Source organism: Macrobrachium nipponense, chromosome 33 (genome assembly GCF_015104395.2).
Source record: "Macrobrachium nipponense isolate FS-2020 chromosome 33, ASM1510439v2, whole genome shotgun sequence".
Lineage (NCBI taxonomy): Eukaryota > Metazoa > Arthropoda > Malacostraca > Decapoda > Palaemonidae > Macrobrachium > Macrobrachium nipponense.
This window is the reverse complement of record NC_087219.1, coordinates 55300275-55365476: the sequence shown is the minus strand read 5'-3', so window position 1 is coordinate 55365476 and position 65202 is coordinate 55300275. Positions and strand designations below refer to the sequence as shown.

At 37.4% G+C, this 65202-nt stretch overlaps 2 protein-coding genes across 2 annotated transcripts; one reads left to right on the top strand and one right to left on the bottom strand.

The window, feature by feature from the left end:
* Positions 1–13607: 13607 nt before the first annotated feature.
* On the top strand, positions 13608–15389 carry LOC135202866 (troponin T, skeletal muscle-like). The gene has a single exon (XM_064232322.1). The coding sequence runs from the start codon at positions 13608–13610 to the stop codon at positions 15387–15389; it is 1782 nt and encodes a 593-aa protein (XP_064088392.1).
* Positions 15390–17674: 2285 nt separating this feature from the next.
* Positions 17675–59203, bottom strand: LOC135203209 (integrin alpha-PS3-like). Its single transcript, XM_064232962.1, has 23 exons — positions 59048–59203; positions 53531–53807; positions 49063–49193; positions 47789–47904; positions 46148–46271; positions 45165–45296; positions 41771–42015; positions 40957–41169; positions 39623–39731; positions 39048–39239; positions 38585–38758; positions 36623–36771; positions 33937–34015; positions 32830–32962; positions 30993–31212; positions 29579–29745; positions 27281–27374; positions 25395–25496; positions 24173–24315; positions 23014–23189; positions 22204–22300; positions 19804–19939; positions 17675–18005 (listed from the first exon to the last, which is right to left on the bottom strand). Exons 2-23 carry the CDS (start codon positions 53752–53754, stop codon positions 17913–17915), a joined length of 3249 nt encoding a protein of 1082 aa, XP_064089032.1. The 5' UTR covers positions 53755–53807; positions 59048–59203; the 3' UTR covers positions 17675–17912.
* Between the last annotated feature and the right edge of the window lie 5999 nt (positions 59204–65202).

Below are 65202 nucleotides of genomic sequence, written 5' to 3'. Positions count from 1 at the left end.
CCTTCTAAGGTTCTTTTTTATCATATACGGTAGTGGCCATCAACAATTCATGTATAAAATACTAGAAATTAAATGGGTGATAAGATCATTGTTATTTTTATTGCTTCTTTTCATCTTTTCCTTATATATTTATATATATATATATATATATATATATATATATATATATATATATATATATATATATATATATATATGCCGTTCGCTATTCAGAATATCAGGAGATGAAAGCACAAATGTACAGAAAGATTAACAACGTCTTACTCAGCCGTGTGTGCGTATCTGTATTGTATAAGAGAGAGAGAGAGAGAGAGAGAGAGAGAGAGAGAGAGAGAGAGTTATACATAATCTCTATAAGCACAAGGATTCCCCTTATGTAATCCCTCTGAAAAGATCTTGACCCAATGTTTGCAGAACAGTATTCCAAAGTTACTGGGGCATTCGACTGCTCCTACATCAATATAGCCTAAACACAACAAAAAAATGAGATTATGTCTAAGTATATATACCCATTTTTAACACTAAAGCAATTTTGTTTTTCTTTAGAGAAAAAAAAACACGAGAGTCACTCTCACAATCGTACTTTAACTGCTGGTTTGTAAATGAGCCCATTGTGCAGACATCTTCAGCAGCATTAGACGTTTCATACACCTACAAAGATTTCTCATCAGCAACTTGTCAAACTTCCCTATACACACTGCGCCACTTACCTAGCGCATCCAGAACATTCAGTCCCTCTCACTCAGTTCTTTGACACCATCCATCCACGCTTTCTAGGGTTTCATCTCCTCCTTCTCATTTCCGAATCATCTTTGCATCAACCAGTCGTCCTCCCTTCTCTCCAAACTTATCATCCTTACCATAATTCGTGTGCCACTTGTATTAACAAACAGCTAACCTCAAGAGCCCCAGCCTTTTCTTGTATTTGCATTCAACATCCATTCTGTATATAATTCCATAAAGAAAATTTGGCTCAAGAGTCCAAGTTTAACTTAAATCTTTCAGTCAACAGTTTCCACTCTTCCGCTACCCATATCAATATCTATTGCTTCATCTTCGTTTATATCATTTGTTTCCAAATTGATGCCTCAGAGAGAGAGAGAGAGAGAGAGAAGAGAGAGAGAGAGAGAGAGTTAATGATCTTATAAATGGTTTCAACTCGCAGCCTAAGACATTCTGCTTATCATTGCATCATGGAGGCATGCATTTTGACGAAATATTGATTTGTCACGAACTAGATAACTAATTCGCTGATCAGGCTTCTGAGACGCAAATGTAGGTTTCACGAGAGAGAGAGAGAGAAGAGAGAGAGAGAGAGAGAGAGAGAGAGAGCCGGTGCAATAAAACACAACCAAACATTAATCATTCATCGACCTCAACCTCTCAAAGTATTTAGACAGAACACAAGGGAAGCCCCTCCCACGTAAATCAAATGTGGATTATTACTCATTGGTGGAGGAATTAATTAGTTCGGCTATGCTGTTCAAAGACACCCTTCCGAATGGATATCGGGACAATTCTTGACATTCAATCAAGCACTGTACAATGTAGAGGGATTATCAACAAATGCTGTGATGATCGCTGTACATTCGTCTGTATATTATTACATAATAAAAGAATACCAGTTAATGACGTGAATAAAGTATAAATAACCCCAGCTCAATGTAGAAAATTCTTTTTTAATTCACAAAGATGTTCCAATAATCTTTATCACTCTGCGTGACTGACTGGTCCATCTAAAAGATAACAAATCAAGATAAAACAGTGTAAGGGCAATGATGTGATTATATGCAATTAGCTTCAAATTGCATCCACTGCCGAGTTTATTTGACACACACAATCACTGTGGGAGACTGAAATACTCATCACTCAGATAACAGGTCAAGGCATAAGTAGTATGGGCGTGTCTGACGTCATCAGGGCCGTATCGCCATGGAAATGGCTGGAGATGGGACGCCAGGTACATCTGGCATCTCCATCTACGATTATCAATATTTAGCTTAGGAAAATATATACCAAATCTTTGTCAAATTTTTTATTTTTATTTTTTTAGTAAAGAAACCCCAACGTAATCTCTTCCTTCCAAGTATTAGACCAGCTTTATTACTCATTCCCTTCAATTTTCATTCCATCTCTTAACCTACCTTTTCCCTAGCTCTCTCTTTTCACCAGAGGAGAATGATTTTTTAAATCTCCCCCCCCCCCCCAATATTTCTCTCTCACTCTATACAACAACCAACACCTTCACTGCAATCTATAGGGTATCCCCCCAAAAAAATAATAAAAAAATAAAAAAACAGAAAATTTGGTCAAATTTAATAGTTGTTGGAAACAGAAACCAGCTGTTGTTAACAGAAACACTGTTAAAACAGAACAAAAACACAAAAGTGAGATGTGGTGTTCAAAATGCTTTCCGTGGCCAGCTGCCCAGCGACGTAGACGATCTAGCCAACTTCCAGTCCCCCTTTGGATGATTTCAAGCGGGATATTTTTCCAGGCTTCCATCAACACACTTTGTAAAGATTTACTATGTTCTCTATAACTTAAGTTGATGTAGCAGTAAACTCCACGTGGTACAATCCATTACGTTAAGATCTGAACTTTTTGATGGCCATTCGTTAGGTTCAATTAAGCCAGGAATAATGGCTCTGAGCCAGGCAACAGCAACAGCGTGTAATATAAGTAATGTATATCTAGAATTACTTATTCTTTTTTTTTTCTTTTTTTTCGTGGTGTACCCTGTATATTAAGGGAATGCGATATTTTTTACAGACAGGTAGGTGTTATCAGCGTGAGGGTAGGCTCTTTGGTCATACAGTAACCTTTATGAGAGAGAGAGAGAGAGACAATCTTTTTATTTCTTTCACTTTTGTTTGTTTGTATGGTGTTTTTACGTTGCATGGAACCAGTGGTTATTCAGCAACGGGACCAACGGCTTTACGTGACTTCCGAACCATGTCGAGAGTGAACTTCTATCACCAGAAATACACATCTCTCACTCCTCAATGGAATGGCCGAGAATCGAACCCGCGACCACCGAGGTGGACGCTAATACCTTACCAACCACGCTGCTGAGGCGATGACCTCAGCTTTAGAATTATATATCAATGAGGTCGTTGGTGACCTATGAGTCTCTCTCTCTCTCTCTCTCTCTCTCTCTCAAATGATCGCAAAGTTTTTTTGTGATCTATACACGACGATGACAGGGAAACGTTCTGGACTACATTCTCCTGATTGATCGACTGATAGAAAAAAAAAAAAACGTAAACAACACGGCCATCTGCGCCGGAAATAATCTTAGCTTTAAATTATTTGAACTAAAAGAAGTTTTTTTTTTTTTCGAGGAAATATCATTCCCTCAATCCATACGTACCTTACTTTTCCCATTTGATATCTCTGAAATTTTTACGACAAATCTGTTTAATAGGGTGCATTATGTGCATTAGTCAAAGGCGTAAAATTTATATGAGAGAGAGAGAGAATCATTAAAAGAAACTATGTAGATTCGACCATTTGCGTGACTTCGAACCCTCCGTAAAAAAAAAAAGAAAAAAAAAAAAAAAACGGATCATGAAACGACACTCTGTCTAAACCCAAAAGACTGACCGATCTTTCGCCTTGACTAAATAAAAAAAAAGAAAATGTACTTTTTTATGGGGGGGGGGGGGGGGGGGGGGGGGCGCTGAAACCTTGAACACCATAAATATACATGAAATTCTTTTACTCATACAAATTACTGTCTAAACATTTAATTTCAGTCGTGTCAGCAACTACGCTGCTTGACCTAAGTTCATGTCAACAGATATGTGTGTGCGTGTGTGTACGCGCAAGTATTTGAATAACCAAAAGAAGCATACTGTATTAGCATACGGTATGCTTATTTCACGGCCCGTAGATCAGTGTGGCGATCACCACCTTGCACCATTGCTCTGCTACGTATATTTTGTTGGAAGTCTTGCTTCGAGTGGACTCGTCTCGTTCTTCCAAGTGTAACGAGACCATCCTCTCGACCAGTTATGGTGACGCCTCTAGAATCATCCTACAAACGGCCGTTGTCTCGAAATCTTCTGAGAGTCGTTAGGAGGCCTTTTGGTCGTGAAGAAGAGTAAGCTTCCGATAATCTGTGTTCTTTTTATCCAAGAATAGACTCATTTCCTTGTGGTTGAGCAATAGTGTCCTGGGACGACTAAAGCCGGAGTGCCATCGAAACTATCACTCGTTTGCTAAACTGTTTCAGTGCTGAGGTTGCGTTTTTGTCCGTACCGTGGGAACATATATATATGTAATGGTATACTACTGTAAATATTGTGTTTAGTTAGGTTAAGAATTTCTTTCTTTCTTTAGTCTCTCACTTTTTACTGACTTAGTGCGGAAGTTGTTTTTCTCCCTTCTCCTCGACACTTTCCCTCTAACTATCATTTGAGTGAAGTTTAGCTGTGAGTCTGAATGGGAGTTGTAAGTGTATGTGACTGTGCCCTCAGCCAATAATTCGAGGATGTGTGCAAGTAACTTCTTGTAATAAATTTGGATTTTTACGTTCGTTTTTCAAGTATCCCCTGAATAAAGTGTATTTTATTGTCTGTATTCCTGGTAAATTTTACTCTTTAGCCTACACGCTATTGTAGTAAAAGTAATTTTGTTGGAAGGCCCAGTAAACGCCTGGACAAATTATTTCAAACTTAAAGTAAAATTAAGTGTTTTTTTTAAATATCTCATCAGAATAATAGAGTTCCTAACAAAATATATATATATATAATATATATAATATATATACATAATATATATATATATTATATATTTATATATATATATATATATATATATATACTATATATATATTATATATATAATATATATATATATATATATATGTAAAAATTATATATATCTATATATATATATGAGAGAGAGAGAGAGAGGGAGGGGGGGGGGCTCTTTGCGATTCAGTTACCGTGGGGTCAAAAACGAATTCTGACCAAAAGTACTATTAACACACGGAACATTAAAAGACGGTAAATAAGTAAAAAAAAAAAAATGGTGTCGAAACAGACGAAAAAAAAAAAAAATGGAAAGGTGAGGAGGAGAAAGAGCGAACCGACGACCCTTTCCGACATAACGTGAAAAGGGTGTGACGTTTCTTTCAGAAATCCTCGAGTCTCGAGCAAAAAATAAAAAGACAACAAAAAACATGATTAAAATGTAAAACGGTTTTCTAATGCGCCCACAAACGATGGTTCGCGGATGTCGAATGAACTCCCGTAGGGCCCAAAAAGAAAATAAAAACTGTAGAAAAGATTCCTTCTAAAGATGGGGTTACCGTCTTCTTTGTTCTTTTTTTTAATTAGTAACACAGATTTACTGGGTAACGGCAACGTTTCTACAGCAAATAAAAAAGGGAAAAAGAAAAAAAATAGGGATTTTTATGACGAAAATGGAAGAAAAGAAAAAGCAAAATATGTATTCAATAGAAGTCATTCTCTTAGAACACATTTTGATTTCAGCTTTCCCTTGAGGACATTCTCATTCTGATGCAAACGTTCTCACACAACTGGTTTGATGCAACACTTGTTAACAGCAATAACAAAGATTGAAAAAGACACCCACAAAACTACTGTGTATAACGTGTTTACTTATAAGTATTTACATTTTATTTTACTCAACACTCGAGTACTTCCAGGCCCTATCTGTGTCCCTTTTTCAAGAGATGCGTAGGTTGTCAGCCTAGGTCAAGGCCCAACAGTCTGCTGGGCCTTGACCCAGGCTGACAACCTATATACACGCATCTCTTGAATAAGGGCCACAGATATATAGGGCCTGGAAGTACTCGAGTGTTGAGTAAAATAAAATGTAAATACTTATAAGTAAACGTGTTATACACAGTAATTTTGTGGGTTTCTTTTTCAATCTTCAGAAGAAAACTGAAAGACGTTTTTGTTTTAATAATAACAAAATCGTTTAAAATGTCAGTTTCATTTTTCAGAGCAGAATATCTTTTCTGGCCATCTTCCATACATTTCACTTCAACAGATAGCTTCCTCTCTGCTCTTCAGAAGCTGAGCGACAAGAGTAATTGTTTATTATTATTCATATGGCCTATGCCAATCCGTCAAGTGTCATAGGTCTCTTTATTTATTTTCTTATATATAAAAGTGACTGCGATGAACGTTGATGCTCACAAGTTTAAAAGACGTTGTGACAACGTTAGTTTGATTTTTATGACCCGGCGGTAAATATCCACAGCCGATGTTTGAAGCTAATCGTGCCTGGTGGAAGCACACAGTACTTAGACCCTCAAGAGGTTACAGTTCAAAAACACTGCATGTCAGACACAAGACAGAAGCGTCAGTAATAGTGACTGCAAATATTACCGTCGGCTCGAAAACCATTATAATAAACAATGATCATTACCCTTATCTTTAAAAACATAATTCTATTCAATTTCAAGGCGTTGGACGAGTGGTTTTCGCGCTCAGGTACCAATCCGGTGGTCCGAAGTTCGATTCTCGGCTCGGCCAACGCTAAATCAGAGGAATTTATTTCTGGTGATAGAAATTAATTTCTCGATATAATATGGTTCGGATCTCACAATAAGCTGTAGGTCCCGTTACTAGGTGACAAATTGGTTCCTAGCCACGTAAAAATATCTAATCCTTCGGGCCAGCCCTAGGAGAGCTGTTAATCAGCTCAGTGGTCTTGTAAAACTAAGATGTACTTAACAAGGCAAAACAATGGATTAATCTTGCCCCATAAAGAGAAAAAATAATACAGACTCATGTGAAATTTAAGTAATGTGACAGATCCACCACAGTTTACTACGAACTGATAAAGAATTATAGTTGATTCCTCATCAAGGCATGATTTCATGGCGATATATCTCCATAAATACTTCTAAATTCATAATGGGGAAAAAGTAAAGAACTAGAATTAATGTTTCTTACTTGTAAAAACTAACCATTAAAGTAATGTTATTTAAGGTCCACAATAATATACTATTGGTAGAAGTAGTAACATTTTATAAAGCTTTTACATAGTTTAATAAAATTTTAACACAGCTACCATTAATATATTATTGTGGACCTTAAAGCACATTGCTTGTGCCCGCGTAATTGAGATTTCTACCCACTAAAGTAACGCTGTACTTGAGACGTCAAAGGTTCTCAGAAAAATGGCAAACTATCAATTCACATTCTTGCCATCAAGACTCACGTGTACAAGCGATAAGCCAAAAAGTCAGGAGGCATAAATTCAAGCTCTCTGTTACAATGAGCACTTTTAGCTTTCAAGGAGTAAATGCTCCTCTACAAGAACTATCGTCATTCCTCTCACGGGTATCAGCTGTGAAAAGTACTTCTAAAATTACCATATCGACCAATACTAGTCATCTTAAAACATGTACATCTGAAAATTAATTAAAAAAATTAAAATAACTAAAACGACTATCATTAACCAATTATAATAACTAAAACGACTATCATTAACCAATTATAATAACTAAAACGACTATCATTAAAAACGCCTAAACTTTGATAAGCCAAAGAATATCTCCAGTTTAATCTGCTATTTAGTTCTTCTTCTTCTTCTTCTTCTTCCCAGCTTGTTCCCATTTTTATATGGGGTCGCCGTTTCGGATGAGCCGTTTCCATCTATTTCTATCTTGCGCTTCTGCCTCATCAATTCCCTTCTCATGTAAGTCTCCTCTTACACAGTCCTTCCATCTCTTTCTTGGTCTCCCTCTTTTTCTTCTTCCTTTCACCTCCACCCCCATAGTATGTCTCCCAGCGTGGTCCTCATCTCTCCTCAACAGGTGTCCATACCATCTCAGCCTCCCCTCCTGCACTTTCTTTGATACTTCCACCACCTTGGTTGACCCCCTTATGTAGTCATTTCTGATCCTATCCACTCTTGTTACCCCAGACATCCACCTAAGCATTCTCATTTCTGCCACATCCATCTTCTTCTGCTCTGCTTTTCTCATGCTTGCTGTTTCCGTACCATACAGCATTGCTGTTCTTACCACCGTCTTGTGAAATTTTCCTTTTAACCTAAGCGGCACCCTTTTTGTCACAAAGAACTCCCGAGGCCGCTCTCCAGTTGTTCCAGCCTGCCTGTGCCCGATGTTTTACTTCTTCTTCCATACTTCCTCCAGCGTTAACAAAAGATCCCAAATACTTAAACTTATCAACTCTCCTTATTTGCTCTCCACCAAGCTGAATACTTTCTCTATCATCCCCTTCAGTGGTGGTACACATATATTCTGTCTTGGATCTACTTATTCTCATTCCTCTGTCCTCCAGTACTTGTCTCCATCTTTCCAATTTTCACTTCAGATCTTCCCTGCTCTCTGCACACAGAAACAATATCATCCGCATACAATATGTTCCATGGTACTGTCTCCCTTACTTCCTCTATTATAACATCCAATCACTATGTTAAGATAACATGGGCTCAGAGCCGACCCCTGGTGTAATCCTACTCTCACCTCAAAACCTTCTGTCTCCCCAACACTGCTCCTCACTCTGGTAATACATTCCGGTACATCTCTTGTATCAATTGCACATACTTCTCTGGCCCACCAATCTTCTCCCTCAGGCTCCTCCATACCTCTTGTCTCGGGACTCGGTCATAAGCCTTTTCAAGGTCAATGAATACCATATGTAGGTCCCTTTGTCTTTCCCCGAATTTCTCCATTATTTATTTGCCTCAGACAAAATATACCATCTGTTGTTCCCCTTCCCTTCATAAATCCCATCTGCTCTTTACCTATTTGTACTTCTTCTCTCAGTCTAGCATCTATCATCCTTTCCAGTATCTTCAAAGTGTGGGACATCAATTTAATGCCCCTATAATTACCACAATCTTGGACATCGCCTTTCCCTTTAAAAATTGGGATCAATATACTCCCACGCCACTCATTTGGTATCTTTTCCTGTTCAAGGATCTTTATCATAAGATCGTACAGTATATCCACTCCTTCATCTCCTAATGCTTTCCATGCCTCCACCGGGATCATGTCTGGTCGGTTGCCTTCCCATTCTTCATCTTCTTCAGTGCATTTAGTACCTCTTGCCTAGAAAAACCTCATTACCATGCCAATGTTCACTTGCCCATCCTCTCTTATTAGTCTATTATTTTCTTCATTTAACAACTGTTCGAAATATTCTTTCCATCTCTTCACAATGTCTTCCTCCTTTCTAAGTACAACACCATCTTGATCCTTTATTTGTTTGATATGTGTTATATCTTTGGTGCTCTTATTTCTAGCCTTTGATAGCTTGATCATCTTCTTTAATCCTTCCTTTGTCCCCAGCTCATTATAGACATCATCATACGACTTTGCTTTAGCTTGGGCTACCACCTTTTTCACCACATTGTTTTTCTCTCTGTACCTATTTCTGTCTTCCACTGACTGTGACTCTTCCCATCTTTTCTTTGCCTCCTTCTTATCTTTTACTACTTTCTCAATGTCTTCATCCCACCACCAACTCTCCTTTTCTTCCCATATGATACCAGATGTCTCTCCTAGCAGCTCCTTTCCATGCCTTCTTATTACTGCTGCATTTCGTGCCCACCATTCTTGAACATCTTCAATCCCTATATCAATATCCTCCAAAACCCTCCTCTTAAACTCTCTCTTCTTATCCCCTTCCTTCTGTAATTCGTACCATTTAATTTTCCTTATCCCTTTAGCTTTGGTTTTTCTTTCCCTTTTCAACTTCAAGTCCATACATAGACGCCTGTGTTGGGGGGATACATGGTCGCCTGGAATAACTTTGCAGTTCTTGACCTCCACCAGATTTATCCTTTTATACAAGAAATAGTCTATCTGGGAGAATCTTCCCCCACTCCTATATGTTATTAGGTGTTCCCTTTTCTTCTCAAAGAATGTGTTTACTATTGCCATGTCGAATGACACAGCAAAGTCCACTACACTCTCTCCTTCTGGGTTTCTCTCCCCAATTCCATGGCCCCCATGCACCCGCCCAATCGCCTCATTTTCACTTCCGACATGGGCATTCAAATCTGCCCCAACTCTCACCCTCTCATGCTCTTCATGTTCTTGCATTATTCCATCCATGTCTCTCCAGAAATTTCCCTTCTCTTCTTCTGTGCAACCAACTTGTGGTGCATATGCGCTTATAATATTCAGAATCTCTCCTCCATAACATATCTTCAATCTGATGATACGGTCATTCTTTCTATGCACTTCTATTACCGAGTTCTTTAGTTCACTAGACAGTACTATGCCAACTCCATTTCTACCTTGTTTATTTGCTCCACTATAATATAGCTTATATCCATCTCCCAACTCTTTAGCTTTATTTCCTTTCCACCGCGTTTCTTCTTTGCACACACACAAACATCTACTTTCTTTTCTCTCATCAAGTCAGCCAATTCTCTACCTCTCCCAGTCATGGACCCAACATTTAGCTGACATACTCTGAACCCAATGTGAGCTCGCTTCTTTAGCTGCACCCGCTCCTGATGCAGTAGCCCTCGCCTTACCACAGAGTTAGGGCGATGTCTCTGTGCGTCGTTTACGGAGTACGCCCTAGCATTGGTTGCCCCCCCAGGTGGCTAGGTTAATCTGCTATTTAGTTAACAATGCATAATTATACGCATGAAAAAATACGCAAATGAAGAGAATTTTGTTTAGGAGGAACCAACTTTAGGAGGAACCAAATATAAGAGCAAAAACAAATAATTCGATATGAATATAAAAGGTCCAAACTTGAATACGTCAACGTTTTTCGTCTATTTTTTTTTTTATCGGCTGGTTAACGAAACTATAAAAACATGAAAGTATCTACGGAACAATTTGGGTAAGCATCTCACTCAACCAATTATTTCAATATGCCCATTACGTACGACAATTTTTGAGGTATACAAATAATATGCAGCTTGATTCCAGTGAATATTTGTTTGGCTACTACACGACATTAGTTTTCGCTCTTGAAGTACCAAGGATTAAATACTTTGTCTTTCAAATGAAAAAAAAAACTCTTAAACACAGGGAAGTCCTTGTATCCATGAAAGCTTATAAACAAGCCCCTTAAACAGATAAAAGAGAAGATAATTCCACTAGATTTTCAATTATATAACACAAGTCTCTCTCTCTCTCTCTCTCTCTCTCTCTCTCTCTCTCTCTCTCTCTCTCTCGCTATATATATATATCTATAAGATATATACTATATATATTATATATATAGATATAATAATATATATATATACTATATATACATTATAATACACACACACACACACACACACACATATATATATATATATATATATATATATATTATTATATATGTGTGTGTGTGTGTGTGTGTGTGTGTGTGTGTGTGTGTGTAGTGTACATGACCAGTACTTCGTGGTAGTCACCATACATAAAGCACACCAGATCCTGTAGCAAGCCAACTACTGAATCTAAGATAAGATTATATTGAAAGTTTGAAGGTGAACTATATATACATATTACATATACATAGAGAGAGAGAGAGAGAGAGAGAGAGAGAGAGAGAGAGAGAGAGAGAGAGAGAGAGAATTTTAAAGTAAAGGAAAGGTCGTGGAAAAGAAACCATGGATGGGATAACCCAAGTACTGCAGGAAACCGGAACGAAGGGGAAGATAAAGGGAAACGATAAGATAAAGGACAATAACCAACAACTGAGAAGTTCCTCCCACAAAAAAGGAGACGGGGAAAGGGAGCCCATGGCATAGTAACGGTACAAGTGAGGCGATGTAGGGGACGAAATGGAGGAATGCAAAAACAACAAAAAAAGTGAACAAAGAAAGAAGTGGCTCTGATTAATTAAAAATGAAACGCTAGGAAGATTAAATAAAATAAAAACTACTGAGGATAGAGGACTGCAATTTGTTATGTTCGATGACTGGAGGGTGGATGATCAACATACAAATTTGCAGCCCTATAGCCGCAATAGTTTTTAAGATCTGAGATTGGAAAAAGAAATGCGGAACGGACAGACAAGCATGAGAAAAAGGGTATAACTCCACATGTACAATGACGATAAGACTGCACTCATCGGCAGCCAATATATGCCAAATACAGAAGGGTGATGTTCAGCATAGCTTCATTATTATGTAAGAACAACTAAATGTATATATATATATATATATATATATATATATATATATATATATATATATATATATATAGATTACTCTAATGCAGTAGACAATATGAAGATAAAAGGCTCATAAAACACTGATTATACGTTGCAACAAACATTTCAGACGCTTGCCTGTGTCCCTGTTCACTGGTAAAATGTTTTTCCAGTGAAAAGGGACCCAGACGAAAACATCTGAAATGTTTTTGTTGCAACCTATAATTAGTGTTTTATGGGTCTTTTATCATATATACAAAAATATATATTTGTGTGTATGTATTCATATGTATATATATGTATATGTACAGATATGTGCGCAAACATATGCGCATATATATATATATATATATATATATATATATATATATATATATATATCTATATGTATGTGTGTGTGTGTGTGTGTGTGTGTGTATACTAAAGAATTTTACGCTTCTCTCATAAAAAAAACCTTATGAAAAAATGTCTTTTAATTATTAATTTTAATTCTGTAAAATCTATTTTGTTTCATAATCATCTGTGACTGAAATATTAAAATGTCCAGCTCTCTTTTCAGTTACTTTCCCGACGAAGACATTATTTATTGATTCATTTTTAAAGTCGTCTCTATTTGCACGGTTTCTGGAGCCGTCGTCTTGATAAGCCAGTCACAGGGTTGGAAACTCTCAGTCTTTGGAGAGAGTTCATACGGGCAGGATGCATGTTACGTCTCTCCTGAGGGATACTTTGAAAGACGTATCCTTCAGGAGAGACGGAACATGCATCCTATCTGTATGAACTCTCGAGACACGAGAGTTGCCCTGTGACTGGCTTATCAACAGCCAATCAGGAGCGTCGTAAAGAACTGGTCAAGACATCAAATGCACGGTTGATGTGAATCTACTATAGTGTCTCAACGTACTGATAATGCTAACCCTGTAAATTCTATGATTAACAGCTACCGTTTTTCCTTATCTGTGTCATTGTTCTTTCTGATTTGTCTCCAATATCCGCTAGATAAGGGAATTCATCAGGTAAGATTGTTTACGTTAGTTACCGAGTTAATCAGTTTGAAGAATTCTCCATAAACTTTCTTCATGAGGAACTTTCTACTTTCCTTTTTGTTTCCTGAATCGACATACCTGTTGCCTTTGTTGGTGTGCCATTGCCTGAATAGGGAGGCGCACTTTACCCGATATCGATTTGGAGTCACTTGCGCGATCTGCTTTTCTGTCCTCCCCATTTACAATATTTCTGAAGACGTCAGGTCTTCAGGAGCCGATCATCCCGCGCCGTCAGCGTCGCCGAGTCCTCCCGAAGGCTTCGGTAGGAATGTCCCGGAGCCGAGACATTCTCCGGGATTTCCGGAGTTTCTTCACGGGTGTTTTCCAATTCTAAGCTGTCGAGGAGGTAGCAAGAAGAGCAACAATGTTTTCAGTCATGAATAACATAGTATTCACAGTTAAAAGCACATTGGCTTTAATCTTACTCGGATTAGTGATGTTGTTTGGATCCCCGTTGTTGTTTGGATCCGCCAACGTAGGATATATTCTAGGAAAAAATCTGGTAGTTTGTCTTCTCGGAGGGTTACTTGCTTATGTAGTTGGACAATACTTCGCCGAACTATCATCTTTCGCCCAAGAGAAGGAGTTACTACTGAAGGAGTTAGAAGAAGCCTACCTGATGAACCTAAGTCTTCTCGACGAAATTGAGACCAGTAGTGATAATGAAGAACTGCTAGTCGAAAGGAATGAAGATCTGGACAAGGATTTAGCAGAGGAACAGTTTCGCGTCGAAGAGCTTCTCAAAATTATTGATGAAGATCAAACGAGGCTGAGCAAAGCCGAGAACAATAACGAGGAGCTGATTTCTGAGAATCTGTTTCTAAGGAAGAAGAATGGAAAATTTCAAGATGTGATCGTCCAGCGAAATAAGGAGGTTGACAAGCTAGAGGAACAGCTGAAACTCAAAGGCACAGAATGTGCAAAGAACGGTAAAGTTATTCGAGAACTGAGGAATGAAATAGTCGATAACGAGGTATATTGTGGCGTTCTCGAAGAAAAGGTGAAAATTCAGGAAGAAGAAGGAGAGAAAACGAAGCAGCTGGTTTCAGACCTCAAAGAAAACCTACAAGAGTTTCAAGATGAAGTTAGTTTTCTTCGTGCCAGAAATTGTGATCTTCAGAGCAGGCTGGAAAGAATGGCGCACGAGAATTTAGGTCTGGAGAGGAAGGTGCAAATACTTCAAGATGGAAATCAACACCTTCAAAAGGATCTGGCTCTTAAGGAATCGCAGATTGTCGCATCGATGGAAGCGCTGCACGATGAAAGGAGGAAAAATGAGATCCTGGCAGAAGAGCTGCTAGTGATGAAAAAGTGGATCGCAGAATTAGCAGGAGAAAAGGAAAAAATAAACGATTCACTCGTGGAAAAAGATTGCGACATTAGCTCATTAGTTGAAGATATGGAAATAGAGAGAGAGAAGAATCGCCTTCTGGCTGAAGAACTCCAAGTGCTAAGAAACTGGATCGCTGAGTTAGCAGGAGAAAAGGAGAAACTGAAAGAGAGATTGGCAGAAAAGGAAATGGAAGCAAATGCGGTTGAAAAAGTCGCAGAACTGCTTGAAACGACGAAAGAAAAAGTGATAGCACGCGAGAGTACCTTGAAACAGGTACGGGAACGGCTTGGAGAGGCAGAAGAAAATGAGGAAATAAAAAGATCTTCTCCAGAGGAAAATGAAGAAGAAGACGATTCGGACAAAGTTAATGAAGTGGAGTCAGAAGTCACCCAGAACAGTGGAGGATATTCTCAGGAAGCAGACGAAAAAGGAGAGTTAGAACTAGAGAACGTAAATCAGGAGGACGTGGAAGTCAAAGAGGACAATAAAGAGGAAAGAGTAGAAGTGGAAGAATGTCCTCAAACTAATAACGAAGAAAACAATAAAGTGAACACGAAAAAGACCCGCAACAAGAAGAGAAGAAACAAGAAGAAGAGAAAGCCTCCTGGAGAAGAGGACAGCAGCAGGTTGTGCGTGGTCCAGTCTATGGTCCTTCAAACGCACAATGAAAACTTGCACAGTATCATGTTACCTGCTGAATTCCAGGAGCTCCTCCAGAAAAATGAAAAGGGTCTCGCCTTCGTCAAATGTAAGAACAAAGTCGTGCTCAACTTCATGCACCATGACAAGGCTCATGTACGAGCTGTGCTTAGCAGATGTTCCAAATCTACTGCTGAGGAAGTTCTCGTTGATCTCCAGAAATTGCTTCTGAGGATTCTAAAATAGGATACCGAGGATGATGTTTCGCCCACAAGCAGCAGTCGCCCACAAGGAAGAGCAGTCACCCATAAGGATGAGCAGTCACCCACAAGGATGAGCAGTCGCCCACAAGGGGGAGGAATCGCCTCTAAGGGAATGGAGTCGCTCCAGAGCTTATAGTAGAGGAGTCGGTCACAGTTAGCGGGCGGACTGGTGCCCGTAATTCCGATTGGCGGCGTCTTGGTTCTGTTGCGTCCTGTCCCGGAGACGTCCCGATCTTCTTGGTCTTTTCGGTGGGATTGACTGGAGGATGGGTGTTGGCTGGTGCCCCCCCACCAGCCAATGGGAGGTTCCCCCACCTCCCATTTAATAATCCCCCCCCCCTCCCCTCCGGCCAACCCCATCGACGAGATCAAGAAGATCGCGCCGCCCCCGTAACTTGACGTACCAGCGCCAAGACACGGCCAGCCCACCATTCCAACCGCTGTGACCCACCCGACTACAATAAGTATATACCAGTGGACTTTGTATCTTCTTTCATGCACTTTTGTAACTTTTGTGACTTGCAGTTCATTCATTTTTGTAACTCCTATGTAATTCATTCACTTTTGCAACTCCTATGTAATTCATTCGGTTTTGTGACTCCTATGTAATTCATTCAGTTTTGTAACTCCTATATAATTCATTCAGTTTTGTAACTCCTATGTATTTCATTCAGTTTTGTAACTATGGTAATTCATTCACTTTTGGAACTTTTAGTAATTCATTCAAGTTTGTAATTCCTATGTAATTTTTTTCACTTTTGGAACTTTTGTAATTCATTCACACTTTTGTAATTCCATTGTAAATGCATTCGCATTTGTAACCCTCTGAGGAAATAAAACTACCCAAAAAAAAAATTTTTTTTTACTTATACTTAGAAAACCTTATAATACTATACCAGCTATGGGCTGAAGATAAGGTCAAAGATCTCATACAAAGACCTCTTTTCATAACAGTTCCCTCAACCAGTCATTTCCAAATGATTGTATATTTGTTGGTAAAGATAAATTTCGAGCTGTTCCAGTTCATTTCACGGTCATGTTTCCAACAATGGTTGACAGGAGAGCTGTTATAAAAAGCGCTGTTATAAAAAGCGGCCGGTGTATGGAGGGTAGTTCCGTTGGACGAGTGGGTTACGTGCTTCAGTAGTCATGAGTTCGATTCCCCACTCTGCCAACATACGAATCAGAGGAATTTGTTTCTGATGATTAGAAATTAATTTCTCGATGTAATGTGGTTCGGATCCCCCAGTAAGTTGTAGGTCCCGTTGCTAGGTGACCAATTGGTTCCTAGCCGCGTAAAAATATCTAATCCTTCGGGCCATCCGCAGGAGAGCTGTTAATCAGCTCAGTGGTCTGGTAAAACTAAGATATACTTAACTTATATGAACATTGTTAATAATCGAAGTATGCTTATCAAGTTCTCTTGAATGGGTCTCATCAGCAGCGCATCGAACCTCCAACGCACATTCACCTCTACCTTAGATGGCATACCCTCTTTTCACGGGTAACCCATGAATTAACAATGAATTCTCAAAGGCTTGGTTTGTTGTTAGCTCAATTACCAAGGAGGAAAACAGACAAGGTTTACAAAAACAAATTTTTAATGTAATGCAGTGAAAGACGGCAGTCTATAAACAATAAGGCATTAGTGATCTTCATAACAAATGACACATGGAACACAGTGATTTACAACACTCGACATTTATACATATGCGCAGAACATGACTGATTGATTCTTTATTAGGTTATCTGGCATGAGAACAATAGTGCTTACATTGTGAAACTGAACTAATATTCTATACAGCTTTGTTTGTAAGACATATAATTTTATGATCAATGACAAGATATCACATATTTGAACGAAACTCACAAATCATGGAGTATATCGCCTGCTTTTTAAAACAATGAAATAGCATTGAGGAGGAATAGTTGGTAATGAATGGAGTGAACTCAATTTAGTTAACATTCTTACAACGACTGAGAGATCACGTGACCTCCCACATGAAAAGGAGGGCGAAGTTTCATTGTGTTGCTTTACAGATTTTTCTTTTTGACTATAATTGGAGAAAATTTTTTCTAAAAAAAGTCCTGTTTACGGAAGCAACGAGGGTTAATGACGTTTTTTCTGATGAAGTACACACGCAGAAACACAAGCACACATGCATTATACATAATATATATATATATATATATATATATTATATATATATATATATATATATATATATATATATATATATAATATATATATATATATATATATGCTTGAATTGACCATGATTCAAATTCGGTGTAGACAACAGATGCCCATTCATAAACAAAGTCTCGTTCATTTCCAGAAGAGTGTACTGGAGACCTCATCGAGGGTATTTCAATATTTCTCACTTAGAAAAAAAAGAAGCGTATGAGGACTTGAATCAGACCGGTCGTCCCGTCCTCCGCGGAATGAGGCAGCAGGATTTCAGTGAGGAAACGAGATGTGAGTGAGGCCCTGGTGAGGCTCTCTCTACTCGGGCTTGTTCTCCTCGTAAACGGACGCAACGATGCGTGCCCTGTGAGCCTTCATTTCTTCACGTTCCTTGCGTCTGAAGAATCCTTTCTGTGATAAACAAAAATATATAAAGTAAACTTGGATCATTTCGCAGTCACTTTCGGAGAATAGACAAAATGAATACAATAGTTTGTGCAGTTACTGTTGGTAAATTGGAAAAATTACTATATCTAGTGTTCATGGTCTTGTTTCTAGGCAAATTAATATCCAGCGATTGTTGATAATTAAACAAAATCAATATACATAGTGTTTGCAGTCACTAAAGTAAATATTCTGTCGAAAAATATGCGAAATAGACATAGCCTAGGCAGATACTGTTGGTAAATTGGAAAATTTACTATATCTAGTGTTCATGATCTTGGAACTAGGCAAAATAAATATCCAGCGACTGTTGATAATTAAACAAAATCAATATACATAGTGTTTGCAGTCACTAAACGTAAAATATCCTGTAAAAAAATATGCGAGTTATACATAGCCTAGCGGCAGTGACTGTCTAAATATGGGTAAAAGGAATATGCATAATTGACTGTCGACATTTGAATCTTTAATAATCAATGCGAAAGTATATCAAACTTCAAAAGCTCCTGGGGGAAAAATGAGTCAATGAATTGCTCGTATAGCTGTATTTGATCAATTTGCAGAAGTCTATTAAAATCACAGAGCAAAAAATTGTCAAAGCATTTTGAACATAATTGAAAGAAACCGAGGCAAAATATTATAAAGTCCTGGGAGCGGAAAATGTGGGATTTTACATTGCAAAGCTATAACAATGGTTTATATTTTCAGTTTCGCTCCTCTCGACTTCATAATAAAAAGTCTGATGCATTAAGATAACAGCAACTCAATCTTGAACCTAAAACATGACATTTGAAAGGATGACAAGAGCCATTTCAAGCCTCGTTGGATGTTCCTCGTTAGTGAGGAATCGGAGTCAGAATGTCCGTAATAGTGAGAAATCACCCAGGCAGAAACCTTGTGCCTCAAACTTTCCTATATGTTTTTATCCTACATTTACTAATCAATTCATATTTCCATTGATTAATCTTTAATTATAACAGGACAGACTACAGATTTGATAGTTTTTATTGTACATTACGCCCTTTCATTTTGCACATGTTATATGTAGACTTGAAAATTTGGAAAAATCAGGACGTATACTTAACCGACTAGTATGCTCTGCCATTGCTTATATCCGTCGAACATAGTATTCAAAAGTTACACAAAATAAATCAAAATATAATGATGTTTCATTTATCATCAATCTTAATTTTAAACTTAGATCATTTCGCTGTCACTGTCGGAGAATAGACAAAATGAATACCATAGTTAGTGCAGTTACTTTTGGTAAATTGGAAAAAATTACCGTATCTAGTGTAAGAGAATGCTAATGTATATAAGAGTTTCGTTAAAGCATCTTCAATAAAATGCAATCTTTCATTGTTTGCCAAGTCAATAATCGACCTCGACCATAGTTGGCCCCCGTAAGAGGGTAGTTCCGTCAGTGGAACTCATGCGATGCACTGTAGACATTACTTAACGTTCTTTACAGGGTGCCTTCGGCCCCTAGCTGCAACCACTTTCATTCCTTTTACTGTACCTCCTTTCGGATTCTCTTTCTTCCATCTTACTTTCCACCCTCTCCTAACACTTGATTCATAGCGCAACTGCTTTGAGGTTTTCCTCCTGTTACTCCTTTCAAACCTTTTACTGTCAATTTCCATTTCAGCACTGAATGACCTCCTATATTCAACTCAACTCCGCCATAGTGGCGACAACATTAACCAAAACGGGACGTTAGTAGAGTTAACTTTTGAAATGCTAATGTTAATAAATTCACTCTCACCTTATAAAGAAGAAACACAATAAGCGCCAACAGCAGTAGGCTGAATAGAACTGCCAAGAAGATGACCCACCAAGGGACTCTCCCCTTCACCATGGTGTCTGGCAGGACTTCCGTCTTGGCCTCTGCACCGGTACTCCTGGGGAAAACCAGAGACAAATGGTTACATTTAACATTACAATACCAAATAGCTGATTCGCATTAAAATACGTAATAAGTAATTCCTGAGTTACCATAAAATACTAGTTCCACGTTGGCCGAGTGCATTTCACGCTCAGCTACCACTCCGGTGGCCTGAAGTTCGATTCTTGGCTCGGCCAACGCCGAACCAGAGGAATTCATTTCTGGTGATAGAAATTCATTTCTCGATGCAATGTGGTTCGGATTCCAAAAGAAGCTGTAGGTCTTGTTGCTAGGTAACCAAGTGGTTCCTAGTCACGTAAAAATACCTAATCCTCCGGGCCAACCCTAGGAGAGCTGTTAATCACCTCAGTGGTCTGGTAAAATTCTAAGATAAACTTACTTTTACCATGGAATACTTAAATATCAGGAGATCTTGAAAACTAATAGTGTTGGCACTGGTTAACTGCCCTTGCAACAGACACAGAAGCTGTACAGAACACGTACTCTGTGGCCGTTTACAAGCGAATCCTATGTTTATATTAGTGATTGTACTCTTTTATATCCATTGGTATTCTTATAGGATGGTTTTGCTTTCGTGTTGACTATCAGTTTTATTTCATGATGATAAATCTTTAAATCTTGATATGGAGGAAAAACACTGAAAAAATGGGTATACACAGTCAGGCTGCAAGGGACCTACAAATATTGATGGAATCAGTGTCACTGTTATTGTTTTCTGTTATAATCTTTTCGTTAGATTACTCAGTAGCTGTAATTCTCAAAATCGTGCATAGACGTCATTAGCCTTCTTATTGTTACTGACAGAAAATAAGCCATTTCATCGTTCAGAACTGATACGGAGTTAATATATTGAAATGTTCTGGTCACAAGTGAATGAAAGAAGTCTCAAGTTTTTTCTAGAGTATAAAAATTTTCATCATGCATGAAAGGGTTTCCTTAATCTTTTGTATAGACTGATAAACTCTGGTAAAAGAAAGTCTATGTAGGATTATGAGAGATCGAAAGGAAATAAGAGCAACAAAATCAGTAGGACGGATTTAATTATTAGTGAAATAATGTTCGTTGTGAAATTTCTAAGGAATCTTCAGTGATTAAGGTCTGTTTTGAAAAAGTGCTTCAACTATGCAAAAACGAAGATGAACATGATCTGAACTGTATTCTTAAAAATTATACCTTTTGCTCTCTCCAGCTTGACTGACCTCTGTTGAGAAAGGCCACCTCCCACATACCCACAAAAATCATCTAGGGTTGTTATTATAGTGGATTCACATCACCCGTGCATCTAATGTCTGGGCTAGTCCCTTACGACGCTCCTGATTGGCTGTCGATAAGCCAATCACAGGGCTGGAAACTCTCAGTCTCTCTTGAGAGTTCACATAGGCAGGATGTATGTTCCACCACGCCTGAGGGATACGTCTTCCAGGAGAGGTGAAACATACATCGTGCCTATGTGAACTCTCGAGAGAGACTAAGAGTTTCCAGCTCTATGATTGGCCAGTCAGGAGCGTCGTAAGGGACTGGCCTAGACGTCAAATGCACTGTTAATGTGAATCTGCTATAACTCACAGGTCTGTTTGAAATTGAATTGTTCGGCCCTTAATTGAGTAAGTAATCGACAGTCTGAGCTGAAAACGAATTCAACGCATAAAAACGTGAGGTGACTTAGCATTCCTACACAGTCCTCGAAGAAGAGAAAATAAATCAATATTAAGTGTTGTAATTGATTCGTGACTCTTGAAAACTATGAATTACCAAAAGGAGTTTCTGTTAAAAATGTTAAATACCTCATGCAATCCAATATCCACAGCCTAATAGTGAAATATGTGACATTAAAAAAAAGATAAGGAAAATTTTCATGCTAAGGCCAAATCTTATGAGGCTCTACTTCACCTCACAGATGGAGCATGTCTGCCATCACCAGTTAGATAACAACTTAATTTTTCGGTCATTTCCTTCCTTCTTGTACCCTTACTATAGCCGGTTCACTTAAGGTAGATTCTTAGGTGAGCCCTATGCCTGCGAGACGTTTGTTTGGCGACCGCTGATTGGCTGGGAGCTGCCTACCTCCCGGTATCAGCCAATCAGCGGCCGCCAAACAAACGTCTCGTAAGCACAGGGCTCATCCAAGAATTTACCTTAAGTGAACCAGCTATATCAACGGACAACAATTATTGTTTTGTCTCCCTTCGCTCCCAAGTACCGAGTGTTTTTTGCTTTCTGCTGCAAAAGGAAATTCACTAGAGAAATTTGTATACTCACTTGGTCCCTTGGAATTCCAAGTCTGGCCTAATGGAGACTATGGTGGCAAATGCTCTGCTAACGACTACAGCGCCAACTTTGGGTGAGATGTGATTTTCTGAAAAGAAGAAGATAATTGAAACAAAGGTACACTTTTGATTAAGGCTTTTAACAGTTTCTGTAATAGAAATTATTGTCATTTGGAGATATTTTGTTTTTATTTCAGGCAGCTTTCATTACAACAGCTCGTATAAATTGCTGCATAGAAACATTGTAAAATCTGTTACCAATAAGAGGGTAAAAATTAGTTCTTTTGTGGATGATTATCTTAAATTATCTTACTGTAAGTATATACATATAAATGTGAAATATATTCTGTTAAAACAGAATTCCATCTAATGAAAGGAGACATGAAAACGCCAAAATGTAGAAAATAAATACTATATATTAGGAGACCAGCCAGCCTGAAGAGATGAACAGCTGGTCTCTGAAATATAGAGTTTACTTTCTATATTTTGGCGTTTTTATGGGATCCTTTCATGGGATATTTTATGTGTTTATGTGCGTATAATATATATATATATATATATATATATATATATATATATATAATATATATATTATACGCACATAAACACATAAAATATATATATATATATATATATATACATAAGTGTGTGTGTGTATGTGTGTATGTGTGCATGCATATATAACCAAGCAGAATATGTCTACTGAGGCTTTACACATTTCAATGCATTTTACGTTCAAGAGTTATTATTGACTCTGACGCCTGAAATTGTCATTCATAACGGGGCCTTTGACGTCACTCACCCAAGACAGCCAAATCAATGACCATGTTCACGGAAAACTGCGCAGTAGCGCTTCCTCCTGGTAAGGAATAGATGTGACACACGAATCTTTTGCAGGACACCTCTGCTCTGTTGCAGGAGAATTCCCTCCTCTGTCTCTCTGGCGCGTCGTCTGAGTGTACTCCTGTTGTTGTCACCCTGTTCAAAGAGACATAGGAACCACCATTGCTTACGAAACATAAATTGTATATTCCTATCGAAGGTAGATACGTAATGGTGCACTGGCATTTAAGTTCGCTGGACCTGAGTTTACCATTTTTTATTAATAATCCTTTAGCTCGTCTAGATAGCGATTCTGCTGTCCTATTGCACTTACGTGCAACATTGAAAAACAGAGATTTGTTACCTGTTTTAAATCTTAAAAATCATTCTTTAACCTAATTAAACGTTCCTCCTTTTTAATATGTAATCAGTTTTATTTCACACACACACACACACACACACACACAAACACACACATATATATATATAATATAATAATATATATATCTATATATATATATATATATATATAATATATATATATATATATGTGTGTGTGTGTGTATATATATATATATATGAATTTTTTTATCACATCACCGTGATTCATATACATGCATTAAGCTATATATGTCCTTTAATATCCAGTTCGCTCTACCTCGGAATTAATAATATTTTCATATAGGTTAACCGAAGGGGAATTTTTTAGTTGATAAAAATTGCGTCCTTCCGTGGACTTGAACCAGCACACTGAGAGAAATCAAGACTTTAGTGACGACTTTACCGACTCGGCCAACAAGTGAGAGAATTTGAAAACAAAGGATATTTGTAGCTTAATGCATACACACACACACACACACACACACACACACACACATATATATCGATATATATATATATATATATATATATATATATATCTATATATATATATATATATATATACACTACACACATTCCTATGCATGTATGTATGTATATATATATATATATATATATATATATATATATATATAATATATATATATATATATGTGTGTGTGTGTGTGTGTGTGTGTATGTATTATACGTATATATTAGTTAAAAAGATAGATAAATAGATAGATATCCAGCTGGTAAAAACTGTATAAATTTCTTACCTGGGAGAGAAATCCGTATCGTTGGCATCGTGTGTCGTGGTATTTGGAAGACCAACTCTCCGGTTAGGGCCGGCGTTATTCCTCCCATTTTGAAAAGGCCCGATGAGACCTTCATCCCTACATTGGCCGTCTTGTGTTTCTATCTACGTCGAGAGGAAAATAGAGTTACTGAGTGAAATTATCATTTATAAACTATTTTTTTTATAGAGAGAAAACATCATAATATGTTTAGATAAGTTTTACAAAAGGGCCAAGATTTGAACAGCTTTCTTTCGGACGCAGTGTAAATCTAGATTAACGCCATTTTCTTTGTTAGTCTTCATCCCATTCAGAGAAATCAAACGAAAACTTCTTTCAGTTTTCTTTTGAAGATGGAAAAAGAAACCCACAAAATTACTGAGTATAACTTGTTTACTTGTAAGTATTTGCATATTATTTTACTTAATCCTAAGAAAACTCATAATCACATGTGTCAATAAAATGGAAAAGTAAATCCATTTTACTTAATACTCGAGTACACACATCTCTTGAGAAGGGGCCACAGACAGGACCTGAAAATACTTGAGGGTTGAGTAAAATAATATGTAAATACCTACAAGTAAACAAGTTATTTACTCAGTAATTTTTTTGGATTTCTTTTTCAATTCAGAGAAATCCCACTCTATCGCTTTACTGATGCTATTTTACTAAACAGGTTTGATTATGGTTTTGACAACAATTCTGGATTGGAAGCAATGAACCTATTATAAATGTATCAGCTTCTTAAAAGTGCTTTGCCATGGATAATGCACTAGGGGCGATAAGGTAGATAAGATCACTCTTAACTGATAAAGCTCTATAGAGAGAGAGAGAGAGAGAGAGAGAGAGAGAGAGAGAGAGAGAGAGAGAGAGAGAGTTAAGTAAATCTTACTTTTACCAGACCACTGAGCTGATTAACAGCTGTTCGAGGGCTGGCCCGAAGTATTAAATATTTTTACGTGGCTAGGAACCAATTGGTTACATAGTAACGGGACCTACAGCTAATTGTGGGATCCGAACCACATCGAGACATGATGAATTTCTATCTCCAGACATATTCCTCTGATTCCTTGTTGGAAGAGCGGGGAATGGAAGCCGGACCCTGAGAGCGATAGTCGAGAACGTAACCGACTCGTCCAACGAGGAACTTAAAGAGAATGAGAGAGAGAAAAAGAGAGAGAGAGAGAGACTTTGTTCATTATACCTCTGGAGAAAAGAGACTAATCAGTGCTTCCCCATTGACGGTGACAGGCATGTCCACGACTAACTCCACCTCCTCGATTGGCGTAGGTCCCGTCTTGATCACCTAAAAAGAAAGAGAAAAGTTAGAATCTTACGACTTCTAGATCGATTAAATTTAGTCCGACGTTCTTGCAAAATATACTAGGAATCGTGAGGAGATAAACTGGTTTAAGTGGGATGATCAGTAATACCTTTCAGTTGTTTGCACGTGTATATTTCCAATTATCTTTAGGCGACTATTTACAGCCATTGTCTGCATACACCGTAACAGTTCTAAACTAGATCATCCAGTGACAAATGACTACGGCGTCATTGTATATCGAGAGTGTCATTAATTAGAGAACATGGAGTACTTAAGCATACACAGTTCAGCATAAATAAAAATAAACATTTAAAAGAAACTTCCTGTGATAGTCTCTTATGTAAGTGCATGAAATCTTACATTTGAATTTGAATGTAAAAGTTCATTTTCCTAACACATGTTCACATTCCCAGAGAATTTGGGCAGCATCTAAAATTAACATTTGAGATTTCTAACTAGATCCTTACTGAACAACAAATAAAATCATAGTGTGAGACTAAGGGTTCTTACTGATTCATGTTTATCAAAGTCTATGCGGTAGACCTGTTAACCGAGGTAGGTTAAGAGAAAGATAATGTTTAAAAGAAGGGAGAAATACAAAGAAGGTAAAAGGATTCCAAAAAGAAGGTAACAATATCAGTGACTCTGAACAACAACCAACAGCTACACTAGCCTTTCGGTGCACGCAAGTGCGTCGACTTGGGCAAGAGCGCTTGCGCAAGAGCCCAGACTAAGTCGTTAGATCTATTCACTGCTAAATCCGTTTAGGTTTTGAGAACGGACATGTACTCAGTCTCTCATGCATTTTAATTTGATAATAACGTGCTCCACTGTCTATTCTTCTTCTAGTTTTAAAAAAATGCCTTTGCAACGAACATACTTAAATTTGAATCTACAATTTGATATTAAGAACATCCTGATATGGTCTCTCGTCGAAGAGACTATCAAAAAGTCTATTGCTTTACATCTCTGAGTCGAAATGTTTCAAAGAGAGTTTCCCTCAGTTGACAAGCAATGAATAGCATGATACCCAGTAACTAAACAAGAGAAATTACAAAGAAAACAATATGTTTGCCCTGCACGAAGTATTTTTTTACACTTAAGATTACAATGGAAAAAAGTATTAGTAATAGAATAATGCCTGTACGTTTTCTCTACGGCCTTTCAGAGATTGGGAATTCTTTGTTAACTAAAACTCCGCTCTCACAAGGACAAAGCCATTCCCAGGTTCTTTATTGTTATTTGAATTGCAGGACAGCTGCTATTTCGGCAGATAGACTCAACTCCCTGACTTGCAAACTGAAAACTGACACAAACCCACAAGGATCTGGTTTTTTAATGAAAAACGTTCGAGTTAAGCATCAATGCGGCATCGTTTTCGGTCTCATTTGAAAGAATTTTTTCATTTTTTTATCATATTTGAATCATTAAATGTCCCCTTAAAACGAAGGACAAGATTTGAGATTTCAGTTTCTTAAAAAGATGGGACTAAGGTTAAAACAATGAGAGGGTAACTACCCTGAGACTCAAGCTAATTTCCCCCAATAATTCAACAGTAGGAGGAGCAGCCATATTCCCTGCCCTTGGTAAAAATCATCACGAAGCCAATACAGACAAAGAACTTTTATATATATAAAAAAAAACTCCAGGAGAAGAGCTGTTTTGTCTTTCACTGCCTTTCCAATCGATGCTCGGGTCGTTTCCCTTGGGAGATAAACATATAACTTATCAAGGAATAAATAAAACATTATAACCTCGTCTCTTACCGTGAAATGCTGTATGAAAGATGATTTGCTCTTGGTCTTATTGATCGCGTTCTCGCCTATCAGTTTGTAGAAAACCTTTTCGTCCGTTGAGTACCTGGAATCAGCGCGTCTGTTTAGGCAAATGAGGGCGATAACTTCGATCAACATCGAAATGAAAGAGTCACAAAACTACTCCTGAAGCATAGCATCTTAGAGAGGTAAATATGTACGCAAGTATCCATGAAAATATTGGAGAAGAAATAAGGTTATTGCCATGTTCTTCAATTCTCCAGAACAGTTGTCAGAAGGCAGCTATTTGTGGTAAAGGGTATTTCGAAAAATATGACGTTGGCCCAGAAAAAGTATCAAAAACTTATTCATATATCTGTGATAATGGAGATCTAATGTAGGAAAATCATTAAAGTCTCTCGAAGGAAGGTTAATTAACATACCACAAGACAATGAGAAGTCCACATCGAAGTCGAATAGTTTTCTTTTATTTGCTTTTACAACCATCAAGCTTTCTTTATCTATAGCTTTATTTTTGGAAAAAAAATAACCTTTTTTCAGGCTATTCTTAACCTGAAACTAAAATTTCAGAGGGGATTTTTTTTTAGTAAGGATACTAAAACGTAGGCTCCATCCGGAATTGGCCATTTTGATATTTTAGATACAAATATTCTTGCAAACGTTGGAGATTTACAGATATTTTATTGCATCGACAAAGTAGAATATTTTATGAAGCCTTCACAGCTTTTTGCTGTTCTTATCGAAGGGTTCTCTGATTATAAGGAAGGGAAAAGTACTTTTTGCTACATTAAGCATTCTGCTGAAGCTTCAGTCTCTGATAATAAAAAATTCTTTCCACAATGACCTGTCATCTCTCTAAGACTTCATATTCCTAAATTCTGATTATTTTTCCATACTCGTTAAGGATATACCTCCATTTTAACAATGACCCTCAACCTCCAAAGATAATTTTACGTGGCTAGGAACCAATGGGTTACCTAGCAAGGGGAACTACACCTTATTGTGGGATCCGAACCACATTATGTCGAGAAATTAATTTCTAATCACTGGAAACAAATTTCTCTAACACCATGTTGGCAGAGCGGGGATTCGAACTCGGGACTACCGAATCGGTAGGCAAGCACGTGAACAACTCGTCCAAAGAGGAACTGGCTTTCTTTTCGAATTGATGGTGAATTTCCCAAGTCGAAGCCATTGAAGCTGAGGTGAATGTTGTAGAAACGCGCACTCAGCAACCACCATAGACTGCAGTGATAATCAGCTAAGGATATTGGCCGTCAGCTCCAAAAAAAAACATTATATTTACTGTTTATTTCATTTGTTTCATATATCTCGTGTAAGCTTCATATCTCTTCTAACCTGGTGTTATTTTCATCACAGTTATTATGTTTGTGTGCTAGTTGACCTATTTACATTGGCAAGTCTTTATTTTCGGTTATGTATTTGGTATCATCACTTTCTCGTATGTAGTATTTTGCTAAATACAGGTAGCTTTCGCCAACTGATACTGCTGCGGGCTTCATTTTTCCATTCAAAGATCACGAGAAATAATTACCGTTAATGAAAATAACACCAGGTTAGATGAGATATGAAGCTTACACGAGAAATAAGAAACAAATGAAATAAACAGTAAATGTTTTTTTTTTTTTTTTTGAAGCTGACGGTCAATATCCTTAGCCCATATCATTGCAGCCTCTGGTGGCTGCTGACTGCGATTTTCTGCAGTCATTCATCAGCTTCAAGGACTTCAGCTTTGGAAATTCACCATTAGTTCGAGAGGAAAGCTTAATCAGTTGGCCTCTTCAGACTGAAGAGGCCAACTACGGTCAACTAGGGCACCTTTTTAATATTAAGGCGTTTCATTTTCTTGATAAAGCACAGACCCATTTAGGATGGTTTCTGGTGCTTTTGGTTTAAATAAGTCAAGCGTATCCTCCACCTTTAGGTTTCTGCATATTCCCCTCTAAGTCTTAAAGATTAAAAAACTTCAAAGTAAGCTCGCTCCTTGTAAACAGGAATACTGCGTGATTAATAAGTCTCACTTTAAACTTTAGTCATAACTCAGCCATCATTCCCTTGAAAACCTGTCAGATTTGAGGCTTAATCTCCCGATTGTTGAAGGGTTACTGAACACTTCGATGTGTTCGTTCTTTGCAAGTGATATTCACCATCGTAAAGAGAGCCTCGTGTAAAAGGGTGAATAGTGAATAATGATGTTTTTACTATTGTAGTTAATTTTCAAACAAAAAGGTAGCTGAAAGGTTTTTCGAAAATCAACTGTTTTCTTACCCGCGGAGTTCCAACTCGGCTTTGGCCAAAAGCGGCAGTTTCTGGATGATAACATTATCAGCTGGTTCTAGTTCAACTCCTTCGCCAGCAGCCTTCATGTGAACCTCCAGTTCATTCGCTGTCGTGTCCTTCACTTTGTCTCCATCTATTGACACTCGAAGGACATCCTGTAATAGTGAAAGATAATGAATTACTCCCATAACAATTCTTTCAGTGTAACCTGCAGCGCTTACGGATATATACGTATTAGAAATTCAGTTATGATACACTTCTACGGCCTAACATCGAGAAGTGGAAGATTTTAATAAAAGCTGAAATATAGTTCGCCTCTCATGATAGAGCCTCTTGGAAGTCAATATTGCATTGGGTTTTGGGATGAAGATTGGACATTCTCCGATTCTGTCTATTTCATTTCTAAGTACAAGCTAATCTCCTCGATTTTATGGCCCAAAATGTAAGTTCGATCAGCCTCAATAGTTATTTGTTATGAAATCTTATACAGGAAAGCTGCCAGTAAAAGGTCCTTACATTTTAAAACTTCATTTATAAGAGTATATTCTATGCCATTCATTCTCTGTCTGTTTATCTGTATTACGTTATGCATTACCCTGGTAGTTTTACGGTATGTAACAGTAATTTATTTTGGCAATCTAATGACTGCATATTAAATCTCTCTCTCTCTCTCTCTCTCTCTCTCTCTCTCTCTCTAAATAACTTTATATATATATATATATATATATATATATATATATATCTATATATATATATATATATACATTTGCAATCCTCTTATTCTTTACCTCATACCCAGTTAAATATTCAATATTTCTTTATCTTTTACATCGGTTATTTAATCCTAGGCCAATCAGTTTGGAATTTCAGACAATACTTGAAAATTTAGACACCGCTATCATATCCTAAAATTACTTTTAAACCGAAAGAAAAGAAAACGTTATGTTGCATAAACTGAATAAGTTCGTTCAACTTAGTCTTCTAAGGGCAAACAAGATTTTAAAATACGCCATTCCAAGTTTCCTTTAAAAAAAGAGAGTCTGCGATTTCTAAGGGAGTATGATCAAGTATCTTTATCCCTGTGGCATCTTCTCTGTAGAGATGACAGTCTCTTTTATTGTTCCACAGGAAAAGTTAAGTATATATTTATAGTTTTGCCTGACCACTGATCTGGCTAACAGCTATCCTAGGGCCGGCCCGAACGATTGGATATTTTTACGTGGCTAGGAACCAATTGGTTACCTAGCAACGGGACCTACAGCTTACTATGGGATCAGGACCACATTATATCGAAAAATGAATTTCTATCGCCAGAAATAAATTCCTCTGACTCCGCGTTGGCCGAGCGCGAACTTGTTCTATAGGAATAAAGGTTAATAGTAGCTACCGCTAATAAACCGACCTTATCGCCTTTCTTGATGGGATTCCTCATCTGGCAGACAAGTGACAGTCGCTTCGCTTTGTCGGGGAATTCGCAGCTGTGGGAGGTGGGCATGAAGAGGGCAAAGGGCCTGGCAACCTCCACCGTGACGTTGGGGAGGAAGACCGACTCTCCGGAGTTCGTGACGGTCATTTCTACGACGGGGCTCTCCTTGCTGCCGATGGGATACTTCTGATCCCCTCTGCAAAGGAAATTGCAACTGTTTACAAAAAAAAATATCATTTTGTTTGGAATGGAATTTGGAATTCTGGCCAAAAGGCCAAGCGCTGGCACCTAAGTGATCGATCATTCAGCGCAGAAATGGATTCTGATTCCCTCTGCCATTGAGATTGCAACCTTTTACAAATAAAAAAAAAGGAATTATTTCTTTGTTCAGAATGGAATTTGGAATTTAGACAAAAAGGCCAAGTGCTGGGACCTACGTGTCATACAGCGCAGAAAAGGATATTGACAGTAAAGAAATATTTGAAAGGTGGAACAGGAGGTAAACCTCGCAGTTACGTCATGAAACAATTGTTAGGAGATAGTTGAGAGTAAGATGGAAGGAAGAGAATATGGACGGAGGTACAATAAAAGGAATTTAGGGGGTTACAGCTAGGGGCCGAAGGGTCGCTGCAAAGATCCTTAAGGAATGCCTACAGTGCACCTCATGATGTGAACTGATGTTACTAACGCCCTACGGTGACTTTTCTTTTAGGGTAAAGGAGCAATTCAATAAATATTGTGTCATTTGAAAACTTAAAATTATTTATGGCTCCCTGTAGGAGGGTAGGGCCGTCAGTGCACCTCATACAGTGTACTGTATGCATTACTTAAGGTTCTTTGTGCGCCCTTCGGCCCCTAGTCGCAATCCCTTCCGTTCCTTTTAATGTACCTCCTTTCATATTCTCTTTCTTCCATCTTGCTTTCCGCCCTCTTCTAACAATTGATTCTTAGTGCAAATGACAGGTTTTCCTCCTGTTACACCTTTCAGACCTTTTACTGTCAATTTCAATTTCAGTGATGAACGACCTTATAGGTCCCAGTCCTTGGCCTTTGGCCTAAACTCTATATTCAATTCAGTTCAATTCACTCTTTCAGATTTTAAAGAACTCAGCAATACGTAACATTGATCTTGGCACTTCTGCGTCACAAACATTGTACTTAATCTTTTAAAAACAGGGAACTGGGTCAAAATAAGTTATAGATATTTATAAATATATTTTTCTCCAAAAGATGCATTAAATCTCGTTCAGTATAGTCTGATTTTACCATCCTGAGTCATGCTCTGCTTAACATAAGAAATCAAAGAATAGTAATTAAAATAATTTCTAGTTGTATAATTTATAGAAGCTTAGAAATAGTTGAAAAGTTACACATTATTTTCTTTGGTATTCAAGTGAACACAATCATCCTAAGCAGCATTTTATTCATTTCCAATACCGTTTTCATTAGATAATAATAAACTCCTTGGCATGTCCTCTCTATTGTGTTTTTTTGGGGCGGGGCTTATTTTATAGAGCTGTATTATTTTTCTTGATTTTTGCGTATAGCTTTTTCCTCATATAAGTTCTTGGGAGATTTACCATAGTCAGCAAAAACTCTTGTAATGCAAAAAGCAAATGTGGAGATTTAGCTAAAATGATAAATCTCAACATGAAACCCTGACCTATGAAGCACTGGCTATTTCTGTAACTATTGACACGAAACATTCAGTGTCCCCCTTCATCGTTTTCCAGACGAAGAAAATGGACTTTTGAATTTCGCTCGCCTAAACATACGTGATCCTAATTTCGTCAGACATCTCCACAAGACTTACTTGTAATTAACGAAAGCAGCTCTGATGGTCATGTTTGTCAAACAGGTGGAGTTTCCGTCAGCGTCGCAGTCGGTCTCGACTCCCACCACCAGTCTGGAACTCTTTCCTCCTGCTGGGTCCGTCTTGGCAAGACCTGGAAGGAATCCAGGAAGGTTAAAGAAACGCTTGCTCTTGGATGTGAGAATAGCGATGGAAGGTAAGTGTTTTTATCGTTTTTTGTTATCCTTTTATCATTCTTATTAATAATTTAAAGGACTACGGACAGGATAACCTTACGCCATCACCTAGTTCCTTCTCGACCGAAACAAATGGTAGAAAATGGGTAGACAAACATCGAGGCTTACTGAACGATGTTAACAACACAGTAACTTCTCAAAGCGGAATTATAATACTTAGGAATTTCAGATGAGTGAAAAGAATTTCAAAGCTTTACAGTTGAAGGAATGAAGAGCTGAACCATGAAATCCAGTGACTTCTGATATCTGCAAAGTTAATATGGGAAGCCATGGCCAGTTGAGTGACAGAAGGCCTTCTGAGAAGATGGATTCTCCTTCAACTGAACGCAAAAGTGTAATACGCGTAGAAAAGACAGAAACGAGACTTAGCAGCAAAAGTATAAAGAGAACATGGCATAGTGGTAGCGTTTATCAGACGAATAACCTTTGAACCAGACTGTCGAAGATGGTAACGAAAAGTTACGACCACTAAAAATGAAAGTCAAATACGGATGGATAGGGCCGACATGAAGCTTCAATTTTATGCATAAGAAAACAACTTGAATATAACATGTAACGGAGTAAATGTTATATCAAGTTGTTTTCTTCAGCATAGAATCAAAGCTTCATTTTGACCCTATACATCCCTGATTTAAACGATAACATTACACTCGGAACTCTATCCAAGAAAGGTTTGAATCTGAACAACCGTTATGTGATTCCAGTTTGTGATTGTCTGGAAAGTAGGCTTGAATGTGTTAGACCATTTTTAGTATCTATCTGCCTCTCTTTTAAAGTGAACATACACAAACGCACAAAGCCAATCTTAGAGTTAATGAACGTCCAGATTGTTAAAATTCACAGAGGCTTACAAGCAATGTTTCATACTTACTCATTCTTTTTCCAGGAGTATCTAAGAGCCAGTGGTCCATTCTTATGCTCAAAGGTCGCATTGGGTCAAGTTTCATGACCTGGAAAAAAAGGTGAGTTAATGACATGCTGCTGCTCCTTCTGGTGATTTGTAAATGTCAACACTAGGAACTGAAGTGGTAAAAGTTTAGATTATTGTGCCGGGAGAAAATACTAAACCCTTTTGCAAAACCTCGTTGACATCGTTGTGATCTTCAAAATGTCGTTCCTTACTGTCCCTGAACCTGTTCTTGTTTGCATGGTGTTTTCACGTTGCATGAGACCAGTGGTTATTCAGTAACGGGACCAACGGCTTTACGTGAACTTCTATCATCAGAAATACACATCTCTCAACCTCAATGGAACGCCCGAAAATCGAACTCGCGGCCACAGAGGTGGCACTCCAACACCATACCGACCACACCACTGAGGCGCTAACTGTTCTGGACTTTGCAAAATTATCTTTAGATTTCTTAACCTGTTCTAGACTTTGCAAAATTATCCTTAGATTTCTCTCAACTCTTTAAATTTTACATTTTTCCACATAATTGCCATTTTTCCCTCTTAGTTTAAGTTTTAATGTCACTGTACACCAATTTTGAACTTTGTTTTCTACGCGTTTCTGACTAATATGTAGTGCAATCTGAGTTCTGTCCAGTCTGCGTCTAGCATAATAACTGATGAATGCATTCACTGTGCTTCAAACTTTATTCTAACACATTACCAGCTGCCCCAAGCCTCTGTAATTTACTGCAAATTTCGTAAACGCTTGGTTCTCTCACGAATTAGTGTTTACTAACTCCAACCTCACCTCTTAACTTATATCCGGGATTGGGACCCGCTTGGATGTACAGTGATGCTCAAATCTCATGCGACATGACTCCATAGGATTTCGTTCAAAATTCACTAACTGGCAACCTAGCATGCTCCATATTTATCCTTTATTTCAATGCGAAAACGCGAGTATCGCATACGCTAAGGCCATAATATGTTTCATAAGTGTGAAATCTGTCATATATTTGAAAATTGTAAGAAAATGTCACGTGTAGCCAAATTTCAGAAAAACCCTTACGAAACATTTTCAAAACTTTCGTTCACTCATTGCTGAAGCATTTGACCAAAACGAAGTCGCCATCAAACCTCAGTTCAAATGTTAAATAAATAAATAAAAAAGATTTTAACATTAATAATGCTTCCAAAGCAAACATAAAATTTGATATAGTCCTATTTGATTGTTTTACCCTCAACGCTGAGAAAATGTAAATATGTATATACAAAAGTAGAATGCGCCCACCGATATCAACGTGTGAGGGGAGCATGTGTGACGTATCAGTGTCGGTGCAACAATAACCACCTGGTATATAAGTAGGTCTACAATGAGTAGCGACCATTAAATTATCTTGAAAACATTTACTTTATGTGTTTAAGGAATATTTGGATTTTCATACATAATTATTTGTTATCTTTCTTAATATTTCAAAACTGATAGCATACTAGCAAATATTCGCTTATTTGTCAAAGCCAAGATATTATTCCTAGGCTTAGGTGTTAGATTTCTTTACTTTACGCTTAACATTCACATCTCTATATTAACAATTTCTGGCCAGAATGCAAATGAGGTTATCTACACATTCTTGCACTTCAAGTTACCTTATGAAAGAATAAATTATACATCAAAAGCGAGCAGAAGGACTTTTAAGAAAATAATGTTGTAAACCAGTTGAAAAACCAGTGTTCCATATGCCTTGATATTAATACTTATGATATTTCGATTATAGCCATCTTCTCCATATAACCAAAATCATCATCATCATCTTTTATTCTTCAAAGAACAGGTAATCTCTACAAATAAAAACATTAGTAAAGATTACATCTCAGAAAGCTTAGATTATTTTTCTAGGCCTATAAATCATTTTGCAACATACAGGCAGCTTAAACACAGCCTGAAATTTCAACATTCAAAGAAAACTGGTTGTAATTCATATTCCTCAAAGAACAGGTGATCTCTACAAATAAATTCATGAGTAACATTACATCTCAGATAGCTTAGATTATTTTGTAGGCCTATAAAACATTTTCCAACATACAGGCAGCTTAAACGCAGCCGAAATCTTCAACATTCAAATAAAACTTGTTTTAATTCATATTCCTACATTGAAATTGTTGTTATGACTGTTGAGCTTATTAGGTCTACTGTCATAATGCTGCAGACATGGTTATGATGACCAGTCCGAGGAGCATGTTAAGTGTGCTTTCATTGCTGGCACCGCTAACCTTATCACACCACACTTGAACTGAGCAACGTAAAGATAAAAAAAATCAATTCAAATCACACAAATTAAGAATTATACCAATGCATAAAAGGGATCATATCTATTTAACCATAAGGAAAATAAGGCTAGCTGTGAATTCACAAACTGTTCGACATGAATGACATTACAAATGAAAAAAAGAAAAAAAATAGCACTACTTGGCAACATCACGTTGAGTCTGAGAATATGGACGATACAAAAAGAATCATGTCGCATGAGATTTGAGCCCCACTGTACAAACCATCTCTGTAGGTAGTATAAACTTGTGTTTATACTGATTCTCATCCTTAGGCATTCCACATTTACCTTTCCTCGGCACATTTTCACATGAGGATTGCGAATCCTAAGCTTGCTTACCTCCACATTTGCGTCAAACTCTAAACAATTCGTTGCTCCATTGCGAGCGTCGTGCTTGATGGTGATGTTTATCATTGAACTGCCAGACTCCTTGAAAGTGGCTCTGGAAAACATTTGCTTGTCGTCTAACTCGATCTGTCCTTGGATGTCTTGAGAAGAAAAAAAATAAATAGATAATTAAATAACTAAAGCAAATTTGAAGAATCATATGAGAAGAGTATAGCAAACTCAAAGAGAGAGAGAGAGAGAGACTAACACAGATGAAAAATATCAAATACACTACGCATAACACAATGCAGTCAAACTTGTGTTACAGCGCACTCGTTCACCGAGGGTTGATTGAAAATTTATTTTAAATATAAAGTACTCTATTTATGTATGAACTGTAAATAACCTCTTCTGATCTGGCAGAATAAATGTATTACTTTAACGTATTCCTTGGGAAGGTGATTAACAATATACTAGGCCTATAGCACGATAAGGTGGTTTTGCCCCTATTTAACAAATACCAGAAAAACTTGAAGTTTTCAAAGACTTGAAATTTATTTTTTTTACCTGGGACGAGAATATGTTATTACGTACAAGACGGCCTATAGCTTGAAAGGTTGCTCTCACCACAAATAGTATAAATGCTAGAAAAACCAGGCAAAATGACATTAAAACTTTGAAACGCAATTTCGCAGATTGTGATGTTGGCACCATCTTATGTAGGAGTAATCAAAATCAAGAAATCAGTCCAGTGTATTCATGAAGGGGATAAGATCTGTCTTAATATTTAGCGTAAAAACTCAGGCTATGGCTTTGATAAACCCAGCTCTAAGTCTTGACCCTGCTTATACGAACCAAGCTTGATGAAACATTATATATATATATATATATATATATATATATATATATATATATATATATATATATATATATATATTTAAAGTATTAGCTTGTCTGTTCAATTACTTGTCTAATTCATTATCAAACATCACAGTAAATTAATATTTTACATTGGTTTTGGTTAATGTTTGATCAAGCTTGGTTCGTAGAAGCAGGGTCAAGGTCTAGACTTAGAGCTTGGTTTAACAAAGCCTTATATATATATTATATAGATACATATTATATATATATATTTATTTATATATATATATATATATATATATATATATATATATATATATATATATATCAAATTTCACAGTCATTGTGGTTGAAATGTCGCACATATTCGCTTTTGCTCTTTGTTTACATAATGATATAGAATAATAATTTGCAACTGAAAGAGAGAAAAGGACGCAGGTGACGCCTCCAACCAGTTTTGAATGGCACTACTTGGCGGCTTATATTATTAGCAGAACAGAAAGAAAGCAGTAGAATCATATGAAGTTTGACATTTTTGGAATGTTTTTGCAAATGACAAGCTGCACTGTGTAGGTCATGAGAAGGTCCATATGATCTATTAGTGTGAAGCAATGTGTGATGTAGTGAGTGATAAGTTTTAACTGTAAATAGTGATTGAACTTTCGCTCAACTGGAGATCACACGCACATAGATCATAAAAAACCAACAATTTAATGCTGCAAAATCTATCATTGTCTCAAAAAACTGCTATTGAAATTATGGTTAAACTTTACTCATGGAGTTGTGAATGAAATTTCCTATTGGTAAACGTAAATATGGATAGTCTATCTTGCTTATTGATCTCATTGGTTAATTCCTAACTTATCATCAAATAATTGAGAAGTTGACAAAATTCTTGGAATTTCTTTACAAAGTGATGCAGTCAGGTCCATTGATAACAATATCCTGCTTGAATCCATTTTCAGCAAGAAATGAATGTAGCTTCCTTTGCTTTGCATGCTCGTTTTAAGGATTTATGAATTGTATGCATAAAAAAGTGAAGAAAACCAGTGAAATCCTGGGTAAAGTTCTAAAATTCGTATTGGTACAATAGAACATTTAGGCCTCACTTACCAGCAACTTGGGGGACATTGTAACCGCCATAGGTGATGCAGGCAGTTAGCTTAAATTCTGTGGCGTCTTCAGGAAAAGCAGATGGGTTGGCGCTCAGAGACCCGTTCAGTGTTGCCACACTTCTAGATTTTAACACGACCGCATTGCTCGATAAGAAGCTCCCGATTGCCAGATCTGTAAATATAGTATGTGTTATTGTTGCTCATACAGACAAGCCTATTGCGAGATTAATTACAGAATTGAGAGATCGTTCTGCTAATACTTTCATAATTTAAATATGTAAATTATGTAAATTAGTTTTCTTTCAAACAAATTCCCTTCAAACATAAGAGATTTTTGCCAAACTGCTTCGTAGATGAGGAAATAACCGAACACTGAAATGTAAGTGAGAGGAAAAGGGGACTTTCAAGTAAATATATATATATATATATATGAGTGTTAATTAAGGGATAATGCACATTACCAGGGTAGCCATTGTCGTCTACGTCGGTTCCCTTGGAGATGCCCATGCCAAATCCTCGGAGTGGCTCCCGGTTTGGGAAATCTCCAGGGGAGAGACGTTGCGAAAATCCCTCACGAAGACCATCTTCTGCCCCGAGGTAGACATACACAGCCCCGGAGCCGTCATTTTCCCATGGCGCTCCGACTGCCACATCTGCAGTGGAAAAGAAGAGGATGGCGTTGTTGGTGGCAATATTTGAGGGGGTACTTACATAATAAATATAAAGAAAAACATTACAATATAACGCCTTTCTAGAGCTGATAGTTGCTTTTCCAAAAAAGGATAATGATGTCCTTCTGGACACTTCCTATTGGAACGTTGCTAGCAAAGGATATTATAAAATGTCCATGCTATAGCTCTTCATCCCAACCAAGTTAACATTACTAAAAGAATTGTAGTAGCGTACTCGACACATTTTTCGGCCATGAATATCAAGCTTTGTATAGGTAGGGAACTCGTTTAAGAGAAGAGCCAGGAAGCAGTTTAACTGGGAAAACGTGACTCACTCTCCTCAAGAAGTACCTTATAAAACTCACCTTCAAAGGAATCACGATTCAAATCTCCAAGAGTTGTAAGAGTCGTGCCAAAGAGAGCTGAGGACACACGTGATCCAAAGCGGCTGCCAGCACTCTTCATGCTCCTAGTCTGGAAGTAATTATTGATTTAAAAATATGCATGCATTTAAGGACTGTCATGTTCCTAGTCTGGAAGTAATTATTGATTGAATAACATGCATATATTGGAAGACTGCCATGTTCCTAGTCTGGAAATAATTATTGATTGGATAACATGCATGCATTGGAAGACTGTCATGTTCCTAGATTGGAAGCAATTATTGATTGAACAACATGCGCTGGAGGGTTAACATATCGTTTAATATCAGCAAAAACTTCATTTCAATAAAGCCAATATTTCAAGGGTAAAAATACACAGCCACTGTCCCAATGAAATCAGTAGATGAGAAGTATTAGTAATATATAGCGTACATCTGTGAATTTAAACTTGTCTTTAGATGTGTATGCTTATCCCAAGACTTCACACAATAATTTATAAACCTTTACTGTTTGAGGCTACCACTCTTAAGTATATCTTACTTTTACCAGACCATTGATTGAGCTGATTAATTAACAGCTCTCCTAGGGGTGGCACGAACGATTAGATATTTTTACGTGGCTAGGAACCAATTGGTTACCTAGCAACGGGACCTACACCTTATTGTGGGATCCGAGCCACGTATCGAGAAATTAATTTCTAATCATCAGAAATAAATTCCTCTGGTTCAACGTTGGCAGAGCGGGGAGTCGAATTCGCGACTACCGAATCGGTAGGCGAGCAGGTAAACCACTTGTCTAACGAGGAAGTAATTACACTGTTAATAACTGGAATTTACTTCTGCTGTCAGTAATTCTTTAAGGAATTTAACCTGATTCATTTTTGCTTAAAAGATGTACGTGGATGCAGACTTTTTTTTTTAATAAATGATAGGAGATTTACACAGGGCATTTGTGGTGAGTAAGCTTCCGTTCCGCACCTGAGGCTTCCTTGTATTGTGGTTGTCATTTTACTTCACTGACTGGAATGATGTGTGTGCTTTTTTTTTTCTTCTTTTTGAAAGTAAGCCTGCTGTATAAACTTTCAAATCAAAAGTTTATGAGGCAAATGACTCTCCCAGTCATTGTTCAGAATTTAGGCTTGGCAGCTAACTTTGAAGTCCCAGGCTACATCTTTTAATTTTCTTATGCAATAAAAAAAAGCAAAGAGAGGAAAAAAAAATAAGATAGTGAGAAAAAAATATGAAGAGAATTCCAGGTCAGCAAGACAGCACGTGACAGTGTAAGTAAGATGAAAAATTGAATGCTTCCAGACTTACCCTTGTGCTAAGGAAGATTTCAATCCTGCCCATGCCAGGGTCACGGTCCTCAAAATAAACTGGGCATCCCACAATGAGGTCACTCAGGCCGTCGCCGTTGACGTCAGCTGACACAAGAGCCGTTCCAAAGTTCTCCCCAACTTGTGATCCCCTCAGAACTTTCCTCACATCCAGAGCTTCGCTTCCAGGCTTCGGGAAGGCGAAAATGAGAACCTGGAAACGTGGAATTTATTAGTCTGGTGTTAGCTGGTGAAATGAAATGTACTATTCAAGATGTTCAGATGCTGTTCGGATGCTTAGGTAAAATGTAAACACGATAAGAAGAAGACAACAAGGTATTTTGTTTCAAAAGAGAAGCGAGCTTCCGTACTGAAGCTGGAACTGTATCAAAATTGAAAATTTTTGAGTTCATTTGTAACAAAATGTTACTATAATGGGAGTTATGTCTGTTCGTCTCTCTGTCATTCAATCATGCCCAAACGGCTGGTCCGATGGGCATGAAACTTGGCAGGGTTATAGTGGGGACCTCTAAGATGATTTATAATGGAGTTTCATCCTATCTCACCCACCCTACCCACCCCCTCTAATGGGCGTTATATCTCCGCGTAACCGAAAAATCAAGCAAAACAACCGTCGAAACGACTCCTGGTGTTAAAACGGACATTCTTTCTATAATGGGCGTTATGTCTGCTAATTCATATAATGCACACACACTTATACTTTCAATTCTCCACCTAGAAAGAAGTCAGCCTGAGAATGCTACCAGCACATGGAAACTTAGTTTATACAGAAGAGATGGATGGAGGACTCTCACCTTACCAAAAGAAGACGCGCTTCGTGGGGCACCGCTCGCGTACAGGCGTTCTCCTTCTTTGAAAAAATACCCAGAAGTGACAGCGTATCCATTGAGACTAAAGCTGTCTATTTCCCTCACGTTGAACGGATTGAAAACATCGACGGTCGAGAACATCTGAGATTCTTCGATGCCGTTGCTTGGTCTTGCTTGTCGACGTCGACGGGAGGGCTCACTGTTGGCATCTCTTAGGCGAACAACCGACCCTATGGAAGACGTGAAAAGAGTGCATTGGCCACCTGCTTCTCCAGCTGGTTCGCTACTGGTCAGAGGCTGAGATGTATTTGTGGTGTGTACTTGTACGTGTTACCGTCAATGTATTTTTAGGCGTTAGAGCGTAATTAACTATTGCTACCCAATGATTTAGGATAATGTACCAAGAATGGGACCCAGTGTTATCTGACTTGCGGATTCTTTTTAGTGACACGAGCAATATGACCGATATAATCATTAGAAAAAAATTGAAATGCTAGGCAGCAAATAATGAAATGATTCCTGCCCAGGCAGTTACTGAAGTAGTTTAGATAATTATCGCCTACACACACAAACACACACACACACACACATAATGTCCTTAAACGCGATGTTCAGACAGCTTTTTAGGGCACAGATTTTCTAAGACGGAAAATAATTCTCCTTCGCGTTTCTATTTTTTAAGATACCGTTGGATCAGATCTATATGTTTCAATCTTTGGACTTCGTGAGGCAAGAAGACATCCATGCACTGAAAGGATTTTAAATAATTTTTCTTCTTTTCCCTCTAAGCAAGAAAGGAAAAGTCTTCTAAAGTGAGAATGCGGACTAGTGCATCAAACCTTCCTTTCACCTTCGCTCCCCACACCAACAACAGCTCTGAATGACCTTTACAGGTCCCAGCGCTTGGGCTATGCCCTAAATTCCAACAGGAGGACAGAATTAATATCCTACATAAACATAAGGATTTATTTTTATGTCTAATCTGCTTCAACTAAATGGTGAGTTATTCTAGCTGGACGATAAAGCTAAAGAATACATCTACTTTCAACCGGGAATACTGGCCCTGTTATACGTAAAAACAGTTAACTTTAAGCAATTATTAAATTATCGATATCATGATCAGGTTTGCACAATTTACTTTAATTAGAGAAAACCATCGCTATTTATGACAAATCATAGTTGACGCTTTTATCATTCCGATTGGATTTTATTGCACATTTTGTGCTCTTAGGTCTGACATTCGTACTTGCAACTGTTTTTCTTAATTGTTGGTTACTTAGAAGTATTTTGGGGGACGTCATACTCATCATTAATCATACAAATTAACAACTTCAAAAAATGCACTCAAGTTCCTTCGGCGCAAGCGAGTTTTCTGTACAGCTAATAATGCTGTATGAAACTCTCAGCCAAGGCTCTGTGGTGGCCTGTGTTGTTGGCACATATAGCGGTCCCAGACGCACGATCGTGGCTAAATTTAACCTTAAAATAAAATCTACTAAGGCTAGAGCGCTGCAATTTGGTATGTTTGATGATTGGAGGGTGGATGACCAACATACCACTTTGCAGTACTATAGCCTCAGTAGTTTTTAAGATATAAGGGCGGACAGAAAAAGAGCGGACCGACAGACAAATACCCATCTCAATAGTTTTCTTTTACCGAAAACTAAAGAACCAGTTTTTTCTCTTTGGTATCCTGCCTCGATTCACATCCTTTCCCGATACAAAAGCTTTCAACATCTTTCGAGACAGATAAAGCGAACTCTTGTGGTGGTCAGCAGGACATCCTGTAGGAGAGAACTGAAGCGTCGAAAACTGAATTCAACTGAACAGAAAAAAATGGCAATCCATGTTTATATATATATAATTATATATATAATATATATATATATATATATATATATATAAAGAGAGAGAGAGAGAGAGAGAGAGAGAATCAACACACAATCGCGTGTGGAACAGAAATTAAATTTCTGACTCACTGATATATATATATATATATATATATATATATATATATATATATATATATATATCTATATATATATATATATATATATATATATTAATAATATATGTATGTATGTGTGTGTGCGTGCGTGTGTGTGTGTGTGTGTGTGTTTAGAATAGCCACAATGAATTCTCAACTTTCGATTTCTTCGAACTTTTTGGATACGTTCTTCACTGCAAAGCCGAAGATCCAAATGAAGAACCAAATAGAGAATTTCTGAAGAGTTCGAATCCTGAAACGAGCGTCATAATAGCATTTGTCTCTTCATTATATCCAAAAACTGTAAAGAAATCGATAAGTTAAGAGGTTTTATGGATTACTTCGGTAAATGAAACCTATTCACATGGAACAAGCACACTAAAGGGGCCATTGGTTTGAAATTCAAGCATCCAAAGAATGTTGGTTTCAGCCTCCCGCCGCAGACCCTAAACTGCAGCAGTAACTGATCATGATACAGAGCCAGTGATTTTTCATCGTAATAAATGAAGTGTTTGATGTCAATCACTTGACTGAGAAGTTTGATATTAAACGGGAAAAGCTACAGGTGACATACAAGGGCCTAGAATAAACTTAGTTTGAAAATTTTCATTTGGGTAATCAGGGGAAATTCCTTAAACAAAAAACTAAACTCAGAGCTCAGTAGGCAACTGAGGCAATAAAAACGACCACGCTATGCAGTAACCTCATTCTTGAGGTGGATATCCGTAAGTTAGTCCACTTCCTTACTTGGGAAATCCCCAGAGTATTTTATTTCCGAACAGAATACCCCCAAAATACATTCTCTTGAATAGAAAGTCTCCAAAGTCATCGACCAAAATAAACATATGTGTAATAATGCATATTTTTCGCTTTTAAACTTTTCTTTCAGCGATGGAAAATATCAAAATGGTCCCCCTTTCCCACAAAAGTTATATTACAATTTGTCCCAAAATCCTAACATCTACTGTGCATTTGATGTCTAGGCCAATCCATTACGACGCTCCTGATTAGCCGTTGATATGCCAATCACAGGGCTGGAAACTCTCAGTCTCTCCAGAGAGTTCACATAGGTAAGATGCACGTGCCACCTCTCCTGAAGGATACGTCTTTCAAAAGTATCCCTCAGGAGAGGTGGAACATACATCTTTCCTATGTGAACTCTCGAGAGAGACTGAGAGTTTCCAGTCCTGTGATTGTTTTATCAACAGCCAATCAGGAGCGTCGTAAGGGACTGGCTAGACATCAGATGCACGGTTGATGTGAATCTACTATAGCCAAATGACAACAAAATAAAACGATAATAATGATAAATATAACGGTCAGCTTCTCAATCTGGAACCTTGTGGCCATAAGGTTGAAGTTTTAGAGCTACTAAAATGTGCATGACTTTACCTCTCCAGTTAAAGACGCCAGGAGCTCCGATGATCATCTCTGAAGGGTCGTCAGCTAAATGAAGAGACATGCCAGCCTGAGCGTAGCCGAAATAAAAATATTTATTCCCCTGAATAGTTCTTGCTATGTCCTCTGCAAAAGAATTTTGAGCGTAGGTTACGGGGCTGCTGATGTCAACATTTCAGAAATTTCAGTAAAATGTGGACAACATGCAGTAAATATTAGTAATCGATTGTTAATTGTAATTCAATGTTTGTTGACTATCTATATTAGGTACATGATATTTAGGAGATAACGAAATCTTTAAAAGAAATATCTCAATCATTATTTTTCGAAGTTTTAACACTGATACCCAAAGGAAGGGATAATGGGCTGCGTGTAGGTTACAGGCTTACCAAAAAAAAAAAAAAATAAAATACATTGTCAAGAGAGAATTTCTGATGGTCAAGACACCAAATCCACACTGAATTTACATGTCAAGGCCTGGGTATCTGCCTCGAACTGTGATGGCCAGATCCCCATACTTTCTGTTGTGAGGACAATTTATGACTGAAAAGGCAATGAATTTTGAATTTCACGTCACTGAAAGTCTGATTGTCAAAACTGAATCTCCGATTGTGATGGCGCTGAAACTTTTCGGTGCAACTCCAAGTCAATCTATATACTATAACCACAACATTGCTATTACCAAGGAATCGACTTTGAACAAAACTCACAAAACGTTGCTATAAGAAATTCAGTATTTGCTTTTAAAAACTGTCAGTCACTATAATTTAGCTTTTGTTTTATAAACAAGAAGGGTTATAGGGTCGTTTTTTGGATAACTTTTAACAGTATCTCATTGCCGAGGTTTTCCAAAGCTATAACGCTGAGGTTGGATAACCGCACTTAGCAAAGTGTCTCATTCAAAATTTTAAAGCTAAATGATTCCCTCGATGGAAGAAGAAGAGCAGAACTTGGGTTTTCTGTAGAGCTCTTCTTACCATGATGAATTAGGGGCAATTTCTTATGCGCAGGTCCGTTAGGAAGAGATGAATTCATCCAATAGCAGGCGCCGTTCATGTAGTAATTGCCGTAAAACTGGTTGATCCATCTGGGCGCGCATACCTGTTTGTAAGATAATAATACATAAAATAGTTATTTCGTATATAATATATATATAGTATTAATTACAGTATATGTAAATATATATATATATATAATAATATATAATAACTAAATTATATATATGTATATATATATATGTGTGTGTGTGTGTGTGTGTGTGTGGTGTGTGTGTGTGTGTGTGTATATATATATATATATATATAATATATATATATATATATATATATAATATATATATATAACAGATCAGACGCGCAAGGCGTTTATTTACACGATGAATGAAGATTAAGGGCAGGCATATGCATGCTCATTATCGTATTCCTGCATTGTACTTCATCCTGTATATATATATATATATATATATATTATATATATATATATATATATATATATATATATATATATATATATATATATATATACATACATTCATACATATAATGTTCTTGTGTAGTCAGTCCTGATTTCATGGATATTGAACTGCTACTTCTGAATATTAGGAAAAAAGCTCACATTTTGGATACTTGGTACGATAGAGAGAGACACGAAGGCAGAATTCTTTAGGAAAACACTATGAAGCCATCAAACCAGTGTTGAAAATAGTAAATGCTGGCTTGCTGCCAGACCAACTTGATGTAATAACTGGATGATAAACTAACTCAAAGTGGTGACCTCGAGGCGAGGCCATCTATACTGTTTTTTCCATCTGTCCATCCGCCTGTGGTGTTTGCACATGGTAACACTGCGTCCCGGGCTTTAAATAATATCCTTTTTCGAATATTAACGGTGTGATGCGCATACAGTAAATTATTAAAACACTTTTTCAATAGCAAATGTACACCCAGATATCCTTCTGTTTACCTAAAACTTACACATAGCGTAACTATTTAAAGCCCAGGATACAGTTTTACCATGCGCGACCACCACAGGCAGATGGACAGATGGAAAAAAAACAGAGTATAGGTACGACCAACTTGATGCAGCAGACTTGATGCTATAGGTCAGTGCTAAGCGACTGACTCTGTGCAGCTGATTTAATGCGACCGACACTGTACAGCCAATTGAATGCATCCAACTCTTTGCAGCGATTTATTTTGTTTGTATGGTGCTTGTACGTTGCATGGAACCAGTGGTTATTCAGCAACGGGACCAGCGGCTTGACGTGACTTTCGAACCACGCCGAGAGTGAACTTCTAATCACCAGAAATACACATCTCTCACTCCTCAATGCCCGAGAATCGAACTTGCGGTCACCAAAGTGGCAGGCCAAGACCATACCGACCACGCCACTTAGGCGCTGCAGAGATTTAGTGCTGCCAACTGACGTTGAGCCAACTGCACGAAGCTGACTTGCTCTCAGGTCGACTCCGTACCAGGATAAATGATTGATCTTTGCTTAGATGAGTTTAAATTTGGTGTCTCGGTTCCCTGACTTCCACCACCAGTTGCCTCAGGAAATGAATTTCAATGAAGGATTGTAATCCCATGATTAATAAAGAGCTTTTCCTGCTACTTACCCCAGATGCTCTCCGTCCTCCACCGGAGGTCTGTTGCGTATCTATGGCACCGCCGAGCCATCCGTTGTTTTTCAGATCTCTGTAGTTCGATCTGAAATCCGCTGGACCCTCGTTTCCTTGATGTAAGATAAAATACGAGTATTATAGTCGATATCACCTATTGTTGGAATATTGCTAAAGAAAGAATGTAGGAGCAAATTTCAGCTTTTAGTTAGCAGGTTTTTTTTTTTTTTTTTTTTTTTTTACGAAAGACCGGTAAAAATATTTCACTTCCACTAAACCCTTTTAAATATAAGCTGTTAATGAATCATTTGTCCAAATATATCTATCTAACTATCTATATATATATATGTATATATATATATATATATATATATATATATATATATATATATATATATATATATATATATATATACTATATATAGATATTATATATATATATATATATATATATATATATATATGTGAGTGTGTGTGTGTGTGTGTGTGTGTGTGTGTGTGTGTGTGTGTGTAGATATAGCAAATTTTGAAACTGAAAATTTCACTTTACAACAGCTTGAGGCAATATATTTTTTTGTAAGCTAATAGGTTTTCAAAATTATTTCAAATGAAACTCAACGCAAAAGACTAAATTATTCCTTACGAGGAACCTATAATTTTTTAAAACAGCATTTACTACTATTATAACTGATAATAGCATTATCTTATAAATTTTCAACCTTTGAAAGCAATTCTGAATAATGGCTATAAAGATAACACTATTATTATACATGCAGTGATATACAGGAGCTTTGTCAATTGTAAAAAAAGCAATAAATGAAAAGTTTCATGATCTCTTCTCTAACTTCGGTACTGTGGTGTGTAGCCTACAAAACATGTATTTTAGTAGCCAAACTATGTTCACCTAGCTGAGAATTTTAAATTACTTAGTCTTTAACATGCTAACCTTCTAGTTATGACTACGTCTTCAAGGTTTCCAAAACCTAATTGACATCCTGTGGCAGATGAAGATATTTTCCAAGATGAATGTAAACAATTGATGAATAACCACTGCTCAACAAAAAATTAAATGCGTTTAGAAAGAAGCGATAAAACAAAGCGATAAAGAAACATCCTCATGATAAACAGCTTTTTGTAGTAAACAATGTCAATAAGCAAAAGAAACAAAGTAGCTGGAGGCAATCTAAATAAAATTATTTCTTTACGAATAAACAAGTGATTCGCGCATCGTCTTCGCGGTTCCACAATCAACTACTCTACGACGTGATTACCTTCCTGATCAATCCAGAGTTCTTCGCAGGATGAGTTCTGGACATTGCACTTGAAGATGGCTCCGGGTTCCGTCACGACCCTCGGATCCGGATAGAAGCTCGAGTTCCCGCGAGGAGCTCCCACGAGAAGCCTGGAAGTATGGAAATATGTATAGTAGCAGTCCCGCGCGACACGAGTGAATTCGGTCATGTTCAGGCTAGATTTGAGAGGGTAAGAATGTGAATTTTAGTTGGGAAAAACTCTATCACGAGAGTTTATACAATGTTCTATGGGGTCCACAATGACAAGAACGTTAAAGTTCGTGTATAATTTATAAACACTTAATAAAATCTTTCGAACAATGTGAATTTTATCGTGAGCTTGACTTACGTACATAAATTAGCAGGATACCTTGACGCATGATCTATTCTCACAAGCATACATGCTTTCTCACGGTTTTATGTACACACACATGCGCACACAAACACACACACTAATATACATATTTATATAGTGTGTGTGTTTGTGTGTATATATAGGTATACACACACATATATATACATACTTACATGTGCATATGTATGTGTATGTGTTAGTACATGTGTGAACATGTCCACGCCCCAAATGTAAATGAATATCTTGCAAGTAAGAAAGGAATCTAAACAGATTCTAGTAGATTCAGACCCATTTTAGAAAATTCTGAACATCATCTCAGTTATCCGAAAGGTTTTTAAAGTTCTACAGCAGAACATTTCTGTGGCCCTCGATGAAAAGATTTTAAGAGAACTAGCTTTTGCTCAAAAGATTATAGTCTGATGACAAGAAAACAGGAGCATTTTTGACAGTTTAGCGCCGCTGAAATTTAAACTTAATCTTTTTGAGCTTTTTCATTTTTTGTAAACTGCATCGTGCTTTTTTTTCCAATATTGCATCGATCGACAAAATGAAAGACCATCGATGAAATTTTATAAGATGACTCATGAGATCTGTACTAGATTCTAGCTCCTGTCGATGTTAAAACCTCGGCACAGAAGTCTTTTACCATCCCTAAAATTCAGAATAGTCATTCGTTTCCACTTTAATTCCTAAGTTCTGTTTTAATCCTCTCTAATGCTCTTTCATTCTTGCGAAAGTTTCGTTATTTGTATAGTTATTTAATTTGAGTTTTTTTACATTCCAATGTGGTCATAAAATTCTACTTTACCCGTAAATGTGTAATTCATATTCATTGCACTTATGGAGTAATAAATTATATATCCTTTGACATGTTCTACTCAAACAGCCTTGGCATCTGGTCTGGCTTGTACTGCCGTCCACCATTACTCGTAACAGAAATGATGATATGATCAGAGAGTCAGACTTGTGGTTCTCGATATGAGAGGCGTGCCCCCACCAGGTGGTCGTTAGCAACTTCCAGGGGAGACGTGAGCCATAAGGAAAAATGTAAAATTCTCTAATTCTTTATTCTTTTAACAAGAATGAGGAACTAATATTCAGATGTCTCTGAAATAATGCAAAAGCGTCGCCTCATAACGTTCGTTTCCTACAACCTAGTACTACTACTAGTTAGACTCATTGGGCTTACCACGTTTTGTCATTATTTACCTCCCTCCCAGTCCCTCGAAACGCCTTACTTTCTCTTCTTCTTTTTTATTTTCCTTTAAATCTGGGCGGGAATTTTACTCGTAGATGCAAGGGAGGCGTGGAAGGAAGGACCAACTCTTCGAAGGGGCGTGATAATAAAAAAGTTGAGAACCACTCTAGACCGATATGGTTTGGAGAAGTGGTAGGGATGACTGAGGTTGAAGGAGTGACGAGGACTTCCATATAACAACGTCAAAGAGAATGTAGAGTTTAGGCCAAAGGCCAAGCACTGGGACCTGTGCGGTCATTCAGCGCTGGGAAGGAAATGAATTAAGAGTAGGTAGCCTTGAAAGGTATAACAGAAGGAAAACCTCGCAGTTGCACTATAAAATCATTATTAGAAGAGAGTGGATAGCAAGATGGAAGAAAGATAATATGAATGGAGGTACTGTAAAAGGAATGAGAGAGGTTGCAGCTATGGGCCGAAGGGATGCTGCAAAGAACCTCTTGTCTACAGTGTACCCCGTGAGGTGCACCGACGGCACTACCCGAACCTGTTAGGGTAGAAGGTCGAGAGGGCGGCATAGGCGTTTGAGCGAATGTCAGTAAAAATCATTCTAGAAAAAATAAGGAGAGAGAGAGAGAGAGAGAGAGAGAGAGAGAGAGAGAGAGAGAGAGAGAGAGAGAAATAGCATGATCAACTGTTGTCTTGTGTCGGCGTTTGACAATTTCAAAAAGGGAGACGGAAAGAAAAAATAAAAGGAACTAAGATTTTCAGATAGGTTTTGTAGAAGAACAGGTATAACGCTCTGTAGTAATTTACGCTATCTAATAGTGCTATTCAGTGATTGCTTTCATTTGTTTCATTGCATTTATCTTTTCTAGTTATGTCACCCCTCACTTTTATACCATAATGGCTGATTCTCTTTAGGCAATTAGTTCCAAGGAAAAGTCTATTTCCCTCGCTGCATTATCAGTCTAAAATATCAGTTGCTCTCAAACTGGACATGGGATCCCATTTAGTAGAATGCAGAGGGGGGGGGGGGGGGGGGGGCAGGGGGGGGTTGGAGGGGGGGCGGGGGCATGATCTGAGGATATGCATATATAAAACCACAGGAGACAACTTCCAGGCGGTTGGTGGGCCATGAACAGGTATCCTACATGAAAAGTGGATAACAAAAGTTTGCGAACCACTCCAAATACTCCGCTTTCAAATTCATCTGTTGTTCTAAAGACCAAGGGAAAGAACACTTGAATAACCTAACATTTTTTAGCCAACCTAACGACGCTTTCTTAACAACGCTTCTGAAATTCTTTGAATTTTGAAATAAAGCTTTTTATATATTTAAAATGAGGTTTGCAGATTTCAACTGGTATTTGTTAGAATATTAGAATTCAAATGAAGTTACGCGCTTTAGCTTCAATATCCGTGGTATAATTTTTCTGATCTTGCAGAACAAATGAGGATAGTCGGTACCTCATACTTTGCGCGCTATTTCGAGAAGAATGGCATACTTGGAATGTGCATGTGTAGAAGAAAGGCAACGTACATGGCTGATATAATGCAGCAGAGCAGATAAAACCTATCTGTCTTACGACAACTGGCGACAAAACTCAATAAGGATCTCATTTGTCTGTGGCGAGAAATCCAGTGGATGATTTTCAGTTTCTTCAAAATGAGGTACCTAAAGGCACTGTCAAGTGAATCTGGTTTTCATGGACTCGTGAATCATATTTACTTTCTTCCTTATTTAGGTTAACCTCATGTATACGACGTTTGAATCATACTAGTATTCACAAGAATAATCTACAAAGAATGTCACTACAGGTTGAAGACGATGTCACTGCAATAAGTGAGTATATTACAGTTCATATGAATGTTATGACGGTTTTTCACTAGAGCCACCAAGGAGAGACTAGAGAGCCAGTGAACCAATTATCATTTTCTAGAGTCATTTCTCTTACAAACATAAACGACCAACGAGTCGATTGTGTTGCCTTCTAAAAGGATATCTGGGTGTACATTTGCAACTGAAAAGTGTTTTAATAATTTACTGTATGCGAATTACACCGTTAATATTCGAAATAGAATATTATTATTAGTGTTGAATGTAAGCTGAATGTAACTACCTTAAGCCCAAGACGCAGTGTTACCATACGCAAACACCACAGGCGGGTGGACAGATGGAAAAAAAACCGAGTATAGAGCCCCCAACGAAAGACTAGCGCCAGTGAACCAATCATCATTTTTTAGAGTCATTTCTCTTACAAACATAAATGACCAACGAGTCGATTGTGTTGCCTTCTAAAAGGATATCTTGTCTGTGAAACAATTCACTAACCCAGTGGTTCTTAACCTTTTTATGACCACGCCCCCTCTAAGAGTTGGTCCTTTCTTTCACGCCCCCCTTGCATCTATGAGTAAAATTCCATCCCAGATTTAAAGGAAAATTTGCAAAATGAGAGAGAGACGGGGTTTCGAGGGATAGGAAGGGAGGTCAATAATTACAAAACATGGTCAGCCCAACGAGCCTAACTAGAGTAGTAGACTATAAGAGAGTAACGGTACAAGACGATACTTTTGAATTTTTTTTTATAGAATTTCGAATATTGGTTCCTTACTCTTACTCTTGTTAAGAGAATAACGAATATAATGAGATGATTTTTTTATTTTTCCCTAGGGCTCGAGCCTCCCCTAGAAATTGCTGACGCGTCCCTAGGGGGGCCGGCCCCCAGGTTAAGAACCACTGCACTAACCCTCTTAGTTCATCCAGATTTGAGATCTGGCGTTCGGGGTAACGAAATTTAATTTCATGTTCATTACGAAAGCATTAGATTCAGCTACAAAGAGATAAACTGGAAATATTCCAAATAATCTGAAACACTTTTTGGGTCTGTACTCACCACGAGGATCCGTCCGCGGGGTTTTTCTGGAGAGCGACTGAAAATCCAAAGTAGGTCTCTCGTCCCCAGGACAACTCATCAATCAAGGGATCTTCAAAAATGTTGTAGGACTCCGGTTCCAGGTTAAAAGCGACCAACGCACCCCATTCAGACAGCAGAAGGAGGTGAAATAACAAGCATCTGGAACCACCTGTAGGCGGTTTCCGAAGTCTTGATAATAGCATCGTCAGATGATGACGTAAAAGTTCCTACGTAGTTTCTTCACCGGTGTAGTAATCTGCGGAAAAGCATTCGTTTGTAAGTAGTTACGAGATTTCCACATAATTTATTTTTTCACTACAATTGGTGGCTTCACCACCTCTTTTCTCCAGCTACTCTTTACTCTGTCGCTTTCTTAACCCGGAGATAAAGTATCCTATCATTTCACGACGTCAGGAAACACCTGCCAGGATCCAGATACCGTAAATTATATCTACGGAAATCAACAGTCGTCTGAGTTCTTAGTTCCCTTTTTAAACATTCTTCTCCTGCCTCTGTTTCATTCATTCTTTATCTTGAAATCTTTTAAGAGGCATACGTATGACCTCTTTGAGAGGTAAGCTCTACAATTCACCTAACGCCCTCTTTCCACTTACCTTCAAACATAGCTATCCTGACACAGGGTCAATATTGTTCATTATTTTAACTAAGAATTCACTAACTCCAAGTGTTATAAGATTGGGCCCTCTTCCAACTTAGGATGTCGGAGATATCTGGTCCAATGATAAACTGTAAAGTTTAGGAAATTTATATTATTTGTTCTAATTTGCTTCGCCTACGTCATTGCACATCTCAGTGAACCAGATTGACAGAGAAACCGAACTCATTTTCCTTCACGCGAGATCTTCATGATTAAATTGTAATCATATTCAGCGCACATTTATTCACGCTATATCGAAACTACTGAAAGGGAGAAACAACAAAATTATGAAATAATTTCCTAATGGTTTCTAGACTTACTTCGTTTGTTAGCAACCGTGTCATACAAATTTAATGTTTCATGGAAGGAATGCCATTTACCGCGCATTTTGTTCTCACTTTTGACAGAAAAAATCCTGTCCCCCTGGAATCATTTTGTCTGGAAAGAAGTTTAGATTAAAGGGTTCAAGTTGATCAAATCTAAGTTTGATAACCAACAGCTTTTTCAAAGCCCGTTATTTTATAGCGACAAACCACAGAAGATTTTTAACGGTAACAAAGACGCTTTGTTGGTGATCTTTTGATCTAACGAATTTGAGTAGCTTTTTATGGCGTAGTAAAGGAGACTTGCAGGCCTACTTATAGCAAGGTCAGCTCCGCAAGAAAGTTTCATGTTCAGTGTCATTCAACTTCCACTGATGGTAAACGCGGCTTTTGAAAGGATGCGGTTATTTCAAATGTATATCTTAGTTTTACCAGACCACTGAGCTGATTAACAGGTCTCCTAGTGCTGGCCCGAAGGATTAGATATTTATACGTAACTATACTTAGTTTTTTTCCATCTGTCCATCCGCCTCTGGTGTTTGCGTATGGTAACACTGCGTCCAGGGCTTTAAATAGTTACGCTATGTGTAAGTTTTAGGTAAATAAAAGGATATCTGGGAGTACATTTGCAACTGAAAAGTGTTTTAATAAATTACTGCATGCGACTTACACCGTTAATATTCGAAATAGGATATTATTTAAAGCCCGGGACGCAGTGTTACCATGCGCAAACACCATAGGCGGATGGACAGATGGAAAAAAACAGGGTATTGGAACCAATTAGATACCTAGCAACGGGACCTACAGCTTATTGCGGGATCCGAACCACATTATATCGAGAAATAAATTTCTATCACCAGAAATAAATTCCTCTGGTTCCGCGTTGGCTGAGCCGAGAATCGAACTTCGGACCACTGGATTGGTAGCCGAGCTCGAAACCGACTCGTCCAACGTGGAACTAGATTATTTAAAAAATACAGATGAATGTGACGGTATATTTTGTTATTTCCTCAAAGCATTTGACTGTGGACCCTGAACGCTTGAGCGGTGACAAGCGGGTGGACTGTAATATATTCCAATAGGTTATATTTATTTTCACTTGGAAAATCAATTGGAGAAGATAAGTCAGTTTACATTTACACGATACCGAGTATTAATGAGCTGAATTGTTTCTCAATGCAAATGAACTTAGGCGTTATGAAAATAAATACATTCGAGAGATGAGGTGACAGAAGGTTGCTAATTCTCTGATTGCCAAAGGTATTCCCTGCCAAGAGTTTGACGGGCTGCATGGCAACCGAACATGAGTCATGTTTTAAATAGTTAGTTAGTTAGTTAGTTATTTTACTGATAAAATATACAGCTATTAGTACAAATTTGTCCAAAAAGAAATATAATACAAAATATACAAAGTAATCTCTTTTGTTCTCGCAAAGAAAAATACATCAAAAGTACAAATAAGCATATAAGGTTATAAAAAACGAAAAAGGAGCTTACTATAGAGAAAAACGTAGTCGCATAAGTATCATTTTTCTGAAACTCATTCATTCATAAACATCAAATTGTCAGTATCAAGTCCTAATGCACATAATGCTTGAAAAAAAGGAAAAGTTTATTTGAAGAAAAACATAAAACAGAAGACAAAGCCGCAATTTACTTATGAATATGAAGAACTTCATAAACCTATATGTACCCAGATCAACGATGTTATCATTTTCATTTAACAAAGTACTCCAAGACTCATAACTCAAGTTTGGATATATATGTCTGCGTGGCATTGACAGAGGACAATTGATCAGAACGTGTGACTCGTCCAGTTATTGAAGAATAACTCCTATATCTGATGGAATCAACATCTCGAAACCTTGAATATGCTTTATAATTTAAACAGAAATATCACAAAATATAAATTAGTTCAAAAGACTCTGCACTTTCTTTGGCTTTTGTAAAATTAATAAAACACTTGACTTCCGAATCATAAACCCCAGATTGACTTATTGGTTTTAGATGAAAGGAGGAACCTTACAAACAGTTTGTCTGTTATCTGGGGTTTATGACTTTAACGCCAAGTAGTACTTCATTTTTGAAAATCCTTAGAAAGTGCAGGGTCCTTTGAACTAATATTTTTTGCTGTCTTTCAGATTAAATATAAAACATATTCAAGGACACGGGATGTTAAGCCTATCAGTTGTAGGAAAATTTGTAAAGTAAAACAGGATGGGGTTATTGGAAACTCAATTATCATAATAATATAGTTCTCAGAAAGTTATAGGAGTGTTTCGTTTCCTTAGTTCCAGAGAGAGATATGATGGTAGCAGAGACAGACACAGTTGTGAATAGCTTGTTTGTTTGTTTTTTTTTTCTTAACTTCTCAACCTCGTAATCATTTGTACGATCTCTAGAAATAAAGCTAACGCCATAGACTTAATTATTTTTTTTTAGATTCATATACCTAAAACTTTTCAGCAGATGAGACAATGCAGTCAAGTTCATTAGTAAGTTACGGTTACTGACTCTTTCCTTTCAAAAGGCCTACCATAAATAATGCCGGTTCAGAGCAAAATAAAAATGATAATTAAAAGTCAGTGTAATATTGGAATGATAAACTAGCGACCTGATTTGGGTTGGCAACACTGTCAGTCAGTCTGTGACCTGAGATCCAAATGCAAGAATATGAAGCAATTTTGATGTCTGCAGCAGGATTCGAACCCGCATGACCAACAAGTATGGAGAATTGGAGAAGTTAAGAAGGAACTGTAGTTCTCAGTTTATATATATATATGTGTGTGTGTGTGTGTGTGTGTGTGTGTGTGTGTGTATGTAATTATGTATATAGTGTTTGTGTATAATAAGACAAGTTTCTCAAACTTTTTTAAAACTATCTGTTCCTCTAATTGAAAGGATTAAATATATTAAAATAATCAATGATTGTTTGTTATCAAACTCAGGTGCAGAATCATGATACAGATATACCTCTAAATAGTTTATCTCTAATAAATGCTCTTACTTTTCTCTCTCTTTTCAATCCTCTCTTTCTCTTTACAGGTGAAGGTCTCTACGTTCTGCAACCTCCTAGAGGACTTTGCGTTTTATCCGGAAGCCGTTTGTTAAGGTAATTCCCAAACACCCCTCTTGCCAGCATTTCACTGATCCTTTTTCCTGATTGTCTTGCAACCCACTTGACTTTCATTATAAGCTTCTGGTACTGTCTTATGGTCTGCTGCGCATTAGAAACTTCTTTTGTCCAAATCAATTCGGAAAAACGGAGAAGAGGAACGCTGTTTCAAAATTTCCATCAAAGTGTGTTTTTCATCTGTTGGTAACCGTGGGTCACTCTGGACGTCTATGTATTTGCTATGTTAAATAAAACTACTTGTCGGATTTATGATAAGCATGACAGGTCCTTTAAATGTTCATGCACTGAATGACACTGAATTTAACTATCAGCAATGCTATAGTACGTTCCCCAAACTGAAATATCACAATCACCAGTGTCAGGTGATAATGATACTTCATTTTCACTCTAGTCTGTGATATTTTTCACGATAACTTCATTCTTTGCTGTGGAATCTTTCTTAACTTGTAATCTTAATTGTTATATACTCTTCATGGATCATCATGTATGATATTACGAATGAAGCTTCATCAAAGAGGGATGATACAAAATCGACACTGGAGGACTTTTGAAGCTGAAATCTTTCCATTTTACTCAACATTTTTTTATCTGTTAATTTAACGGCTCACTTAGAGGGTACACTTTCATCACGAGAAGTTTATGAAACAGATTTATTCCAAGTCTCATATTTACCCTCCTTCTGAATCGACACACCATCAGCCTCAAACCAGAATGACCTCAACGGAACGGAAATACAAAACTCTACTACATCCTATAGACGACAAGGAGCCTTTTCTCTGCTAAAGGTCGAAGGTGGCATCTAAGGGATCTTTCCTAGAAGGCGACCCCCAAGGATTTTCGCTGGTCGTTATCTAGGGCTAATATTTCTTGGGGGTTATTATCCGTATGATATTTACAGTCTTTTGTTTATGTTTTTTACTGTCATCGCCAACGGGCTTGTGCTAAACACGCCGCAAAGGTGGGTACATACCGGTTTTCTAAGAAAAATCCCACCTAATTCTAGTTTGAATAGAAGACGCTTCATGAAAGGACTTTTACTTACGAAATTATTCTTCAGACGTCTAAGAAGAGATAAGGTAAAACACTTCGATGCTTCAGTTTATCCGCGACAGAATAATACCATACTAAATTCTCATGAAAGCGGTTAGCGAATCTTATAAGCTTACTTTCTTTAGGTGATAACACTCTGGACAAGAAACTGGGTGAGATGTACGCAATTTATAGAAAGAGAAGTTCACAGGCATGTCGTTTTGTTGGGAACGATCATCCTGCATAAATGTCCATTCCAAGAGAAGCACAGTACATGGCGCGTGATACAGCTACGAAAAAATCTATAGCCAGCCACTTAAAACAAAATGAATTTCAAAGCCGAAACTCACCTCGTTTCCTGAGCATTCGATGACCTCGTAATCACCGCATTATCAAGTGCAGCACTTGAATTTGTAACAGCACAGCGTAAGAATGGGAATGCGACTTGTGAGTCAGTCTCCGTCACTCATGTGTGTGCCGTTCAACGCTTCTACCAAAATCGCACACCCTCTTGATTACGCTTACCGGAAACTAAGTCTTGCGTCACTCCTAATCCTAAGAATGCTTTCGCCGTTTTGATTTTCTCTCCTTACAGAGCAAATGCTAACTCTGTATAGACCAGCTTATATGTATTCTGAGAGCGATACATATAAGTCTTAGACGTTTGTCTTGTTTTCTGTCATCAATAATATTTTTTTCTGTCGTTTCTCAGGCCAATGACGGACATCTAAATGGCGCCAAATTGACGTAAAGAAAACGAGGGGTGACAGAGGACGAGAGACCACTTTTGCATTAGTATTTGTGTCTAAATTGTTCTTACAATAAGAAGACTCAAGGTGCGTCCACACTACAGTAAATCTGTCATATATATATATATATATATATATATATTATATATATATATATATATATATATATATATATCGCAAAATGTAAAAGAAAAAAACAATAAGACCGAACCTCTGGCAAGTGCAGGATACTCGCTTGAAGCACTGGTTAGAGCTATCAAGAAGTCGTTGACGTGTATTCAACTTGTTTGTGATCTTAGAGCGATACATCGCTGACTTGATGCTTATGTCATGTTTTACTGGAGCGTGGACCCATCAAGTACGCTGTGGTGTTAGACATAGGAAAAGATATGAGCTGCAATGTCTTAAAGCGGAGAAATTATCAATCCAAACTAGGAAAGAAAACTTATTTGAGAACAAAATCCATTCAATGCGGACAGAGGTCAGTCATGTGTTATCAGGATTGTGCTGAAGGCAATAAACCAGCAAATTCGTTATTTCAAGTCCTGTCTTCGCCACTTCTCCACTGCCGCTCTGAGGAAAGACACCAGTGATTTTCCCAAGGAGTTTTCTTCTTGCGGGAACATCGAGACTTCTTAAACAAAATCATCTTAATTAAGTGCGACACGCTGACCTCGATTTTTTAGCATGTATCTTTTATTCGATGAAAATCACTGTTTAACTAACTTGAGGCACGAAGCCATTTTGTACAACTGCGATTGTCGTATTAAAGGAATTTAGCCTCCAAACGATTTTCGTATTTCCTCTCTACGTAATTTCCTTTAAGACATTGAGAACTCTCGACAGATATGGCGCCATACTGGGTGATGTTATGTCAAATGTGATGTTAGTTTAGGAGGACATCGTAACGAAAATCTGGCAGGGTTCCAAAATAACTGCTATAGAAGTATTATATCTCTAACACGATCTATTGATTGAACTCATATTGCAAACAAGCGTCCATAGCCGTTATATTCGATCCCAAAAGTAAACATCAATTGCTAATGTACCTTTTTGGAAAAATGAAAATCTGGGTATGTAAAGTTTCGTGGGAAGATGTTTTGATGTGATCAAAATTCCATCCTCCCTTCTGCTAAAGAAAGTTTAAAGTAAACTTTGAAAGATACAAACGATCCATTGGGCAAAAGTTAAAACGCCAAAGACAAGATGAATAAAAGGCTGAAGGGAAATTGAATGTAACTAGAACAAACATGGAATAGAGAGAGGGAGAGAGAGAGAGAGAGAGAGAAGCTGATAAGTTTAAGTAATAACGTTGTTGCAGCTTTCGTTATTGCCAACGTAAAATGACACATCAGTTCTTATTTTAATTATTTCAGAATTAATCATAGAACACAAAGTTATTACCAATCTACAGGAGGGCCTATCAAAGAATAAAACTCCCATGAACACAAAGTTATTACCAATCTACAGGAGGGCCTATCAATTGCAGCGTCTTTTATACATGATAAACACTTAAAATTTAGGGCACGTAAGTTATTGGAAGCCTCGGGGATGAAAAAAAGAAAAAAAAATTATTTCTAGTGACCAAAAATATGAGTGAATGTGTGGTAAGACTTTAGCTTATTTCCACATGAAAATTCTTATTTTCTAAGCTCGCTCTCTCTCTCTCTCTCTCCTCTCTCTCTCTCTCTCTCTCTCTCTCTCTCTCTCTCATTTGTTTATGCAATATCGATGTGAAACCGAGGAGTCGAAAAACTTATCCGCTTTCTTCCCAGCTGCTACTATGAATTTTTGGTTGGAATGTTAACATTTTCTTGAACTGAAGAGAAATGCATTATTCTGGAGTTGCTGTTAATATGTTGTATTTCTAGCTTCTGCGAAACTGACTCCAGTTGCTCATTCTAATTTCTGTTTTCTAATTTTCGAGTTTTTAAAGTCATACTGTTATTCAAAGTCAGCACAAGGAAATTTTATTATATAGAAATCACCTCGAAAAATTCATAAAAGTTAAAGACAAGGAGCAGAATATTTCCTCTTTTATCGCGAAAATGCCAAGACTATTAATTAGAGGTATTATTTACTGGGACTGCAAATACTCAGAGGCAAAAATGGGAGTAAAAGACACCAGTCTTCTGCAATGCCTCATTTTTTTGCTAATTATTAGCAAAGTTATTGATTTATTTTAGTCTCTTGAAGCCCGGTAGCTATTTCTATAAGAATTCCTTGAACTCCCGTAAAGTTCGTGGCGCCGTGGTGCCTACGATAAGCAAAACTCTATAGCAACTGATAATATACACAATCCATCTTAAGACTGGAGGCTCAAAATGCCAAACTTATCCTCTAGGCCTGAGATTTCCCAAAAAATAACCATCGCCAAATTTGATAATGAAGATCTCGAATATTGGCTGATGTCATAATTTTAATTCTTAGAATATTAGTTTAGTTTCCCGAAAAAGCAACAGTGTTGAGCAAGCGAACGGCCAATGGATATTCACGTTGTAATATCACATTTATTATTCTTTATTCTAGAAAAGCAAAATTTGTTTTAGCAAGTTCAGTAAGGAAGAAATGGTATCCGTTTATCTTTCCAGAGCTGTTCACTTACGTCACTGATTTCAAAATTAAAATAAAGATATTACGACTGAAAAGATTTGCGTTATAATTAACAGAAATCTGAAGGTCTGGAAACTTTTGTATAAGTAAGAATTTGTCCTTACTTGTAGCGAATTTCCTGCATTGTGTGTGGACATAATTTTACATTCCTGATTAATGAAACCTTTAGAAAAGATGCTAATAAAGAGAAGATTCTCATTCGGTAACATTTTGCGCCAAAATTCAGCTTAGCGTGAGTTGCGAAAATAGTATAAATTTAAAAGGTTGATTTTCATGACTTATCATTATTTATAAGTAGTGGTCAGGTTAGCAATTCTCAATAATCTGAAGGGGGTTTTTAACAGCTTTATATAAAGTTTTAACTCTCAGTGCTTGCAAGTAGGTAAACAAAGGGAAACAGTTCAGGTCAATCGAATTTCAGTTTCAAATAAGTTTGAGGAAATATTTTTAAATGTCATGCAAATTTAATGTAAATGAGTCACATTAAAATAAAAAATTAGGGGGGGCGTGGGCCCCGGGTAGGTGGGCCAGGTCCTGATTTTGGCAGATCAAGAGCATAACTCAACACAGTACTTGCTTTTGCAGTCTGCAAGCTTGCGTAACTGTTTGACATTTAGCCCCAGTCATGGGGGTTTACAGGATACAGTGGCGCTAATACGCAGTTAAGTGCTACTTCATCCCTTCTTAAATGGAAGCAGATGGAACCTTGCATAGTTCATTTATTTATTAGACTATGACATTTTAAGAATTCTATTTAGGAAGTACACTGTTTTCGATAGACACATGACCTTATTACTTTTTTTCTTTTTTTTTGCAGAGCCCAAAATTAAGCATTGGGGGGGTGTGGGTGGTGGATTCATTTCATTATTGTACCAGACATTAACATTTCATCTGCCTCTTCAAACTTACAGACAACTGTATCCTGTAGCATGGAATCAAGAGCATATAGAACATACCCCCACTATTTTTCAAGACAACATTATACCTCTTTGTTGATTCATTCATATATTCATATATATATATCATATATATATATATATATATATTATATATGTGTGTGTGTGTGTGTGTGTGTGTGTGTGTGTGTGTGTGAATAGCTATACATATATATATATATATTTATATATATATATATATAGTATATATATATATATATATATATATATATATATATATATCTATATCTATAATGTGTGTGTGTGTGAATAGCTATATATATATATATATATATATATATATATATATATATATATATATATATATTTATATATATATATACATTATATATATATACATATATATGTATATATAAATCATACCACTTTGATTTATATTTTATATATATATTATATATATATATATATATATATATATATATAGTATAAATCAAAGCGGTATGATATTGCCTTGAAAAATAGTGAGTTCGCAAACCTTGGCATGACCCGATACCCTATCTGAGAGGCTTATGGTAAATTGGGTCTCTAAGTGAAGTTTTTGTTATGAACTTAATGTTTATTTCCAGCAAAGCTCTTCAAAAACTAAGTTGAAATCCCTTTCTAAGTTGGCTAGACATGCAAAGTTTACTCAAACTCATGATGCTAATGTACGAACTATATAGTACGTAACTCGTCAAGTTCCAAGCATTAGTTCTTAACAAAATTTTGTATACGTCATATAGCTGCGTATAGAAAGGGCAAGTGGCATAATAAGCTGATGATGTGAACATATTTACTATATTCTCACGTTCTGCACTCCTCAGTTCCTTCATTCATTCACTCATGATCCTCTTTTCTTTTCTTGCGCTCTGCCTCTAACGGTTTCTTCGTTTATGATTCTCTCTCTCTCTCTCTCTCTCTCTCTCTCTCTCTGTGCGTGTGTGTGTGTGTGACACATGGAATAAACTGCCACCAAAAGTTGTACACAGCAACAGTGTGGAAGAGTTTAATAGTAAGCTAGATAAAATCACCAGAACACTATGAATGAACAGTAAAACCTGCTCCAAGAGATAAGTGAGCACACGATGTTTCCTCGGATGGACTAATAAGTCTTTGAGACATCCTAATCCTTGTAACTCTCTTTCTCTCTCTCTCTCTGTTATGCGTTCATCAATTAATTCATTCCCCTCCCATTAACTTCTGTAGTACAAACGATATCAAATCTCTTATATTGTGCCATGGCTCTGGCAATGGCTGATTTACTGCAACACTGAATAATAGGTATACCTAATGTCCTGAAAATGCATTAGAATTAGCTATTTTTCATTCTCTCTCTCTCTCTCTCTCTCTCTCTCTCTCTCTCTCTCTCTCTGTTTACATATTATAATTACAAGCAAACTGACCCATCTACGATGGGTGATAAAATATGGGTGCAGAAGTGAAAAATTTTTATGTACTACTATTTGTTCAGCAATACTAAAATAAGGGCGATTTTTATACATACCTACTACAGAACCTTTGTACACAATATTATCGGTTTGTCCACAACTTAATTTCATGTTGGCAGAGTCAGTTGCTCTGCTCATCGCCACATACAGTTGGCCATGGGTGACGGCAGAAACACACCAACACGATCCAAAGACTGGCCCTGCGACTTGTTTGCAGTGAATGAGAAGGCCAGGTTGATGGGAAACTGCCTGCGCCGTAACTGAAACGGAAACTGGTTGTCCGAAGGCATCAGAGGAATCCGGGCGATGAACAGACGTTTGCCGGTGTGAGGGCCCATTGCTATCACTGCTTCGATTACGTGTGAGTTTAGCTCCATAACGGTGTACCTTGTTCCGTTGCAGTGTTCATTGGCAGGATCGAAATTCTGAAGCAACATTACCGGGCAGTACTTCTTCAACGTTATTTTGTGCACTGGCAGTTCTGATGGATTTAAGTTATTTAAAAAATCTTGTGGATATTGATGATAATTTTCATCTTCTATTGTGTCCGAGCTGAAATATTCGCGACTTTCTCCGGGGAAGTTTGTACAGGAATTATGTATGAAAAATCGTAAAGTAACTAAGTCTACGGGAATAACCAGCCTCGTTTCACGGCCAGAAACAGCTCCGTTTCAGGGAATCCCTTCTCACCCCCACCCCTACAAAGGAGGGGGTTAGTTTGGATGAAACCCCATTACAAACCATCTTAGGGGTCCCCACC

Coding starts and splice junctions, on each gene's coding strand:
- LOC135202866 (XM_064232322.1), top strand. CDS start 13,608: ATGTTGTTTGGATCCCCGTTGTTGTTTGGATCCGCCAACGTAGGATAT.
- LOC135203209 (XM_064232962.1), bottom strand. CDS start 53,754: ATGCTATTATCAAGACTTCGGAAACCGCCTACAGGTGGTTCCAGATGC. Junction 36,772..38,584: donor CAATGTCCCCCAAGTTGCTG/GTAAGTGAGGCC, acceptor TTTCTTCTCAAG/ACATCCAAGGACAGATCGAG. Junction 22,301..23,013: donor CATTGATTTGGCTGTCTTGG/GTGAGTGACGTC, acceptor TCTTCTTTTCAG/AAAATCACATCTCACCCAAA.